This window comes from Nicotiana tabacum, chromosome 19, assembly GCF_000715075.1.
Source record: "Nicotiana tabacum cultivar K326 chromosome 19, ASM71507v2, whole genome shotgun sequence".
Classification (NCBI taxonomy): domain Eukaryota; kingdom Viridiplantae; phylum Streptophyta; class Magnoliopsida; order Solanales; family Solanaceae; genus Nicotiana; species Nicotiana tabacum.
This window is the reverse complement of record NC_134098.1, coordinates 2,823,246-2,895,334: the sequence shown is the minus strand read 5'-3', so window position 1 is coordinate 2,895,334 and position 72,089 is coordinate 2,823,246. Positions and strand designations below refer to the sequence as shown.

The 72,089-nt window shown below is 36.0% G+C and overlaps 2 protein-coding genes across 2 annotated transcripts; one reads left to right on the top strand and one right to left on the bottom strand.

The window, feature by feature from the left end:
* Positions 1 to 18,965: 18,965 nt before the first annotated feature.
* LOC107790771 (uncharacterized) lies at positions 18,966 to 35,285 on the top strand. Its single transcript, XM_075239496.1, has 14 exons — positions 18,966 to 19,363; positions 24,831 to 24,994; positions 25,970 to 26,073; positions 26,978 to 27,044; positions 28,154 to 28,246; positions 28,329 to 28,493; positions 28,582 to 28,722; positions 28,821 to 28,898; positions 31,809 to 31,921; positions 32,008 to 32,068; positions 33,273 to 33,440; positions 33,549 to 33,650; positions 34,498 to 34,587; positions 34,779 to 35,285. Exons 1-14 carry the CDS (start codon positions 19,075 to 19,077, stop codon positions 34,839 to 34,841), a joined length of 1,698 nt encoding a protein of 565 aa, XP_075095597.1. The 5' UTR covers positions 18,966 to 19,074; the 3' UTR covers positions 34,842 to 35,285.
* Positions 35,286 to 36,931: 1,646 nt separating this feature from the next.
* LOC107814109 (mRNA-decapping enzyme-like protein) lies at positions 36,932 to 46,918 on the bottom strand. The gene is made up of 8 exons (XM_016639442.2): positions 46,688 to 46,918; positions 46,345 to 46,385; positions 45,250 to 45,299; positions 42,886 to 43,030; positions 41,682 to 41,738; positions 40,713 to 40,839; positions 39,713 to 40,186; positions 36,932 to 37,219 (listed from the first exon to the last, which is right to left on the bottom strand). The coding sequence occupies exons 1-8, from the start codon at positions 46,844 to 46,846 to the stop codon at positions 37,166 to 37,168; spliced, it is 1,107 nt and encodes a 368-aa protein (XP_016494928.1). The 5' UTR covers positions 46,847 to 46,918; the 3' UTR covers positions 36,932 to 37,165.
* Positions 46,919 to 72,089: the final 25,171 nt, after the last annotated feature.

The following is a 72,089-nucleotide window of genomic DNA, read 5'->3' as shown; positions in this document are numbered from 1 at the left end:
GGACCCAGCATAGTTGAAAGAATTAAAAGAACAGTTACAGGAGTTGCTTGATAAGGGTTTCATTCGGCCCAGTGTATCGCCTTGGGGTGCTCCTGTCTTATTTGTAAAGAAGAAGGATGGTTCTATGCGGATGTGTATTGATTATCGCCAGTTGAACAAGGTTACAGTGAAGAACAGGTATCCATTGCCATGTATTGATGACTTATTTGATCAGCTTCAGGGTGCCAGGGTATTCTCAAAAATGAACTTGCTTTCAGGCTATCATCAGTTGAAGATTCGGGAGCCAGATATTCCAAAGACTGCTTTCAGGACTCGGTACGGTCATTACGAGTTCCTTGTGATGTCTTTTGGGCTGACCAACGCCCCAGTAGCATTTATGCACTTAATGAATAGTATATTTCAACCCTATCTTGATTCCTTCATCATTGTATTTATTGACGACATTCTGGTGTACTCCCGAAGTCAGGAAGATCATGAACAACACCTGAGGACTGTGCTTCAGATTTTGAGAGAAAAGAAGTTATATGCAAAATTTTCAAAGTGTGAATTCTGGCTTGATTCAGTGGGATTTTTGGGTCATATAGTTTCATGCGAGGGGATCAAAGTAGATCCAAAGAAGATTGAAGCAGTGCAGAGTTGGTCCAGACCGTCCTCAGTTACGGAAATCTGGAGTTTCCTTGGTTTGGCTGGGTATTATCGCTGATTTGTAAAGGGTTTCTCTTCTATTGCTGCATCTATGACCAAATTGATCCAGAAGGGTGCTCCGTTCAGGTGGACCGAGGAATGTGAGGAAAGCTTCCAAAAGCTCAAGACAGCTTTGACTACAGCCCTAGTATTGGTATTACCTACAGGTACAGGATCTTATACTGTGTATTGTGACGCGTCGCGTATTGGTCTCGGCGCAGTGTTGATGCAAGACGGTAGGGTGATTGCTTACGCGTCCAGACAGTTAAAGGTGCATGAAAAGAATTATCCTATACATGACCTGGAGTTAGCAGCTATTGTTCATGCCTTAAAAATTTGGCGGCATTATTTATACGGTGTCCATTGTGAAATCTACACCGATCGTCAGAGTCTACAGCATCTGTTTAAACAGGAGGATCTTAATTTGCGGTAGCGGAGATGGTTGGAGTTGCTTAAGGATTATGATATCACCATTCTCTATCATCCGGGGAAGGCCAATGTGGTGGCCGATGCCTTGAGTCATAAGGCGGAGAGTTTGGGCCGCTTAGCATATTTACCAGTAGCATAGAGGCCTTTAGCCATGGATGTTCAGGCCTTGGCCAACCAGTTTGTTAGATTGGATATTTTCGAGCCGAGTCGGATTTTGGCTTGCGTGGTTTCCCAGTCTTCACTTTATGATCGTATCAGGGAATGTCAGTATGATGACCCCCATCTGCTTGTCCTTAAAGATACAGTTCAGCACGGTGATGCCAAGGAAGTCACTATTGGAGAAGACGATGTACTACGGATGCAGGGCAGGCTATGTGTACCTAATGTGGATGGCTTGCGTGAGTTGATTCTCCAGGAGGCTCACAGTTCGCGGTACTCGATTCATCCAGGTGCTGCGAAGATGTATCAGGACTTGAGACAGCACTATTGGTAGAGGCGGATGAAGAAGGACATAGTGGGGTATGTATCTCGGTGTTTAAATTGTCAACAGGTAAAATATGAGCATCAACGACCGGGTGGATTACTTCAAAAGTTAGAGATTCCATAATGGAAATGGGAGCGGATCACTATGGATTTCGTTGTTGGGCTCCCACGGACTCAGCGGAAGTTGGACGCAGTTTGGGTGATTGTGGATAGGCTGACCAAATCAGCTCATTTCATTCCTGTGATTACTACTTACTCCTCAGAGCAGCTGGCTCAAGTATATATTCGCGAGATTGTCAGACTTCACGGTGTACCAGTATCTATCATCTTTGACCGGGGTACACAGTTTACCTTACGATTTTGGAGGGCAGTTCAATGTGAGTTGGGTACTCGGGTAGAGTTGAGTACAGCATTTCACCCTCAGACGGACGGGCAGTCCGAACGCACTATTCAGATACTGGAGGATATGCTTCGTGCGTGTGTGATAGATTTTGGGGGTGCTTGGGATCCGTTCTTACCACTTGCGGAGTTTGCTTACAACAACAGTTACCAGTCAAGCATCCAGATGGCTCCGTATGAGGCCTTGTATGGTAGGCGGTGCCGGTCTCCAATGGGTTGGTTCGAACCAGGCGAGGCTAGACTTTTGGGTACAGACTTGGTTCAGGATGCCTTGGAAAAGGTTAAGTTGATTCAGGATCGACTTCGTACAGCCCAATCTAGACAGAAGAGTTATGCGGATCGGAAGGTTCGTGATGTTGCATTCATGGTTGGTGAGCGGGTATTGCTACGGGTTTCGCCTATGAAGGGTGTGATGAGGTTCGGGAAGAAGGGCAAGTTGAGCCCTAGGTATATTGGGCCTTTTGAGATTCTTGAGAGAATTGGAGAGGTGGCTTACAGACTTGCACTACCACCTAGTCTTTCTGCGGTTCATCCGGTATTCCATGTTTCTATGCTTCGAAAATATCACTGCGATCCGTCTCATGTGTTAGACTTCAGTTCGGTTCAGTTGGACAAGGATCTATCTTATGTTGAGGAACCAGTGGCTATTTTAGATAGGCAGGTTCGAAAGCTGAGGTCAAAGAACATTGCTTCCGTAAAGGTTCAGTGAGGGGTCATCCAGTCGAGGAGGTGACTTGGGAGGTCGAGAATGATTTACGCAGCTGTTATCCACACTTATTCACCAGCTCAAGTACTTTTTCTAACTCCGTTCGAGGACGAACGTTTATTTTAGAGGTGGAGAATGTGATGACCTAAAATGTCATCTTTAAATTTAATGATTAATTATGTGATTTAAGCACTATTTACTATTACTCGACTTGCGTGTGCAGTCCGTAAAAAAAAATAAAAAGTTTTTAGGTGAAAAAAGAATTTAAATGTGAATTAGAGCTTTAAAACTCAATTGAGTTGACTTTGGTCAATATTTTGAGCAAACAGACTCGGATCAGTGTTTTGACAATTTTGTAGGTCTGTATCGTGATTTGGGACTTAGGTGTATGCCCGGAATCAAATTTCGAGGTCCCTAGCCAAAGATATGGAATTTTGATGAAAAATTAAAAGTTTAAGTTCAAATAGTGACCGGATGTCAAATTATGTGCAAACGACCCCGGAATAGAATTTTGATGATTCCAACAGCTCTGTATGGTGATTTTGGACTTAGGAGCGTGATCGGAATTTTATTTGAAAGTCCGTAGTAGAATTATGCTTGAAATGCCGAAAGTTGAATTTTTGGGAAGTTTGACCGAGGGGTTGACTTTTTGATATCGGGGTCGAAATCCGATTCTGAAATTTTTTATAAATCCATTATGTCATTTATGACTTGTGTGCAAAATTTGAGGTCAATCGGAATTGATTTGATATGTTTCGGCGCAAAATATAGAAGTTGGAAGATTTGAAAACTCATAATTCGATTCGATGCGCGATTCGTAATTTCGGCGTTGTTTGGCATGGTTTGAAGCCTCAACTAAGTTCATATTATATTTTGGGACATGTTGATATATTTGGTTAAGGTACCGAGGGCCTCGGGTGGATTTCGGAAGGTTAACGGAATGAATTTCGGACAAAAAGGAGCTGCTGGAATTTTTCTGCTGCAGAAGCTGTTTTTGGACAGCAACCGATGCAATCGCAAAGCTGATTTTGGAAGCTTATATCTCAAAATCTATAAGGAATATGAACATTTTCAAAACATGAAAGTTGTAGTCCTTTGATTCTAGTTTCCAGAATGACAGAACCATTTATCATTCAGACATTTATACAAAATGTTATGATCGATTGACTGAAGCTGCTACTGCAGATTTTTGCTACAGCAGTGTGCATCGCCAGAAATTTCTGCTGCACAAGGCTGACTTTGGGAGCTTATATCTCGCAATCTATAAGGAGTTGGGCGATGAGCAAAACATGAAAGTTGTAGTACTTTGTATCTAGTTTGCAGAACTTTAAACCGTTTGGCAGTTGGAGTTGAGTACAAGACGTTATGATTGATACACTACAGGCTGTCGAGGAAGAGTTTAATGTTTTCAACATAAGCATGTAATGATCCAAAAGTCCATTTTTAGTTTTAGAGATCGAAATTCGATTTCGAGACTTTCGACATTTTGATAATAAATTATAGGAGTGATCTGAAAAGTTTGGTCTAATTTCATCAAGTCGCGATTGAGTTTTAAGCGCGAAATATGAGTTAATTGTTTAACGAGCGAAATTGGTATCACATTGAGCAAATGAGCTCCGAATTGAGTTTCGATTGAACGAATGGGTTCGTAGTTTTATTTGTGACTCATAGGAATAAGAATCGTCGAATTCCGAGTTCGTATGATGGAGTTAGAGATTTTTTAGTAAAATAAAACTGTTGGTGTAAATAGTCACCAGATGTGACACTTTTAGCGACGGGATTGGACTTTTAGCGACCGGAATAGTGTTTTTGGGGCAGAAACTTAAGGACCAAAAATGGTCATTTCTTTCATTTCGTTTTGGAGTTTTGGAGCACGGTTCTTGGGCGATTTTGAGGATTTCTTCAAGACTTCAACTTGGGTAAGTGTCCTATATCCAAATGTGATTATATTTCATAAATCCATGGTCATATTCATCATTTATTTCGGATTTAAATGGAAGAAATCAAGATTTTTGTAAAATCTTCCAAAAACGAAAATTTAAGATTTGGAGGTCGAGTTGTTATCGGATTTTGGTAAAATTGGTATGGGTGGACTCGTAATTGAATGGGTTGTCGGATTTTATAAGTTTCGCCGGATTCCGAGATGTGAGTCCCACGGGTAAATTTTGAGCTAATTTCGGATTTTAATGAAAATATAATATTTTCTTATGAAAGTGATTACTATAATTTTTGTTGACTATATCAAATTAATTATGACTAGATACGAGTCGATCAGAGTCGGAAATTTGAGGAAAAGGCATAATACTTGGTTAAATTGAAGCAACTCGAGGTAAGTGACTTGTCTAACCTTGTGTGGGGGAAATTTTCTCTAGGATTGGTATTGATGTAATTATTGAAATGTGTTGAAAGTCGTGTGCATGAGGTGACGAGTGTGTACACGGGCTAAATTACGAAAGATTATATTTTTAAATTGTGTAGATCACTGTTGCGCATTTATTAAATTATTTTATCTTGTTATATTCTTCATCATTGATCTGAGATATATACTTCAAATTTGTTTGATCTTTTCTTACTAATTGTTTTACCTGTTTAGTTGAAACTTGGTTTCTTTTATTCTGTGCATTATTTGAAGGTTGATTTTCTTTAAATTAAATATTATTAATATGAAGTATTTGACATTTTTAAACTTGATATTGAAGCAACGTAGTAAAGATTTTGAAATATTATTTTCCTAAATTATTTACTCCTGAATATTTTTATACTCATTGTGAGGGAGCCGTGAGCTCTTTATTGTGGAAAACTATTATTGATGATTTATTTTGGCATGAGCCGTGAGCTCTTTATTGTGAAAAAATATTGTTGTTGAATTATTTTGGCAAGTTAAATTATTTGAGCACTTGAGGTGTAAATTGTGATATATTGTGATATTGATACGCATGCGGTGGTATAAGGTCTGGGTGTTAAAACGCATGCGGTGAGATAAGGGTGGCTTGATACACGTGGCTAGTAGGGGAACTACTAGAAGTCATGCGGTGTGATAAGGGTGGCTAAAACGCGGGATGCTATTTCGGGAAAAATATTTTCTTTAAATAAATTATGAAGGTCCCGCGGTGATATAAGGAAATGAGATATTGTGAATTTATTTATGATTTGGGACTACGAGGCGGTACCTCGGGAGTGCCCTTGTTGATATTGATTTATGGTCGTAGTTGCCTTTAATTATTATTGTGATTTTCATAAAGTTGAAGGAAATTCTGTTTTGATTTTCACGAGATATTATTTGTAATTATTTGGTGTCATTAAATGTGACATACTATTTGATTCATTTTCAATGTCATTTTATTTTACTACATTGATAAATATTTTACCATGCCATTATTATATTCCAGTAGGGCCTCACCTGACCTCGTCACTACTCTACCGAGGTTAGGCTTGGCACTTACTGGGTACCGCTGTGGTGTACTCATACTACGCTTCTGCACATCTTTTTGTGCAGATCCAGGTACATTTTACCAGCCTAGACGTCATTGAGTTACCTGCGCACGGAGACTTCAAGGTATATCTGCCAGCGTCCGCAAACTGCGGAGTCCCCATCTATCATTTTATGTTGCTTCCTTATATTTTATCTAGACTTTGACATATAAAGATATTGAGAATAAATTCTTAGAAGCTTGTGACTTATTTCTACCGGGTTTTGGGAGTTGAAATTGTTTGAATTGGAGTTTATTTATTTCAGATATTTATTATTATTCAGCATTGATAGGCTTACCTAGTCTTAGAGATTAGGTGCCATCACGACATCCTACGGAGGGAATTTGGGGTCGTGACAGAAGTAATCCAACGAAAGAATTCTGTTAACCAAAGTGAAACACTACAATAAAAGATGTGTTCGATTTCCCAACATCTGTTATCTGAATATAATTCTGTCATCATAAAAAATAGTATGTAAAAATAAATATTAAATTCCTTATGCTTGTTAGCAAAATTATGCTCATAAACAGAAAATTAGAAAATAAAAAACGTTAGTTACACAAAAGAAAAAATATAAAAATATTCCGAGTCTACAATTTTCTTGTGTGTTCTAAAATAATTTAATCTTCTTATTGTTGCCCAAGATATTTATATTAATTTCTCTCAGGGTAGAACAAAACACTATTCTATAATAACGGCACTTCAAATTACAAAATTTTGACGAACTCAAATGGAATAGTAAATCACACTTGACACTTATGTTTATTTTTAAAAAATCATGCAACAATGAGAGAGGGGTGGAGAAGTTTTTAGATTATTCAATGCGTAAAAATGAGACCAAGGCTCCTATTTATGGATTATGAAAGACTGAGATAGAGAAATGCAACCCAAAAGTTGCATTTCCCTATTTGCACCTTAAAATAACCTAACATTAATACCCGTCTCCAATAAGATGATTTTTTTTTATTTCTATATCAATTTCTCAATTGTTACATTATATTTTATCCCTTTATGAGATTAAATTAAAAAAATCAAATTAATTAAAGGGGATTTGACATGGCATGACAATTAGATCCAACAATTGGCATAAAAAAGTCAATGATTTAGGATTTGGCATATGGTAGCCTAAAGTTATGCTCTCTCTTCTAATGGTTCAACCACCTTCCTAAAAATAAGCAGCAACAACAACCCAGTATAATCCCATTAGTGGGGTCTGGGGAGGGTAGTGTGTACGCAGACCTTACCCCTACCCTGGGGTAGAGAGGCTGTTTCCAAATGACGCTCGGCATCTTTCCCTCCAAGAACTCCCCACCTTGCTCTTGGGGTGACTCGAACTCACAACTTCTTGGTTGGAAGTGGAGAGTGATTACCATTAGAGCAACCCACCTTGTCAAAAATAAGAAAAATATATTTAAAATCCTTTCTCTCTTCTCTCATAGCAACAATTATCCTAGAAATTAGGTTTCATTTCCTTCAATAGTATTCGAAAATACTTCCAAATATTTTTTAATTATTTTTTAAGTTTTTATCTGTATACCCAAATATATATAACAAATTAATAATTATATTATTTGTATATCATAGTGTATAACATAATAATAATGTGTATATCAAAAAAGTATATTAAAATTTTATTTTCCTTCTTTGTATAACACATTTCATATTGAAAACTCAAATTCAAGACGACTCCACAAGTGTATCCCCTATTGTATTCCATGTATATCTCTATGTACATCAGTAATATCTCATGTATATCATGTGTATCCGTGTATATCCATGAAAATTTATGGTATATATACGATATACAATGTGATATACATAGGCGTCCATAAAATTATTGTGTTGTATACACGATATATAAAGTGATACACACAGACGTCCGAAAAAATCTGTGTGTGATATACACTGATGTACACGATATACAGCGTGATATACACATGTCGCAGTTGGATTTTTAGGTCTGATTTTCTTACTTGAAACCAATCTAAATCACTTCTAATCTTGCTCAAATTTTGTATATAGCATCGTTTAGGTATTTTCAACCAATTTCAATCACACCCACTCGTTAAATCCAACCAAAAAAAAAAAGAGAAGAAAAACAAAGTTGAAATGTATTTTCTCTCTCTTAGGCTTCTGATTTTCTCTGAATTTTTTGCATAATTTGAAAAAGGATTTGCTAAACTATGAGACCGAAAGAGAAGAGATAGAAGAAGAAATAAAAGGAGGGAAGCCAAAATAAGCAAGTAGTTTTTTTTTAGAGAATATATAAGAGAGTAATTTTTTTAGGATTTGGCTATATAATGCTAATTATTTGGGGTTATCTTTGCCAAACCTAATATAAGGCTAAAAAATTGCTAATTCTAGTTATGTTTTGTTATAGGATGCCAATTTTTCTTAACTAAATTAACCACAATTCAGTTTTATATACAGTCAAATTTCGGTTTGTCTTCTGTTGACTGTGGTCGTTTGTGATGTTATAATTAATATATATATATATATATATATATATATATATATATTATAGTATAATATAAAAATTAATTCGAGAAACACTTAGACTTTTATATATGACTAGTCTTAGGGTACGCGCTTTGCGCGTGTATCCCATCTTAATAATATGTTTAAAATAATTATATAAATATTATATTAAAATTATATTTGAGTTATAAAATAAACTTTTACATAAATCAAATAAGAAAATAATTTACACGATATATTTAATATTAAAAATTTATATATAGTTCAAATAAGTAAGGATTTAATACACAAAATTTAATTAATTAAAAACTTTAAAATATTAGAAAAAAATTAAATGGTGATTTTGGGAAAATGATGATATCGAGTATACAATCACTGATTCGCGTGCTATTTATAGTTCCATTTATTGTTCTAATGATGTTCAAAATTAAATGGTGACGATTTTGAACTTTCATTTTTAGTGTCTACGTTATTGGAGTTATATTTTTCTTATTTATTTTGGAATTAATTAATAGAATATACTTGATTTACATAAATTAAATAATAAGGATGTAATAATAATATCATTGTCTCCTCTAATGTTGGATACTATATCGTTTGAACTTGATGTGCAATAGTTAAGTGTGCTTTTATTAATGAATTATTTTTTGGATTTGATATTGAATTAAGAGTCTAATAATAGTGGGTAACGGAAAACATTTTTTAGAATTTGTATTTTTTTTTTACATAAATGTTATGGAATGAGTGCTTCTTTTTTAAGATTAAAAGGCCGTTCAATTTTACATACGGGTTTGATCAATCAATTTCGAGTAAATTTGAAAAGATTAATCTTTCAATATATCTTTTGAAAAATTATTATTATTTATATGGCCTAATATTAAATCCTAAAATTATGGATATTTGTTACTTCATATGCTTTTATCACAACTTCTCCAGATTTATCAACTAACACAAATAACTTAATATAATAAAAACTACATTTAGTCATTCGTTGGAATAAATGGAGAAAGGAAAAACTTTGTTGGTGAATTTTGTATTTAGGTGAATTGCCACCCAATTTGGTAGGATTATTGGAAGCATACTTTAGTGTCGTAGGCTTTAAGATTTTTTCCATTCATATAGACGTTGAACTTTCTTTTTTGAGAATAAAAGTGGCAAATTTATAAATGATCTCAAACTCCTAAATATTACTCCGTAGTTTATTTATAAAAGGAGATTTAGTGCATTTGGTATCATTTTAAATAAGGAATGATCTAATAATCAAAATTTTAGTCAATTTTAAAGTTCTAAAAATTAGGAAAATAACTAATTTACTGGTTTATCCAATATGAAATATACTTTTAAAGGGTAAAAAAGGCGAACAATATTTCGCTAAGGGCTTTCGTGCTTTTAATATAACTAGTATCTATAAACGTGCGTTGCACGTTAATAAATAACACATGATGGTTTAGATATTTATTTATATGAAGAAACAATAAAATTTAATTAAATAAATGATAAATTTTAGTCATATTAAGTAGATAATTAAGTATTGTAATTTAAAGGTATCTAATGTGATGGTATCTTACCGAACACTTCTTTATAGGCAGTGTTTTTTGTATATGTTTCCTTCTAATGCTTTGGTTACTATTGTGGCAAATATAGTTCAATATTTATGATGTTTGTCCTTATGCTTTATTTATTATAACTACAAAACATAAACATACTGAAATTTATTTTCACACAAATTTAAAAGGATATCCTTTAGTTTCGGAAGACGAAAGTTGAATTCGGGGGTAAACACATACTTAGAAGCATATTAACCAGTATCATAAGTTCCGCATGTATGACGTTGTTGTCAAAACTTCTATATACCATATGTGTACTATTATATAAGCTATTCAGCGGATCTAAGTTTTCAGTAGCATGATGAGCATAAACCTATATGCAATGGAAGATCAATTTTAACTTAGTTTATTGTATATATATTGTGACACTAACATACGTACGAAATAATGAACTTGACAACAAACATGTACGGTAGAAGGCCAACTGGTATTAAAGTATTTAAGTATTCTTCTTGGTAGTTATTGTTAGTATCATCTTCTGTTGAGTCAAAACTGAAAATATTTTATTTTTACCATAAAACTTAGCAATCAATATTTTATTTAGTTGATCAACATATTCATTTCTGCTAGCTAAGATAGCTCTTTAATTTCTATTGTGTAATTTGCACAAATTGTGTTTTAATCTAACGATGAAAATATTTTTCTTATTAAATGCACTATTATTACCATTAAGATTGATAACCAAGTGTTCTAGAAGAACCAAATCATCTTTTATTTGATGCTCTTCTTCGTTTCCGACATGAGGAAAAAAGTCACTGAATGTTGGATCTTTTCTTATTTTTACATTTCTTGTCATTTGAATATTTTTCATTTGAGGTCATAAGTATAATTTTGGCAAGCTAGCTTTTACAGTTTCTGCTTTGGTCATTTTTTGAACTACTTATCGTACTTGACAGAAATTACCTCCCAAACTACTACTTTTCTACCAAACGGTTCATCGATATCCAATATATCTCTTAAACTATGGACGATTGTTTCGATCGTCTGATGCTTAGCCAAAATCACTTCATCCCATATTATCACCTTTGTTTTCCTTATAAATTTAGTATTATTGATCTGATTTGATATATTTATGATATTTATTTCAGTTGTTTGAAGAGGTATATCAAATCTAAAGTGAGTTGTATGACCTCATAATAAAATCGTTGGTACACCACTTGTTTTTATTGCTAACTCTAACGACCCAACCGGTTGTTATGACTGTTAGAACCTCGTTCCCCTAAATAAGACTCATGTATGTGCTTTTAATAATTTATGACTTGCGGGGATGGTTGGTTCGGTACTTGAAACTGTTCGGGTTGAAATCGGAACACTTGGTTTCTTAAATTGGCCTTAAAGTGCTAAGTTTGACTCCGGTCAATATTTTGAGAAAAAGACCCCGGAATCGGGATTTGACGGTTTCAATATCTATGTATGGTGATTTTGGACTTAGAAGCGTGTTCAAAATTTTATTTGAAAGTTCGTAGTTAAATTAGGCTTGAAATGGCTAAAACAAGAATTTAAATTTGAAAGTTTGATCGGGGAGTTGACTTTTTGATATCAGGGTCAAAATCCAGTTCCAAATTTTTTCATAGCTCTGTTATGTCATTTATGACTTGTGTGCAAAATTTGAGGTTAATCGGACTTGATTTGATAGGTTTCGGTACCTAATGTAGAAGTTGGAAATCTTAAGTTTCATTAAGCTTGAATTGGAAGATGATTCGTAGTTTTAGCATTGTTTTGTGTGATTTGAAGGTTCGACTAAGTTCGTATGATATATTGGGACTTGTTGGTATAATTGGTTGAGGTTTCGAGGGACTCGGGTGAATTTCGGAAGACTAACAGATCACTTTTGGCATTTTGGAGACTGCTGATAGCTGCTGATATTTTTCTTCTGATTTCCCTATACGCGATCGCGTAGGATAATTTGGGCAGAGGTGAATTTGTTCTACGCGACCGCGTAGGCTTAATTTGTGTAGCTGAAAATTTGTTCTATGCGATCGCGTGGGCACGTCCGTGATCGCGTAGGTTAGGCCAGCTTATGCATCGCGATCGCGTGTCGTTGTTAGCGATCGCGTAGGGAAACTGGGGAGGAGCTGGGCCGCGCACTTAATGCTTCACGATCGCGTGAAGAGGTTCACGATCGCGTAGGTATGCGGAGTCAGTGTTTCGCGACCGCGTGGGACTTTATGCGATCGCGTAGGGTTATCTTCTGGGTAGTAAAATTTGCGTTACGCGATCGCGTAGAAGGAATCACTGGGCAGAGAGTTTCCATTTTTAATGATTTGGAGCTCGGATTTGGATGATTTTTGGGAGCTTTTCAGAGAAAATAACGGGGTAAGTGTTCTTAACTCAATATTGGTTAAATTACCCGAATCCATAACTGTTTTTATCATTAATTGGTGAATTGAGTTAGAAAAAAGTTTGAAAACCCTTTTGGGTAGATTTGAGGATTTGAGGGCCGAATTTTTATCGGAATTTAAAAATTTTTGTATGGGTAGACTCGTGGTTGAGTGGGCGTTCATATTTCGTAACTTTCGCCGAATTTCCGAGACATGGGCCCCACAGACGATTTTTAAATTAATTTCAGGCTTTTATTGAAAAATATAGTATTTTCTTATAGGATTTATTTCTATATTTTTTAGTGATCGTATCGAATTATTTTGGCTAGATTCGAGCCAGACAATATAGGAAAATCGTGGAAAAGGCCTTCTAGTAGATTAAATTGGAGCAAATTGAGGTAAGTCTCTTGTCTAATCTTGTGAGGAAAAATTATCCCATAGGTAATTAAAGTAATAAATGCTGCTAATTGTGGGGGCTACGTACGCACGAGGTGACGAGAGTCAATGCGTAGCTACTATCAATGCTAAAGTCCGGGTAGTTTAGGACTCAAAACATGAATTACTTGTGTAAATTGTATTCTTTGTTTAATTAATATTATTTGATATATATACATATATATTGTGAATTGTTAGATAAAAATATTAGATGTTTAATTAATATTAATTGATATATATGATTATATTGTGAATTGTCAGATAAAGATATTAAAGGATGAAAATCTCATTTGCTTGATTTTCTATTTAAATTAATTAATTGTTAAAATAAATTGTTCTTCCCTCTAGAATTGATCTTATAATAAATATACTCTCCTTCCGGAGGTACATAAGAAAATGTCCTCCTTTCTTGTGGAGCGGGCCGAACACCTCAGCAGGATAGATGTATCTATGGATTGTGCCGCACGTTCCTCGGCAGTGTACATGACACTCTGGATCAGGTCGTATGACCTCGGCATAAATCATGCTTAATAATAATAATTACACGATACTTTGATAGTTTATTGCAGCTTGTGAAGCTAATTGATAAATTAAAAATATTTAGAATTTAATGAATTATTATCCGTACTTGTTAAGGAAATATTGTTATTCCCGTAAATGAGACTAATGGATAAACTGGAAATTTATTGGGAATTGAAGAAATTTAATTAATATATTGAGAATTTTTGAAATTGAAGGAATTTAATTATTTTTGCTGGTTCAATAAAAATTATTAATTATTTATGTGAATCATGTTGATAAAAATATTTCTGCTTTTATGTTACTTATTATTATTGACCCTTAGTGAGTGTCAAGGTCGACCATCTCGTCTCTACCTCTTCGAGATTAGGCTTGATACTTACTGGGTACACGTTATTTACGTACTCATGCTGCACTTGCTGCACATTTTATTGTGCATGTACATATATATTTAGCGGCCTTGTGGGCGCAGAGGTGTGGTTAATAATTGTGAGGACATAGGTGATTTGCATTCTGTATTACGATCCGCAGCCAACAGAGTGTCCTTCAGAGTTATTATATTTTTCCTCTCTAATTTGTATTCTGGACAGATGCTGTGTTTTATTTTAACTTCCTAGTAAATGCTCATGCACTTGTGACACCTGATTTTGGGATGATCATGGGTTGCACCGTATTGGAAATTTTAAAGATATTATTACGGATTTTATAAACTTCATCTTCTGCTATTTATTTGAGGGGGAAAAACTATGACATCAAAAAAATATTAAAATGAGAATTTATTTAGTATTTATTGTTGGCTTGCCTGATAGCGATGTCCGGCGCCATCACGACATTTATAGATTTTGGGTCGTGCCACTAACAATATCATGCCTCTTGATATGACATTTGCAAGTAATGCATGACATAGGAATATTATTTCGATTCCGCCGGAGGCATCTACAAAGGATAATCCCGCTATACCAGGGTCGATTTTTTTTATAATATAGTCTTGAAAACTTATTCTTGTTCAAGATTTAGCTTTGATTGTGCTTCGTCAAACGCTTGCATGTCCTTCTTAATATTATATATTTTTTTAATTTAAAAAATAATTTTACTCATATGATGAATTTAAAAAATAATTTAATTGGATTATCTTGCTAAATTATTAAATGAAAGATTTAATTATTTGGTTTTAACATAAAATATAATTTATTTTCTATTGATTTAGATTCTTAAAATTAGTTTATCTCATGTTTGAATATTTAACAAATATTATAATTTTATCCACCATAAATTTTATTCGAAAAAGGGCCAAAAATGCCCTTAACGTATTAGAAATGGCTCAAAAATGCCCTCCTTCCACCTATGGGTTCAAATTTGCCCTTAATATTATTTTTAGGCTTAAAATGCCCCTCTCTTAATGGAAAGATGACATGGCATTGATGAGAATTTTAATTAAACATATAACATTTATTTAGTCTGAAAAAAAGTGAATATTTTTTACTAAAAACTGGGAAAAAAAATATTTTTTTTCCAGTTTTTACTAAAAATTGCTTTAAAAAAAGCTGAAAAATATTTTCTAAAATAATATTTTTGTAAAAACTGAAAAAACATATTTTCTCTTCTTCCTTCCTTGTTTGTCCATATGATTTCTAAGTTCATTTTTTATATATTTTATTTCTTCTAACAAGTTAGTATATCAAAACATTAGAAGAACTAAAAAAATATAAAAAAATAAACTCAAAAAGCATATGGACAAACAAGGAAGGAAGAAAAGAAAATATTTTTTTTCAGCTTTTACAAAAATATTGCTTTAGAAAATTGCTTTTCAGTTTTTACAAAAATATAGTTTTAGAAAATATTTTTCAGCCTTTTTTAAAGCAGTTTTTTGTAAAAACTGAAAAAATAATATTTTCGTTTTTTTTCCTGTTTTTAGTAAAAACTATTCACTTTTTTTCACACTAAATAAATGTTATATGTTTAATTAAAATGCTCATCAATGTCATGTCATCTTTCCGTTAAGAGAGGGGCATTTTAAGCCTAAAAATAATATTAAGGGGAAATTTGAACCCATAGGTGGAAGGAGGAAATTTTTGAGCCATTTCTAATACGTTAAGGGCATTTCTGGTCCTTTTCCGATTTGATTTTCAAAGAGTAAAAAGATCGATGACATTCCACTTTTAAATCTTTATGTTTGCAAAATCATTAGTGTGTTGACTCTTACCAACATCTTTCTTTCTTTTCTCACACATTTATATTCTTAAAATATTTCTTAGTTGTTCTTTAATAACTTGGTATATTTTTCTATATTACACGAAAAGTTAATAATAAAACAAATATTTGAGTAGAAAAGCAGTTCAAATATAATATAATAATATATTATCGTGGGGATTTTTTCTCTATTTCAACGCTTTATGCAGTCTGTTTAGCATTACCTTTTTTTGGTATTGAATATTATAAAGTGATAATGTATTACCAATATGGAGGATTCTTATGAAATTGATTTTATTAAACTTTCCTACATATTTTTAATAAGAATTCAATAGACAAGATTGTATTAATTTTAAAATATTAAATATTAAAAAAATTAACATAGAAATTATTGTAGTACAAAAAAAAAAGTTATTACAGCTATGTCATTTCCCTATGAGTTCTTCTGTTTAATATTTTAGTCTATCAATATTATATTCGTACTTTTATAATAATATATGTTATCATGTTTCTAAATGGATTTGGACAATATAACACGTTTTCAAATTAAATTGGTAATAGAAATTTTTTAAAAAGCATATCCTAAAAGTAATAGGATTACAAGGCTAATATCTATGCCCGAAAATAATTATATTAATAGGATTTCTAACGTGTAGTATTATGTCCTAAAACTAATAAGATTACAAGGCTGTCTAGAATTCCGATTATGTCTTTTTATTGTGAGTTATTATGCTTAATATTAAAAGGTTATTTTGGTAATTCAATATTTTATTCATACTTTTATAATAATATAGATTTCTCACACATTTATATTCTTAAGACATTTCTTAGTTATTTTTTAATAACTTGGTATATTTTTCTATATTACACGAAAAGTTAATAATAATAAAAATTATTTGAGTAGAAAAGCAGTTCAAATATAATATAATAATATATTATCGTGGAAATGTTTTCTCAATTTCAACGCTTTATGCAGTCCGTTTAGCATTACTTTTTTTTGGTATTGAATATTATAAAGTGGTAGTGTATTACCAACATGGATGATTCTTATGAAATTGATTTTATTAAACTTTCCTACATATTTTTAATAAGAATTCTATAGACAAGATTGTATTAATTTTAAAATCTTAGATATTAAAAAAATTAACATAGAAGTTATTGTAGTCCAAAAAAATAAGTTATTACAGCTATGTCATTTCCCTATGAGTTCTTCTGTTTAATATTTTAGTCTATCAATATTGTATTCGTACTTTTATAATAATATATATTCTCCTGTTTCTAAATGAATTTGGACAATATAACACGTTTTCAAATTAAATTGGTAATAGAAATTTTTTAAAAAGCATATCCTAAAAGTAATAGGATTACAAGGCTAATATCTACGCCCGAAAATAATTATATTAATAGGATTTCTAACGTGTAGTATTATGTCATAAAACTAATAGGATTACAAGGCTAATGTCTAGAATTCCGATTATGTCTTTTTATTGTGAGTTATTATGCTTAATACTAAAAAGTTATTTTTGTAATCCAACATTTAATTCATGCTTTTATAATAATATAGATTTCTCACACATTTATATTCTTAAAACATTTCTTAGTTGTTCTTTAATAACTTGGTATATTTTTCTATATTACACGAAAAGTTAATAATAATAAAAATTATTTGAGTAGAAAAGCAGTTCAAATATAATATAATAATATATTATCATGGGAATTTTTTCTCAATTTCAACACTTTATGCAGCCTGTTTAGCATTACTTTTTTTTTGGTATTGAATATTATAAAGTGGTAGTGTATTACCAATATGGAGGATTCTTATGAAATTGATTTTATTAAACTTTCCTACATATTTTAATAAGAATTCAATAGACAAGATTGTATTAATTTTAAAATCTTAAATATTAAAAAAAATTAACATAGAAGTTATTGTAGTCCAAAAAAAAAGTTATTATAGCTATGTCATTTCCATATGAGTTCTTCTGTTTAATATTTTAGTCTATCAATATTGTATTCGTACTTTTGTAATAATATATGCTCTCATGTTTCTAAATGGATTTGGACAATATAACACGTTTTCAAATTAAATTGGTAATAGAAATTTTTTAAAAAGCATATCCTAAAAGTAATAGGATTACAAGGCTAATATCTATGCCCGAAAATAATTATATTAATAGGATTTCTAACGTGTAGTATTATGTCCTAAAACTAATTGGATTACAAGGCTAATGTCTAGAATTCCGATTATGTCTTTTTATTGTGAGTTATTATGCTTAATACTAAAAAGTTATTTTTGTAATCCAACATTTAATTCATGCTTTTATAATAATATAGATTTCTCACACATTTATATTCTTAAAACATTTCTTAGTTGTTCTTTAATAACTTGGTATATTTTTTTATATTACACGAAAAGTTAATAATAAAAAAAATTATTTGAGTAGAAAATTAGTTCAAATATAATATAATAATATATTATCGTGGGGATTTTTTCTCAATTTCAACGTTTTATGCAGTCCGTTTAGCATTACTTTTTTTGGTATTGAATATTATAAAGTGATAATGTATTACCAATATGGAGGATTCTTATAAAATTGATTTTATTAAACTTTCCTACATATTTTTAATAAAAATTCAATAGACAAGATTGTATTAATTTTAAAATCTTAAATATTAAAACAATTAACATAAAAGTTATTGTAGTACAAAAAAAAAGTTATTACAGCTATGTCATTTCCCTACGAGTTCTTGTGTTTAATATTTTAGTCTATCAATATTATATTCGTACTTTTATAATAATATATGCTCTCCTGTTTCTAAATAAATTTGGACAATATAACACGTTTTCAAATTAAATTGGTAATAGGAATTTTTTAAGAAGCATATCCTAAAAGTAATAGGATTACAAGGCTAATATCTATGCTCGAAAATAATTATACTAATAAGATTCATAAAGTACGATTCCTAACGTGTAGTATTATGTCCTAAAGCTAATGTCTAGAATTCCGATTATGTCCTTTTATTATGAGTTATTATGCTTAATATTAAAAGATTATTTTTGTAATTCAATATTTTATTCATGCTTTTATAATAATATAGAATATAGAATATAGATATAGATATAGATATAGATAGATAAGTGTAACAATACAATGATTAAACATAAATTACTTACAACCTCCAAATTAATACATATTTAACTTGCTACATAAAACGGTACCAACTGATTGGAATTTAGAGTAAATTTTTATTACACACTTAGATTCAAAACTAACCAGAAAAAAAAAAAACAGATTCAAAACCAACATTTATATTCTGCAAAACCCTAACACAACACACACACTCACTTTCAATGGCGAATTATCATAGAAAACCAGCAGTAATAGACCCGATGTACTACCCAGTGATCGCTTTAATCATCGCCGTTATCGCCTTCGTTGAGCTCTCTGACGCCGTCACCGTCGTCGACGTCTACCGGCTTGTTCAGTACGATATCTCCGGCGTCCCCTTCGGTTCTCGGCTCGCTGTTCTTAATCATCACGCTGGCTCGTCCTTATTTGCTTCTGGTGGCTCCGGTTCCGATCTCTCTCGTACGGTTCTCATTCTTCCGGTTAGGGAATTGGATCCCACTCTCATTAAAGGTACGGCCACGACTTGGTTTCGAAATCTCATTCATTTTTGGGTGGAGTTTAGCTTTTAGGAAATATCTATTTGTTAGGATTAACTTTTGAGTTTATTAGCTTGTTTAACCGAGCTTCTGGGAGGCTAAAAGTGTTTTTTTTAAATATTTTTTTTAAGTGTTTAATATAGAGGGTTGAGGTGACTGGCTAAGCTTTTAGGAAAAAACTTAAGTAGTGTTTAGTAGTAGAAGCTGTTTTAAGAAGCTGAAAAAAGTAGCTCCATCCGAGAAGCACTTTTAGAACCTTGGCCTAGCACAAATTGTTCCTTGAATATTGACAAAAGTGCTTTTCAAATTGATTAGCCAAACACAAACTAATACTCTCTAAAAGTACCTTGTCAAAAAACACTTCTAAAGAAAAATACTTTTCAAAATAAGCATATTTTGGAAGTTTGGCCAAATAGGCTATTTGTTCTATGCACTGACGTGATACGGTCAGGTCATTTAAAAGGTAATTACAAATAACTCTATTTAATATTATTGATTGATAGCCTAAAAGAAATGGTAAGTAGCATCTTATAACATGTTAAATTACACTGATATTGTAAAAAGATCATTACACAGTCAATGTATATAACTTAAATCCTTTAGTTTTAGCTGTTGTTACCGAAGAAGGGATAAGCGTGAGATTTAGTGAACCTGATTCTCATTAAAGATGCAGCTCCATATATTGATTCTGAACTTAAATATATGTTATTTGGACCAAGCCATATTAATTAGTGGGATTATAGTTTAGTTATTGTGCTTATGCTAGTTTGGTAGGAGTGAGTGTGAGATTCCGGAGAATCTCACTCTCATTAAAGGTGCAACTCCATCTACTGCTTCAATATGTTATTTTCTTTCTAAATGTGTTATCAACTAGGAGATACCAAGCTTAGTTCGTTACTTACATTATGTGTGTGGTAGGGATAAGCATGAGAAGGAAACCTATAACTTTAGGGAGTCTCCGATTTGCCTTAAATGACACGTTACTCATGTATTGTTATTAAAAGTCATTGCTCTGTCACTTATAAGCGATGCTCGCAAGAGATTATCACTTTATGGGCGAAGCCATGCACTTCAAACAATGACGTGGAAAGTTATATACAAGAAAAGGAGTGGTTCTTTGAATCTCAACATTGACGAGTTGGATTAATATTAACATTTTTGTATATAGAATGATGAATTAGTTATTCGAATTACCTTTGATCATTATTTCACTAAATTCATATATGTCTGGCATTCTTTAATTTTCCATGAATAGCATGCTTGACTTCTCACTTTTTCTTTAAATATTATGAACCTTGTCGCTATTGTTTTCGCTTTTAAAACACAGTACTTACGAGTACTAGAATGATAGAATGTTTTAGAATTTCATTGTTGTCTGGAATATTTGCTTTTTCAACAAGGTGAAACTAAATAGTTGGGATTAAAGCTGGATTTGTTGTTCTACTTACATTAGGTTCAGGCAGGGACAACTATGAATTTTCGGAAGCCTCACTCTCAATAGAGATGCAGTTTAATTTACTGCATTCAAATTTCATTTTTATCTTGATTTTTTGCTTCTTTCTTAACTAGTTTGTTGTTACACTTACATTAGGTCCTTGTAGAGATAAGTATGAGATTTGAAAACTTTAGAGAGTTTCTAGTTTATCTTAAGAGACATTTTTGGAATGACTTATTGCATTGAAATTTCAATATTGCTCGTATATGTTTTTTTCAACGTTACCTATTAGTTCGGACTAAAGATTAGCTTGTTGTAATTCTTATATTAGGTCGAAATAGGAATAAATGTGCGATTTAGAGAACTTATAGTCTTAACGGAGTATCTATTTGCCTTAAAAGACAAGTTATTTAGCAGTATTGGAATGACATACTTCAAAATTTCATTGTTGTTTAGGATATTGTTCGTTCAACTAGGTGACACCAAACAGTTGGGGCTAAAGCTTAGTTTGTTCTTATACTTACGCTAATGCCTCATTTGTTTGCACTTAATGAAGGTATGAATCTTAATTATTTAGATCTCAGATATTAAGTGCGTTTGTTTTCAAAGTCTGAATCTTAATTATTCAGATCTTAATCATTAAGTGTGTTTGTATTTTTTACTTCACAACCACTTAATGAGTCTTAATAGGTCTTTATGATTACGATCTATAACAGAGATTTAATTTCATTAAGATGCTATCATCCATATTTATTATTAACTGCCGCCACCGCCTACCATTATCAACTACCACCATGCCACTACCACTACCAACACCACCATCATCCTCAATCATAGCCGCCACCATTATCGACTATCACAAGCCACCATCCCCACCATTCCCACCACCATCATTCTCAACCACAATCAACCCTCATCCATCTCAACTACCACAACTAACCACCCCATCACCATCAACAACTACAGCCGGCACTGCCCGTCATTATAAGCTACCACCACCCACCACCACCTTCCTCAATCACAACTACCACCACCACCTGTCATTATTAACTATCACCACCCGCCACCACCTTCCTCAATCATAATCTCCACCACTACCAATCACCATTAGCTACTACCCTGAACCACCACCATCAACCAAAACTACCACTAACCACTGCCTCTAGTCGGCATTCACAAGCACTACCGTTAGCCATCACCACCAACAACTATCATATTTTAAAAAATTATATATTTTATTGATAGAATATTAAATTAATTAGTATTTCATTTAAATTTTATGTTTATTAATTTTCAAATAAAGATAAATTTTATACATTTAGATGTTAAAAATCAAACAGTGTTAATCATTTAGTATTCAGATCTTAATACACATCTTAACATTCAGATGTGTATTCAAATTCAGATGTCTTAATCTTAATACACATCTTGATATTCAGATGTGTAATCAGATTCAGACGTCTTAATCTTAAAACAAAAAATGAGGCCTAAATCTAGTAGGGATGGAAAAAAAGTCTATTAGGTACAAATGTGAGATTTAGAGAATATCTAGGTTTAGAAGTTTCTACATTGAACTGGAATGAAATGGACTCGAATAGAGTGGAATACATAAAGAGCTCATATGGCTGATCCCCACTTGGCTGGAATTTCACTGTGTATACCCATTTACATTTGGATCCCACAGTCTTACAGCAAGCCATAAAAGAAAGGGAAAAATTTGTATAGTTGTCCTGTACGAAATTAACTCTTCTAAAACCTGAAATGGGGAAGGAGAAAGAAAGGAAGGACTCGCTATTTGATTGATTTACTTTTTATTACCCCGACTGCTCTCTTGTTCATATATTGGCTTTTAGATTTGATTCCCCGTGTGTTCCTCCGGGGTAAGGATAAGGTCTGCGTACAATCTACCCTCCCCAGACGTCACGTGTGAGATTTTACTGGGTTGTTGTTGTTCCCGTGTGCTCTAGTATAAAGAAAGGTAGACTTCTCTTCTCTATATTAGTAAGAGAGATTGAACCTGCAAACACTAACCTAACAGAAAAAAAAATTTCTAGAGAAATGGCCCCGATGTCGGACTCCTTTGTGAATCGGTGCTTTCCTTGTCTTCAAGAGTTCGATTAATTGATCTCTACTGTTGTGCTGACCCAATGAAGTTGTCTGACCCACAGAAAAGGTTGGAGGCGGTTGAGCACATCCCATAAGAGTCAAGCCCAGAAAGCATGACAAGTTATTAACCAATCCCAACTAGTCGGGGTTAAAGCTCCGTTGTTGCGACACTTTAATCTGGTAGAGATAAGAGCGAAATAAACTCTTTGCCTTAAGTGAGGAGTTACTTGCAAGTGTTGGGATAAAATGGACCAAAATAGAGGCCTCGATGATTTCTCAGAAAAGAAAACCAACCAGAATAGAGCAAAATATATAGAGAATTCCTATTATTGACCAACTCGTCTGAGATTGAGATGTAGTGGATTGATATAATTTTTTTCCAAGCTCTAAAACTAAACAGGATCGGTTCAAAGATTAGACATTGGATCACTAAAATGATTGAGACACTTGCTGACCATGGTTGAGCTAAGAAGCTCATCATTGTTTTTTTGGGGGCTAATTAAACTATTTTATTTATCACCAAAGTAGCAATTACAAAACCAGAGCTTTAGCTACCTCAGCTAGCTGTCCCAAAAAAAACAACCAACAAATTAAGAACTCTATATACTTACTACGGGAACCGGAAGCACACCTATTAGAGAGTGTTTCTTGTATCCTTTCAGTAATTGCAGATAGAACACCAAGACAAGGAACACAACAGCTCATAAACTAACCATCTCAAAGAAGAAAGACTGTAACAAACTTCTAACTCCAGCAGATGCCCCGACATTGCACACGTAGGCACCACTTCTAGCAGTGCTTTCCCAATCTCTTGCCCTCTTCTCAAAGATTCTCTGATTTCTCTGTAACCAAATAGCATGGACAGTTTCAGCATACACCCTTTTGAAGACCTGAGCTGTTTGTGATTTCTCTTCTGTCTTCTCAAAGATTCTCTAATAATTTGCAATGCATAAACCTGATAAAATGTGACGCAGGGTGATGATTAGATAGCAAAGCTAGTTTTAGTTTTGTTAACTTATAGTGAAAGTGCAACATCAGCATAACAAAGAGATTATGTCCCCAACAAATGCTGATCTATCCTTTTCAGGATGTTCTCGCGGCAATGCTTATGAGTAAGCTGTTTTGAAGATAGAGTAAGGCCATGTGAATGAGAGGAGAAAAGAGAAGCTAGTAATTTGGGGTGGGGGCGGGGGCGGAGAGGCTGGATATAGAAGAAGGTATAAACATAGTGGATAAGTTTGTTTGAGGCCTCACAAACTGACCAAGAAGATTATTGTTCTTTTCTTCACCAAAGTAACCATGTTAGAATGAATTCAACACATTTGTTAACGACCTTCACTCATTGAAGCTTGGTCATGGTGAAAAGGGCAGCCCGGTGCACAAGGCATCCCGCATTCACGCTGGGTTCGGGGAAGCGCCACAGCCCAAGGAGTTTGATGTAGACACCCTACCCTAATGCAGGCATTAGTGGTTGCTTTCACGGCTCGAACCCGTGACCTACAAGCTTGATCGTGATTCAATTCCCAAAAATATACAAAGAGTGACTTACTACAGCAACAACAACACTGCAATTCCAGACAAGTTTGGGTCAGCTATATGAATTCTTATTATCCATGTTGCTCTATTTAATCTCGTCTCAGTCCAACATTATTAGAAATTAGTTTTTCTAGTAATAGAAGATTAAGATACTTTAATCTGACCATATTTCTTATGGTGGTATTTTCTTATAACAAATAAAAAGATTTACACATTTTATTACTTTCTAGCGCGTTCCTTGCTTGAAACATCACTAACCTTGATTGTGCTGATCATGTTATAGTACAACTCTTTGTTCCTCATGCAATACGTATTTAGATTGTCTCTTCTGATGGGCTTGCCCTTCCATTGGCTCTTATTGCAGAATATATTGAACAGAAAAATCTATTAGGGGGTTTACTGCTTTTACTCCCCCCAAAACTTAGTCCAGAAAACCTAGACAACGCATTTGGTGCTGATGAGGGTATTAACAGCCTGATGAGCAAATTGGCTGAGTTGGAACGGTTGCTTACGCATTCTAATATCCCTGTGAGTGCAATGAATCATCCATGCTTTTTTGGCATATCTATGTGGCACAATGCATGTTATGCATAGTACATCCTTCATCATGTACCATGAGTTATATTTGTCTAGGGCTACTTGGGCGTGCTTATTTTACCTTAATTAGTTTGAACTTTTTATTAGATCTTTTTTTTATAGTCATACTTGACGTTTGGTTACTCCTTATCAAAAGCTTGATGTTTGGTTACTGTACGGATAACTCAATCTCATGAACTAGTAACCAGTTATTAGTGTAACAAAGAAAATAATTCTTAAATGACAATTTGTTTCCTGCAATCACTTTTTTCGAATAATCAGTGGCAATCTATATAATCTAGACCAAACAAGTCATGACTGTGATTCCTTAGTTGGTAGAAGAAAATGCTGGAACATTGATTCTGTTAGTTTCTATGAAAGAGAAGAGTTCAATCAAGGAGGGGTGGAGATGTCTGTAGACTGTGTTTCAGAGGGGAATAGAGGGAAGTGTCTTTTCTGTTTCTTTTAACAATTGCGTTTGAAGCTTATGTTTCTGGCTAGAGATGAGAATAAACAAGGAATATTATGTAATGTGGCAGCCGTTAAGTCCAACCTTTCTGTTGTTGGCATACCGATTCATCCTTCCTCAGAGTGATGAAGAGCAACTTGAACTATTTTACTTACTATTTGGCATGTGATCTATGAGTGTGTCTAGTTCACATTAAATTTGGTAATAAGTCCTCTCCCAACAACAACAACATACCCAGTAATAAGTCCTCTCCCAAAGATAGAGAAATTAGTACTAGTCTCTTTTGCCCTGAAATAGTTTTTACCACCTATCTTTTGTTCAAGGAGGCTACTCCCATTGCCTTACTTCTGTTGTTTGAATAGTTCTAATTTATGTGGATATCCTTCATCTTGAATTTATTTCATCTTTTATCGTCTAACAAAATAGTGAATTTTCAACCTTTTGAAATTCTGGTGCAGTATCCTGTATATTTTGCTTTTGAGGATGACAATATCAATGCTGTACTAGCTGAAGTTAAGAGAAACGATGCTAGTGGTCAACCTGCAACAGCTACCACAGGCGGGTAAGTTGGAATCTCATTTTTTGTTTTCGAGAGAAGAATTGCCTCTTTTGTTTGATGTATGTATGCTAAAACATTAAAAAGATTAGAATGTGTCGTAGAGATATTTTACGTAGTCTGGACAAATTTCTGTCTACTGTAAAAGTGCTTGTGAATTGGGCACATTCTAATGGAGCTAACAAGCTCACTTTTGTTCTTACTATCTTTTGTACTATTTGCATCTACTTGATGCCATTAAGGAAACCACTTACTTCATCTGAAAAACAGTGCTTGTGAATTTTTAAGCCATCTTTAATCATTATCATATAGTTAAATGATTCCATTCAATTTTATTCTTGATCTAATCCCATTTGGTATTTTCTTGGTCAATGCAAATGTTAATTTGAGAAAAAAGTTTGGCTTACTACCTGACTTGACTCTGTTGGTAATGGGCTTGTTCACCAAAATTTTAAAAAAAATGAAAGTGAAAAAGGAAAAAGAGGGTCCTATGATTTCGTGCAACACAATTGTTGAGGCGTTGAGCATGGATACATGCTCTGGTTTGACTTCAGGACTTGCATATTATTTGTATAGTAGAATTTTTGTATTACTGAAGAATGCATACGATCTTGTTATGGTAGAGAAAACACCAACTTGACGTGTACTTTTTGCTGTATCTAAATTCTTGCAAAAACTTGAGTGGGTCCATAAATTATTATTTGTTTGACTGTATCAAATATTTGTGATGCCCCAACACGGGAAAAATGGGGCTGCACAAGTTTTGGTATTTGAGGTATCCTTTCTGAGATTGGATATCAATATGAATGTGCAAACTTGTTTGATGTCGTGTTGACGAAGGTTCAACTTTTTTTTTTTTTTTTTTGTGATAAATATCTTGTTAATGATTCAGTTAATCACATGTCTACAGCTACAAGCTTGTTGTTGCTGCCTCAGATCCTAAGAGAATTGCGTCCCCCAACATTGCAAATATTCAGGTTCTAGTTCGCGGCTGTTCACCTCCTGGTTTTTTAAGTAGGAGCAGTTGGATTTACTACGACTCTTAAATTGATGTTTGTTTAGGAATATTGACTTGACTTAATTGCCTACGGTGTTAGTTCTAAAATGCTTGACATACATGATACAACCTTTCTCATCCGTCTTAAAAAAATCGACCTGTTTTGTTAAATAACAAGTTTATATCGCTCAAATCAATGCATATTAATATAAGCTAATACCGCATCAGGTCATTTCAAATTTGATTTGACATCTCTCAGCTAACTACTGCTTAAATTGAGCGACATGGTCAGTGAAGATTCGTATAGCCGAACCCAGTTGCTTGAGATTGAGGCGTAGCTGCTGTGAGCTTTCGTGGGGGCTACATATGGTCTTAGCTTTAATTTCTTTTTCATAATTGTTATGGTTCTTTATTTTGTACACTCAGTTTTGTTTTTCCAATTTTTATGAATCTCTATGTACTTAGGATTCTGTTTTCTCTACTTTGATTTCCTTATAATAGTCGAGCAAATCAATTGAGTGCATGCAACTCTTTTTGCTTCCTTATAGTAGTCAATCATATCAGCTTTGTACATTCAATTATTTGGCCTTTCTTATTTTAGTAGTTCAATCATTTTAAGCATAGATGAATGCATTCATACCGACCCAACTTGTTTGGGACTAAGGCGTGGTTGTTGTTGGATGCATTTTCTATGAATCTCTATGTACTCAAATCTATTTGTTTCTATGCATTGTTTTCCTCATAATATAGTCAAGCAAGTCAATTCAGTACATTGAACTCTTTTGTTTACTTATAATAGTCACTCAAATCAAGCTTAATACATTGAATTACTTTTTTTCTTATTTTGGTAATGAAACAATTTTCAGTCTCTATGGATGCATTTCCTTATTGTACTAACCCAAAAGGTTTTCTGTTTTATATTACCATAATCCTATTGTATCTCCTCCTTCTTGAATTATATAAGACTAAGAATTATACAGACTAATTTCTAAAAATAATGGGCAGGGCATGGGTTAACAGCTACTTTAATTAATCAATGAAGTAGAATGTTGTTTGAAAGTTCTTTTATCAGTACTTGTTAAATGTCAGGGATGGTTACCAGGACTTAAAGTTGATGGAGACTCAAATCAACTCCCAACTATTGCCATAGTGGCTTCATATGACACATTTGGGGCTGCGCCAGTAAGTTATGACTTACTCTATTAAGTTTTGAGCTGTTACAATAAATGACCTTAATCACTTCTTTTTATCATTGAATTTACAGACATTGTCAGTGGGAAGTGATAGCAATGGAAGTGGTGTAGTGGCACTTCTTGAAATTGCTAGGTTGTTTTCTGCTCTATATTCAAATCCTAAAACTAGAGGTAGATATAATTTACTCTTTGGATTGACATCTGGTGGACCGTATAACTACAATGGAACTCAGAAGGTGCACCACTCCTTCCCAAAATTTTTGTCCTGTCCTTTTAAGTTGCAGCTGTCTCGTTCTGTCCTTTGAATGTGTAAGCTTTCTTCAGTGGCTTCGGAGTTTTGACCAGCGTCTACGTGAGAGTATAGACTATGCTATCTGCTTGAATAGTGTTGGGTCCCTTGGCAATGAGTTACGTCTTCATGTGTCCAAACCTCCAGAAAATGCTTACATACAGCAGATATTCCGGGTATGCAAATGGCGTCTAAGGGAGAAATCTAGGAGAATTTTAGATTTTATCACTTCCACTGCTCTGCCCTTTCTTGTCTGAAGAACTGATATTTGCAGGGTTTCTCTACCATAGCAGAAGAATTGGGCCTTCAAGTTGGTCTTAAGCACAAGAAAATAAACATCTCGAATCCTCGAGTAAGTACATATACCGCTTAAAGAAAAATTCATATCCCTGCTTAGATGGTCAGACATAATGCATTGTTTTCTTGCCCTGTTCTCGCACTCTTGGAACTCCACCTATCTGAGATTTGCATCCCGTTCTAAGTTTGGATAAAAGAGGAGAATTGTGGTAGGCTGATGGTCAGCGGAAAATTGTCTAACAATGATAAATCCTCCGAATACGGTCTGAGAGTGGAATGTACTGTATGGAGTGGAATTAATACAAAGATTCATATCACCAACTAGTTTGTGGTTGATGGATTGTTGATTGGTTATTCTCAAACCTTTGGACCAATGTTAGAGCTTCAGAATCTTACATTAGAAATGATGTTTAAATTAGTTTTTTTGGCTATGTCTGCAGTTCAAGCTTTGTAGGCTGCTTTCTGTTGTGGTGATACAGCTTTCGTTTACTTTTGTGAAGCGAGGTTTTGCAACTCTCTTTCCAGCCCTAAACATTTGTACAAACATGTACAAGGAGACTGCTTATTTCACCCAGAGCTAGAAAGCATACCCATTTATTTTGGACCATACTTGTTCTTACTGCTTCTCTCTCTAATGGCATCAACAATTTTTTCACTTGAAATGAAACCCTTGTCACTGTTTATGGTAATGTAAAAGCTGGTATTGAAAAAAGAAAATAAAACTGGTTATTGTGGCTCAAGGCCTGCCCTTAGCTGTGATTGAAGTAGTTATTATTGTTGCAAACATGAGAATACCAGAATGAGATTTGTGTTCAATCTGCAGTTTGGTCACAAGTACAGATCTCACACTTCATGGCTTTGTGCATATGTGATGGTCTAAGTTGCTCCGACACGACAGTGCCGCACCCGTGTCGACACGACACTAATATGGGTGTGGGTATGGGATCCGTACCGGATCTGGTCAAACAATTTTGAGTACTTTGACCGCGACGGACGGAAAAATTCGTGGCGAGATATAGTTTGATTCCCGAAATCAGAACCAAAACTAGGGTAAATTTGAAAAAAATAGCATGCCTTATCTAGTAAATCAATCCTTTACTTATCTACAACTTGAGAATAAAAAAGTAATCCACACTTTACAAGCTATACGTAAGTATTCCATAAAATTTCTCGTAATTTAGAGTTTTTATATTTTTGTATTATCTTTAGCCGGATCTCCGCACCTGTATCTGTACTAGGATCCGTATCCCCGAGTCTTAGAATTTACATCTCGGAGGATCCGACCTCTAGATCCGTACCCGTGTCGGACACCCGCACCCGTGGCCGAGCAACTTAGGTGATGGTTGCGTGATGCTATTTGTGCGACTGTAGTAACTTAGTGGTCATCCCCCATCCCCCTGGCTTTGTGCAGATTCAGTGATTGGCTGGTGCTATTTGTGCGATTTTAGTAACTTACCGCCCCCCCCCCCCCTCCCTTTTTTTTTTTTTTTTGCCCTAAAGCATCTTTGTCTTTAAGACTACTAATAATTTGTTTGAGCTATGTGGAATGCTCGATTTACCATGTTGAAATCGAACTTCTAGGCAAAAGTAAAAGAACCATAGAAAAAGGCTTCTTATGCAGCATCTTTTCCCGAGAGTGGAGATAACCTAAGTTGCTCGGACTCGGGTGCGGGTGTCCGATACGGGTGCGGATCTAGAGGTCAGATCCTTCATGATCTAAATTTAAAGATTCGGGGGTACGGATCCAGGTACGGATACGGGTGCAGGGATTCGGCTAAAAATAATTCAATTATTTAAAAATAGAGTTATAAAAATATGTCTAAATTATGAGACATTATGTGAAAAACTTACAAGGTATTCCGAGATAGGAGAAAATATTGAACAAGAGTAGAATTTTAGAAGGAGATAAAAGGAAAAGGACTGACATAGAAATTTATATATACAAGGTATTCCATTTTCTTCCATATCACCCTAGCTTTTGATTTGTTTTCAAAAATCATTGTATCTGTCCCAAATTTCTCTGTTGATTTTGGTCAAAGTACCCAAAATCGGTTGACCAGATCCGACACGGATCCCACACCCATACCCACACCCACGTCGTGTCGACACGGGTGCGGCACTGAAAGTGAAGAGTCCGAGCAACTTAGGAGATAACCTTCACATCTGATCTTATGCAAAGAGCGACATCTACATACTCCTTTTTAACCACCCTCCATGTATTATCATTTACATGAATAATTAACCTTGATGGAAGAATCTGGAAAGAAAATATTTAATCGCGTTTCATTGCTCCAAAATGATCACCCCTAGACTCAACCTGCTTATCCCTGTCATGCTCAAATAACACTCTCCTTTACCTACTTTCCCCCACCTTGTCTTATAATTCCAAACAGTTCTCTGCGGAAACTCATTGCTCTTTTTCCCCTTCAGTCAACTTGGAAAAGATTTGATATAAATTGAATAGAATGAATTTTCAGCCGTCCTTTCCTTATCTAATCTGCAAAGTAGCTTTAGGAAATCTTTGGAGTTGGATGAAGAATGTAGCATGAAGTTGAGGAAACGGAAGATTATTTTCCTGTTTCCATATTGCCTACTAACTACAAATGCATTTATGATTTTGTATGCATCATTAATCTGTAATTTTGTCATCGATAAAAGTTAAGCCCTTTACTGATGTAATTTGTGCATAAGTTTTTGACAATCGCAGTTATTTTGTGTAACATAAGCCAGCTAGAGAGCTAGTTCTAAGCTATTTTATTGACTATTACTTGACAGTCACTTTCTTTAGACTAGACACTACATATCCCACTTAAACCTGAATAGTCTCTAGAGTTTCCCTGTTTAAGCTACTAAGCTTGTTTTTACTGGTTAATAAAGCAGTCAGATATACCTTCTTTACTTGTTTAATTGTCTCGATATGTGATGTTTAGTCTTTTTACTGTGCTAAGGCTGCTAAATGGTGTAGGTAGCCTGGGAGCATGAACAGTTTTCAAGGTTGAGAGTCACTGCAGCAACACTATCTGAACTTTCTGCTGCACCTGAATTACTGGAAAGCACAGGACATCTGGCTGATAACAGGTTGTGGCTTAGCTTCTAATACCTCTTTGTTCTATTTTTGCAACTTCTCTGATGGCCATTTGCTGAACTCCTGGTTTCCTGTGTAGACATTTTGTCAGTGAAGCCTCAATCATTCGAAGTGTCAAGCTTGTTGCTGAAAGTCTAGCGGTAAGGACTTTAGCCTACCTCTTTTCCCCTGTAGTACGAAATTTTTGACTCAGTTGCAACTGCTAGTTTCTTATACTGATAAAACCTTTAACTTCCAATAATGAAGTTCTCTTCTATATGAGAAATAAACAGTGGCAGTCTAACAGTAAACTTGAAAAAGAAAGACAGGAACTTTTTGGCCTCTTATAGGTCTGGTCTTGTCATGCATGCTCCTTTTGAGACAGTCGATTCTCATCTACATATTCTGTTCAACATCAAAAAGCATAGCTTTATAATTTGAAGTATGATCATACTTCTGAGACTATTGGGCAGATAGTGGTTGCAGTCTTGGTTTTTCTTGTGGTTTTGGGATCTCTTGATGTTATGCTAGCGGAACTAGTCTATAGCTAACAAAATCAGTTTAAATCATAATTCAATAGCTACCCTTAATCTAGAATAACTCCAGAGTTTCTCCTCTTTGAAGTTCTCTTCAGGTTTCCCAAGTTTACAATTGAGCTCAGGCCTAATAGTCTGGAAATTCTCTGCTGGTTCACGAGTATTATTGCATCTTTTCCTTTAATTAATTAAATGAGCAACATGATTGAATTTTGAGTAGCGGCTTGTATATGGGGGTTCCCCCATCATTAATTAAACTATTTACCTTGTCAAAAAGAGAGAGATTGAATTTTGAGTAGTTCTGTCAGTATATATATTTGAGATTTTCTGGAGGACTTTGTGAAAGATGTATTTATTGTCTTCATTACATTGCTTGTTCCTTAGTGTCAAGGAAAATTCCTGATTGTGATATGCATCTTCTGCATCATTTTTTTCTTTGGGGTGGGAAGACTGTATTTCAGAGGATGATCATTTTGCATTAATATATGTAGGATGTTGTTTTGCATGTCTTCTATTATAGAGAACAGATGATTTTGATATCCTGAATTACTTCTGAAGAGAAGAGTGGGGTGATTGATCAGCTGGTTCAGAATTTTAGATTACCAAAAAGCATTTTTCATATATGTTTCTTTCTCCTTTATTCTGCAGCTTCATGTGAGACAGTTTTTCGTAAACCTTCTTTAGGGTAATCAGAAATGTGTTCTGGTATTTTGCTTATTTCAAACATTTGTCTTAACATGAAGTGAGCTATCTCATGTATTAGGAATGCCGCATTTTTGCAGACAACAGTAGTTTCACAAGTTTGTTTAACAAATTTCTTTATATGCAGAGACACATTTATAACCAGGAGCAGAAAAGCATAAGCATATTTGCAGACGATAGTAGTTTAGCCGTCAATCCTTCCTACATAAGGTCTTGGCTAGATCTTTTATCTACAACACCTCGAGTGGCACCTTTTCTTTCAAAAAATGACCCGCTTATTAAGGCACTGGAAAAGGTATTTTAGAGGCATGTTATGCTTAAATTTTGTATTTAGTTAATTGTTTCTTTTTTACCTTTCAAATAGTCTCATAATTTCTTGGTTGTATATTTTCAATGCCTGCAGGAATTAGCTGATCATACTGCAGAGGTGAATGTACAGCATGAGACTCTAGATGGAATGTTCACTTTTTACGATTCAACTAGTGGCAAGTTGCATATATATCAGGTGCGTAAATATCTCCACATTTTCTGTTAGCTTTGCCCATGGCATCCTAACATTATGGAAATAATTGTACTGTCTGTAACAATTCGAAAATAATTGTACAGTCTGACAATTCGAAATGCAAGTTGCATATATATATATATATATATATATATATATATATATATATATATATATATATATATATATATCCACCCTTTCTTTTAACCTTGCCCCTGGCTAATACTTGTATAATTCTGTAAAACTTCAAAATGCAAATATCTACTTAAGTAAAATGAACAAAAATATTTTTGTTTAATTTTCTCGGAGTGCCCCCACTGTTACCAACAAGTTACTAATTCTGACCTACCATTAGAAGCAAATGAGTACTCTTCAGCTTGTGGGATGCAGAAAGATAAGGGAGACTCAGGAATAATTGTGAGGTTTGCTTTTCGAGAGACCAGTTTTTACAGTAGTATACATGTTTGCATTTAGTTCACTCTATTTTTTTCACTCCAAAGAGTTATTATATGGGCATAGAGTGTCATAGTTGCACAGCCCTCTTCTTGCACCAGTATTCCATGTCTCATGTTGTGATGAATATGAGCATCTCCAACCACTTATTTTCATCAAGGGAAAAAAAGGGATTATCTCTGACCACTGTGGTTTCAACATTTAGGACCTATTGTTTTAACTCAAAGTTTTCCTATTTCACTGATTGCTTATTTTATGCCTTACTGGTCCATACTTTTTGTTTAACACCCATATCTATATAGTCAATTGTGTCTGCTTGTTAATCGTCTGCAGTTAAATATACATTTCTTCAGTTATTTGCCTGGACAAATAACTGATTAAATTGTTCTCATTGCAGGTTGCCAGCGTGACATTTGACTTGCTTTTGCTGTTGGTACTAGGATCATACTTGATTACACTTTTCAGTTTTCTTTTTATCACCACCAGGGTACGTCTTCTGGTTTTACTTGATCCTGATTCCCTTATCTTGGTTACAAATTTTGTGCTGTTCCGACCACAACCATTTTATAACAGAGACGAAAACTTCCTTGATTATTGTACCACCTAAAATTTGTAAATATAAAGAAAAGAAAACTGAATATAAACTCATCTAACCAATATGATGTTATTGCTAAACAGGGTCTTGACGATCTTATTAGTCTATTCCGTCGTCCCCCATCACGGAAAGTAAAAGCTGCTTAATTCCTAAAGCAGGACTTCTCTGCATCAGATGCTTGCAAATCAAGAAGCAGGTGTTTCTTTTTTGTAACCTTAAGGAAGATTGTCTTGACCTAGTTGCTTCCTATTGATTGGTGGTCCAACGATCATATTATAAACTTTTAGAATTCGATGGAAAAGTTCCACTTTTGCTTTGACAAATCAATAGGGTAACGCAGTCATTTTTTTCGGCTGAGATGAGGATGTAATTCTCACAGGCGGCTTTTCTCATAGAATTAGCAGTTCTAAAATTTAATCTTGCTGATGTATCAATTTTGACAGAATGTATTTATGTTCTGAAAAGGTTCAGGAGAATTTGCTCTGTTGGAGGATCATTTGTTCGCTGACAAACTAGATTTTTGTATTAATTGTCTTTCTTTGAAATAGCTCCTTCCATGTTGAAAGTATGCATATTGTATTGAAAGGCCACATCTCGAATTCAAACTGCAAAACGAGGATATTGGTGAACTAGTTTGTCTTTGATATTTGCTCCTACCTTCTTTATCAACCATTTTCCATCCCATGTTACTCGGTTTGAGATTTACCTTCACAAGATCTGGGTACACACTGCTGCTCAGACCCCACGTGTGGGATTACATTCATTTTTTTGGTTGTTAATTTGCGATTTACTTGTAATTGATTCAGTCAAACTCTCCACTTATGCCCTTTTACTAATAGACGCCCCCGCGTTGATAGAAATCGGCAAAAGATTTTGGGGATTGTGCGCTCTACCTTACGACAAGGCGTACCTATGTTTGCACCAGCTCAATGAATACATGAGACATGTATTTACATACACAATTATTGTTAAATTATACTCAATTGAGGTACATTTGCACCTTATTTTATCGCCTAGATATGATAAATTAGTATGTTTGATGTAAACATCAGAGTGGGAGTTAATATTTACAGGAGAAGACCTTACCCTTGTGGTATCGTAGTGTTTCCTTAGCAATTTGTTTATGGATACAAAGTGGCGGAAGAGCTTTTTCCCCCTCATTTTTGCTTGCTTTTAATTAGTTACCAACAAGGATTTCACTGGTTTTATGTCGATCTTTTTTGACAACGCAGAATATCAGCAGGATAATTTTTCATCACTAAACAAGTTCATATCATTTAGTTTAGTAGCTTATCTTGTTGGTTATTCTCGTAAATAACTGGTAGAGGGTGTAGTTAAAATTTTCCTTCAGCTTAATAGAGAATTTTAGTAAGAGACGTTCTCCCTTTTTTCCTTTTTCGCATTTCTCCTTTCTTTCCTTCTCATTTACATAGACACAATCACCAACATCCCAACTCAAGTCTACTACCTTTTTTTTTATTTGAGTTATTCTACTCTTGGTTTCTTGTCTTATTCCTAAGAATTGAAAGTATGTACTCTGTCCAAGGATTTTGGTAAAAACTATATCCTTTGATATGTTGGAACGTTAAACATATAATTAATACTCTTTATGTAATTTTAAATATATAAATTCTAATTCTTTTGGATAAAGACCAGAAATTCATCCATGGTTAAAAATTAGATCTGTTCGAGCTCGTGCTTCCGTCCCATTTTTTTTCAGAGAATAATACATGGTGCAGGAAAATTGTAAGATATAGTCCGTTGTTCTCCATTGTACTGGATTTTCTCCTTTCTGACTCTATAAATGCAAGTCCAATATATTCTTTTTGGAGAATTTTAAAAATAACCAGCGTTTGCAAAGTCATTAAGAAATAATCACTATTTTGCTGCATGACGAAAAATTCCATCATAATATACTGGAGATCGGTGCACCTGTGTATTAACTTCCAGCATATTATGTTGGAACAGTTTCAACATAATATACTGGAGATTGAAGCACATGTGTATGAACTTCCAGTATATTGTGTTGGAATATTTTCCGAAAATTCAATATATTATACTGAAACTCCAATATCTAAAACTCCAGTATATTATGCTAGAATATTTTTCGAATTTTGAACAGTGTTTTCGTTCAAATTTATCTTTTCATGAAAAGTGGCTATTTTGAATTTCACCCCAATTGTTGTGAAGACCAAAGCTGAAAATACAAATACAAACTCATCATGATTGCTTATTATTTAATGAACACAAAGCTCAAGAATAGAACTGACTAGTAAAAAAGACATTGCATATAAGGTAAATTACAAATCTGAACAAGTAAACTGACTAATAGTCTAATACTACTATACAAAATGGGTCTCAAAATTTATTATAAACAGATGGAACCCAATAGACAGACACTTGAAGCCATCTTTCTGCCAGTAACACTGTTTTAATGAGATTTCATTAAGTGAATCAGTTCCTCTGTTTATCATATATGAGCATTCGAAATAGCGCGGTATACCATGTCAACGAATTGATCATCCTGTTATGGAAATGAAGGCAAAATCAGATGCATAAAGAGACCAGTGAATGATATAATATCAAATCATGGATCCTAATAGGGAAAAAATGAGCACAAGATAGCCAAAAGGGAAAAATATTATTACAGGAGTAACCATAAAATCCTCTAGCTAATCAACTTTTTATTACATCAATAAACTAGAAATCAATAAATTATGAGCTCGGGATACTACCTTATTCCCTCAACTATTTAATTTTGTGGACTCCATAACTAATTTTCAGTACTAAAAAGAAAATGCTTCGGAAAGGAAAGCAAAATATGAAGTCTCTATTACCATGGCAAGTTCCTAAACACCTAGTCCCTGAATCTCAAATCTACTAGTGTTTTTAACATATTGTCTGGACTTGTAATTTCCAGTCATACTATTTGCCATACTTATATTTTTTGGCCAAGCTTTTTTAACTGGCTTTTTCAAAAACAAGGTGATAACAAATCAACTACTTGGCATGTCTTATAAGTCGCGTACCTTTGGTTTTTTTGTTTCTTGTTTGGGTGCAAAGTTGAAAAATCTATCAATGAATTACAATTACCGAATATGTAGAGTGGTTAGAAAGCTATAGTCTACTATTATATTGCTTTATACCTCATTTTCTCCGACTCTGTAGACAGGACATTTTATTTCTTTCTATTTAAAGATCTTTTCTCATCTTTCAAGTTGAAAAGCTCTTTCCTCCTTCTCTCTAATAAATAAACACATTCTTTTAATGAATACTGGAATAGGAAGGGTCTGAACCTTCAGTCTAAACAGCAGTCAGCAGCTAAAGTGGCAATCCAGGGGTGGAAATTTTAGCATTGTAAACCCACCCAAACTAGGGCCCGTCATAAACACTGGATCAGTATGTTTGGTAATTGGTATCATGTTGACTCGTTAAAAAGATAGCTCAAAAGGTAACACTTCCAAGACTAAGCATAAGAAATGAGGAAGCATAGTTCCATCAACAAAGCCAGTGCTGGTTCCTATGCAAGAGTGGTTTTGTGGATAAGGTAACTAACTCTCCAGGACGTCCCAAAATTAGGCCACATTGATGTGAAAAATAGGATTTTCCATTCCAAAATGACTCTTCAGTAAATCAGTTATCAGATAACAGACATGACTCTCGAAGAATATTTTTTCAATAAGATAATATTGAAGACATCACAGTCCACGTAGATCAAGCAGCAACTATCTGCCCGAAAGTGCTCAAAACCTCATAGGTATGAGGCACTAATGGGGTAGATAAAGAAGCTGACGTCAGAGAAGAATTTTAGCTGATGATGGGGGAGGAATTTGCTGACAACTCTGACCCTTTCTGCCCCAAAATTCAAGGTTAAAAAGTGAATTGGCGGCCCCCGACTCACAATATAGCCTTGGAGTCATCGATGATAAATAAGATATTGGCAATGGAAAATACCAATAGATTTTTTTGATGGATAAGGATAGGGGGTCTATTGGGCAGAAGTAAAACATTCACTCGACAATTGCTCCTCGCAAATGGAATATAACCAATTGATCAAGTTCAAGAATAGGGATCTTCGGATCCGTAAGAAAAAGCATGAACGCTCTTCTCTTTTTCAATAAATACTTACTTCACATCCTGCCTTGGCCGAAAATGCCGCCAAGAAGCCTTTTGTTACTGTTTGGATGAGAAACGAAGGCAAATGACAGATTTTTGTCAACTTTAACTGATAGAACTCAAGGTGGCATTGATGATGCTGCGGCTGCAACCCCAATGTGGCAGGTATTTTGAGGACACAGACAACTGGACAGTGGTACTCTTACTATGTGGCTCATGCAGTCACAACACGAGGAAGAGAAATTTGAGTGTGGAACTCTCATCAGGGGAAGGAGAGGTCTGCAAAGGTCAAGACAGAAAAGGGAGCGAGAGAGAGTTGGGCATGGACGGAGAGCGTCGGCTGCTGAAATGGATGGGGAAGAGATTTAGGGGTTCGGGATCTTTTAGAAATCTCATCCAGAGATTTGAGGGAAGAACTATTCAATTATTGTTGGAGTTTGAGACATGCCCCTTCAGATAGGGTAAAACTTTTACTTTTTTGTTATTTAGCAATCCCCACCTTATAGCTTCACGATCGGCCCTTAAGGAAGTAAGGTGCTTAATTTCAAAAGTATAAACGTTCTTATGTTACCCGACGGAAAGGTATCCAGACTGTGACTCAGATAATTAAAATTAGGTCCTAGAGGAATGAGAGAAGCTACCAAAAACCAGTTCCAACAGAGAGTCTCAATTACTTTTTCCTTCTCAATTACTCTTACTAATGTTCATAATGTGATTTTCTCCAGCATAGTGGCATAAGCTGCTGGAAGCTTTTTTTTTTTTTAAATACGCGCCCTCAGCAGACCCTCTTTGCTTTGAATATTAATTCTCATTATGAGGGCAGATGCAATTGATTGCAAACTAAACTTTATTGCCATAAAATAAGTTCACATAGCAAACTAACGAATTCAGGGACACTTACTTGAACAAGCATCAAAAGTGCCTCACGCACTTTGTCTCTGTTAATCAAGGGTCCGTTGTTTGGCCTAGGAGCAGAAGCTGGAGTGAGAGATGGCGGGGGAGTGGGGGGAGGAAATGGTTGAAGCAAAGGAGCTCTGTGAAGGCGTTGTAAATCCCCAGGGGGATGAAGTGGAGGAGCAGTAGGCACAGATGAAGAAACAGGAGGTATCAGTGGAGAAGAGGAAGGAGGAGGACCAAAGAATGACGATGGCTTCACTAGATTTGAAGACTTTCTATCACTGGCGTCTCCTTCAGAGGCATCAAGGGTAGGAATCAACTGGAAAGATGTAGCAAGGGGAAGAGATGGAGCTAGTGCAGGTGCTGAAGAGGGAGGTACAGCAGCAGGAGGACGAGGAGGAGGTAGGACTGTTGCAGATAAGTCATACGGCTGTCCCTGAACTGCAGCATTTGTAGCACTCCCAATTCTCATAGCAGTCTACAAAATGAAATGCTCAGAATTCAGTCACTTTAACACGTAGTTAAAGAACATTATACAAAAAAAAAAATCATCTCTAACATAGTTCTAGTCGAGAAGTATCTCCACTTAAATTACTAACTACATGACCCCAATTTAGAAGGGTGGAATAAGCATTGCATGAGTCAGTTACTTCTTTAAGTGAAATAACAGGGAATCTCAGTTGGTCTCCCTTAACAGATGGATTTCGTAATGTTTTGAAATGTCACGTAAAAATTCCTAAAAACAACCATATGGTTTATTTACATATTGTATACATATCGCACAAAGGTATGGCTGTATGGCTAATACTTTTACAGGATTTCCTATTATAAGAATAACCGATCGTAAAGCAAACGCTAATGAAAGAAAGTAGTTACAGATCTTCCAAAAGACCTGACACATGTAAAAGACATTATTTCCTGAAAGATAAACACTGCATAACAGGCACATTATGTGGGAGAAAAAAAAGGAAAAAAGAGCAAATCAAAGGGAAGAAAGATGGTACACTGAAGAAATTCACAAAGGAACGATCATCTGGGACATCTGCAGTATTTGATGTAGTAGATGAAGATGGCTCCAGGGGACCATCAATTACCGACATGTTTGGAACTGCTTCCAGCTCTTCAAATTCACTGTATTAAGATTACACAAAACCAAAAGTTCCTCTCAGAAGCCACTCGATTGCGATTACTTTATTTCAGTCATAGATTATTTTGCAATAAAAGCTTTCACTTTTCACAAAGTAATGTCTGATTAGCTTTTCGCTAGCCACTCGATTGCGATTGCTTTATTTCAGTCATAGATTATTTTGCAATAAAAGCTTTCACTTTTCACAAAGTAATGTCTGATTAGCTTTTTGCAGCCAATTTCACCATGCATATAGCTTAGTATTTAAGGAGCAAGTTGGTTTAGACGAAAACACCCATGGTCCGGCTAGGACCAATCCTATTCAAACAGTATACAAGAGCCAACAATTCAAAGGCCCATTCAACACTACTAGCAATTCGCATTTCACTAAAAGCATAGTTTCACATTAGATACCAATGTTATCCTGCTCACCTCAGGTGACACTACGATAACTTTCTCATTTCACAGTTGCTGTCAAGATCATTCTGAGCACATAGATTTCGACCAAATCTACAGTATCTACAATAATTTTAACAGCAGTTGGAACTCAACTATCCGACCCCTGAAAATTCAAGCAGTATCTTGTTGACCAGGTTCTTTAGGAAGGTGTCGATGTTAATTTATTATGCTCTCTCAGTCACATTGCAGTTCAAGATTAGCAAACAAAGGGAAGACCAAAAACTTGTTAAATGTCAAGCTAAACTACTATATCTGAAACATAAGTCACATAAGTCAAGATATAGACCAATGCTGAACTGTATAAAAATTAATGCGTTAACACTCAAAGAGAACCTATCATTTTAATCAATAAATATATTCTGATTTTTATAAATATGAACTGGAATACCTCTTGTTTGATGGTAGTTTGAACTTGGTAGGCACCTTGGAATAAGCACTCAATATCCTGACCACCAGTAAAAGTCAAAACTGATTATCAGGCATAATAAGATACATAAGGAAAAGAAAAGGCAAGAGAGGATTGAGATGGAAATCAGTGCACAGAACAGCAAAAAGGGGTACTTATCTGAGCTTTTCCCTTCTCATTAAGGTGATAAATAAATAGATAAGTGGGAAGGTATGAAGAAGTTGTTTTGCATTTATACAAACTTGAATCTTTACCTAAAAGCTTTTTTCTTCTTTCCCTGTTGATAGATGCCTCTGCCCAAAAGTTTTCAAGTTCATAAAGAACATATACTCAACTTCTCAATAGCTCTAAGAGAAACTTATTTGAAAAGGTGAGAAGCAGATCTAGGGAACCATTTCAAATAATATATGGTGGGTAGCATGGAAAGAAAGGAGTTGGAGGTGTTTTGATAAATCCACGAGGGCCAATGGCACACGGTTCGAAACTCGGTGGATAATGGGCCCATCTACCCTTCTCCACTTAATAACTACCAGGCTGTTGTCTGCAGCACAGTTCAAACCATGACGTGCCACAACCCATACATAATGCGTTGCACTCTTACCACTAGACCAAAACCCTGAGGGGCAAAAGAGTTGGAGGTATTTTGGTTGTTAAAGAGAACATCCCCAAGCCAGAGTACTATAACATATTAGGCATTTTGGAAATAAAAAGGAGAACACCCCCAAGCCAAAGTAAAACAATTTCTCTTTACTGATCAGGAAAAGACAACGAAAACAAAGCTGCAACTTAAGTCGGACATCATCTAATCATTCACCTACCAAAACAGTGACTAAGCCAAACATACCATTCTGCTCATCTTTAGGCCACTCACTGCAGCATTTTCAGATGTTATAGACTGAGGTTCAAGACGGGTCCAAACTATAGGCAGCAGAACTAGTGAATTCTATTCCAAAATCATGCATAAATTAGATTACAAACACATACTCCAAAAGATTGACTGCATAAGCAATTGAATTCTCAAAATGCCACATTATGCAAATTTAATTTCTTTTTGACATAGAATTAACACAATGAATATTGAGGGGGAGCTAAACATACCCACACAGAAAAAGGGGGCAGGGAGAGTGGAAATGCGGAATATTGGATAAGAATGATTATGGAGAGAAAACAGGATTGAAAAAGTTACCTGTTAAAGAGATTTGCAACTTCTTCACATTCACGTGAATTATAAAACCAAATCCCATTTACTTCTTGGGAAGAATTTCGATATAATAAATATGGGATCTGGACCTCAAACTCAAAATCTCCCAAGAGATCCTCCACCAAATTATCTGCTTGTAGGAATAGAATCATATCTTTAACACAAAGGAACTAAACATACATGCTCATATAGAAAGCAAAATCTCAACTTGCTGTATCAACTTCACGTCAATAGCTTTATTTAAGTCTCAAACACTAAATTCCTTTTTATCAGCAAGTCTCAACACCAAATTTATGGAGGTTAAAACAAAATTTTGATGCCAGTTAAGTATATTGACATCTTTCATAAAATTAAGATGGCATTAAAAGTATATTGGCATCTTTCATAAAATAAAAGATCTTCCAATTTCATGGTACTCAAAAAATCCTAGTCCATATTGCTAGTTTTGTTAAGAAATTCCAATGGGGGTCTCTATAAACAATTGACTGTCATCCAGAAAAGGGGAAAGCGCCATTTAAGTAACTAAAGTTGATTGACCTAAAAGACGGGTTAAATGCAAGGCATTCAGCCGTCAATATCTGAGTGTCCTACTCTATACCCTCAAAAAATTCACTGGAGATAGAATTGTTTTTTTTTTTTGACAAGTCCATCTTCTGGACAAAGAATTGGAAACCACTGTTTGAATACCAAGAGAGAATCACTAGTTACAAACGGAGTAACCACAATATCTATGATAAAAACTTAGAGATGAACTCCAAAATCCAAAGCCATATGTAGGAAGGAAAAGGGGGGATTTGGTAATCACTATACCTCTCTTGTCCCTCTAGAAGTCCTGGCACATGACAATATAAAAAGACTGGTCATGATTATTCAGTCTTTTAGTTCATCAGACAGAATATGTGTATTTCACATTAAAAGTTAATGGAATCTAGTAGCTTTTTAACATGCAGATTGAGAAATGGTCCTTAAAACACTTTATTACCATCTGAAAACACAAGTTCATTCTTGACCAGAGATATGGTTAATATGCTTAAGGGAGATTACTTAATTACCAATGCTTGAGGGGAGAGCATTTATCGATGTACAGGAAAAGTTTCCTCGAGATTAGAATTTATTTCATCACCTGCTCAAGGAATGAGCTTCAAACTTTCTTTGTACTTTTTGTAAGCTAACTAGTCTTCACGTTAGGCCATTTCCTCTGTTTTCTTGTTTCATCCTTCTAATTTTTTTGCAAAACAAAACGTTCAGATGAATCATTTTAGTGTTCAATTCTATCCCAAGAGAAATCACTTCTCTTTTTCTCCCTTTTTTCCTTCTGTAAGAATTATTTTTAAATTGGTCCTGAAATCCTACTACCTTAACAAAAGGCAGTTGATAAAATATTCTTCATATTTATATTTAACTACCAAGTGAAGAAGGGAAGCACTCAAATAGTTCAAGACTTGATATTGAGCCAATTTTCTAATAAGTTCTAAACACGAAAGCAAGGACAAAATATGTGTCTCCATTATAAAAATTCCTAAGAAATATCAAATGAGCCACTTCATATTCTGGGACACCCCCAAATGTTTGGCGCACTTCTACAAATTACAAGAGTTATATCCCTCAATTCGCTTCTTTAGAATATTCTAATTCGCTTAAACCGATTCAGTCAATCATTCAATTAACTGCACCTCAATTCCATATTAGTTGAGTCAAATATATGAATCCTTTGTTTCTATTCTGCTCTATTCAGGTCTACTTCATTCCAATACTAGGAGTTTCTCAAAACTAGAAATTCTTTAAATGCACTCATACTGACTCGAATATACAAGCTCCTAACCAGAAAAGACTCATAGCAAACAAAATTCTTATAGTTATGTCTTAATCCTAATTAATTGGTATTACCTATGTAGATCCTCTGCTTCCATTGTGCTATGTTCTTAACTAAGTTCTCATTGACTCTAAGAGACGTAATGTCATAAATTGTCCAGCTAATGAGGACTACTTCATTACTATCTCCTGACACTAACTGTATGTCAGTTTACTAATTCAGAATTCTCCAAAATTACTTAACCCCCCTTGAGATTCATCAATATGTTACAAACATCATGAATTATATTACTATGGTTCAATTTTCAAATCAAAAGGTCAGTCATGCATGACTACTAGTTTATGCACTTTTTCCACAGGAAAAGAGAACAAACACAAAAACTAACCATAGAATGTATGTTTCTCTAGTCCAGCTTAGAAATGTCAAACATCTAGATAATTACGATGGAGAACCTAAAGCATCAAAGAACCTTGCAAAAGTTCCATGAAAGATACAGTCCTAGCAGAAAGTTTTAGAACATAAACCAAATAACTAACCCGTATTTCTGCGGTTCATAACAATGAACTGAAACCGAGGTTGAGCACTCCTGTAACACCCACCAAAGAAACAATAAATATCTCAAAGAGGCACGCCATTCAAATCAACTCTTTTTTTTTTTGGATAACCGTAGTGTCCGGCGCCAACTTGTGCGCACCTCGACTAATTCCACGGGATACCAGTCACCTCCCATCAGCAACGGGTACCAGGTAACTCTATCCACCAAGGCTTGGATAGATGGGAAGAAATCACTTGCCTCCACTGAGATTTGAACCTGAGACCTCATGGTTCTCACCCACTTCATTGATCACTAGGCCACACCCTTGGGTGCTCATTCAAATAATAATGCATTAAGTGTAGAAACTTTTCAATCAATATGAGACCCCATCAGTGCTTGTGCCTACTTAATTTTGCACCCAAGGTTGTGTCCTAATGGCCAATGAAGTGAGAGGCAACCATGAGGTCTTAGGTTGAAATCCCAAGGGACAAAAACCACTAGGTGATTTCTTCCCATCTGCTTAAGACTTGGTGACTCAGAGTTACCCGGTGCATGTGCTTGTGCTAGTGAGACTTGAGAGATAGCAGGTACCTGATGGAATTAAAGATGCGCATGAGCTGGCCCAACAACATTGTCATACAAAAAAGGAAATCAATTAATCAACTTAGTCTCAGTCTCAAGCCAGTTAGGGTCGGCTATCTGAATCTTCTACATTTTCTGACTCAACTTCTGCTCATCTTAATCTCAATACTGGTAAATCATTTGACTATTAAGGCAGATTATTTCTACAAATTTGCAGCTTCTTTAAAGCTCATACCTTTCCCTCTGTTGTACAAGTTTCTGGCCATATTATATCTAAAATCTTTTGAACTAAAGAAATGATCCACCTCAAAAAGGTCACTAATTAATCAAAACTCAAAAGCAACAATTAAGTCTTACTCCCAAACATGTTGGGATTGGCTATACGAATCCTCACTGACCACGTTATTCCATTTAAACTCATTTCATGCCAATATTATGTAGATAATGAACCCTAAAACAAGTCAGGGAAAAAATGCCTAAAAGAGTTACAACTCCAAAAACGCAAAATACTTACCTCTTCACAACAAACAAAGATCCTTCCACATCCTTTCGACTCTGCAATAAAACAAAAATTAAAAAAAACGCGCACACACAACATTAGTACTTCAATAATAACTACTCAAACACAAGTCAAACCATTAAGCAATCAATAAACTACTCTCAATCCCAAACTAATTATCTACTACTATTCAGACCCATTTCATTCTAATACAACAACAAAAATTAACTTTGTAAAGTGAATTAAATTTTTTTTAAAAAAACTCTTTAAAACTAACAAAGATGCAATTTTTTTTTATAGAAAATGAATAATACAAATAAAAGATGCAATTTTTTTAGGAGAAAAAGAATGAATATACCCATTGGCTATTGTCGATATTGAAAGCGTAGAAAGTAACATGAGCTGAAGTGATTAATATTTCTTCAACGAAAGGATCGATACGCTGAAGAACGGTTAAGTTAAGGAGCTTTGTGCTGTTTTGGTCCAAATTCGGCATTAATTTCCCGTTCGTAGACATTATTATTTTTCGTGTGTGTGGGGAGAAACCCTAGAATTGATCCCAAATTGAGTGCTATGTTTACTGTATATTAATTTTATTATATTCACTTTGTGTAATTTCTATTTTTTTTCATTTGTATCAGCGCTTTATCTACTCTTTTTATTTTTACATTTATTTTTGGATTTTTAGGAACTAAAACGATTGATTTGTTTTTTAAACGTGATTCACGGTCTAGATTTATAGGTTCTACTAGCATCTATGAACGTTCTTTGCACGTTAATAATGACACGTGATGATTTAAATATTTATTTATATGAAGGAACAATAAAATTTAATTAATAAGATAAATTATACATTAATAATACAACAATCATCTAAATGTCAAAAAATATTATTACATTAGCATAATACATGAATTTAAAATAAAAGAACATCATCAAAATTTACACAAATGATCAATTTTGTCATGTTAGTTAGATAATTATGTATTATAATTTAAAAGTATTTAATGTGATGGTATCTTAAAAAATACTTCTTTGTGGACAATATTTTTTTTTGTGTGTTTCTTCCTAATGCTTTGGTTGCTCTGTCTTAACCAGAACTTTTATTGTCGATCTTGATATCCCTCTTGAAAGTAAAACATACAGTTGTTCGTGCAAGAAAATAAATTGCGGTAAATATAGTCCAATATTAAGATGTTTGTCCTTGTGCTTTATTTATTATATTGCAAAAGATAATTATACTAAAAATTATTTTCACACAAATTTAAAAGGATATTCCTTAGTTTCGGAAGACGAAAGTTGAATTCAGGAATAAGAATATACTTAGAAGCACATTGACTGGTATCATAATTTTTGCATTTGTGACACTATTGTCAAAACTTCTATATACCATCTCTATGCTATTACATAAGCTATCGGTGTGTTTAAGTTTTTTAGTAGCATGACGGGCATATTTTTCTTCAAAATCAATTTATATACAATGAAAGATCAACTTAATCTAATTATATATATGATGACATTAATATACGTAAGAAATAATAAATCTGACAACAAACATGTATGGTAGAAGGTTGTTTGGTATTAAAGTATTCTAGTATTCTTCTTGGTAGTAATTATTTATATCATTTTTTACTGAGCAAAAAAGACAGAAAAAATATTTTATTTTTACTATAAAATTTTGCAATCAACCTTTTATTTAGTTGATCAACATATTCATTTCTGCTAGCTAAAATATCTTTTTAATTCTATCATGCGATTTGTACCAATTGCGTTTTAATCTAATGATATAAATATTTCTCTTATTAAATGCACTAATATTACCATTGGGATTGATAATCAAGTGTTCATGAAGAACCAAATCATCTTTTATTGGGTGTTCTTGTTCGTTTATGACATAAAGCAAAAAGACACTCTTACTTTATATTTTTTGCCACTTGAATCTTTTTCATTTGAGGCCAGAAGTACAACTTTGGCAAGCTAGCTTTTACGGTCTTTGCTTTTGTCGATTTTGGAACTACTAGTAGTACTTGACATTACCTTCCAAACCATTAGCTTTTCACCAAACGGTTCATTAGTATCTAATATTTCTATAGAAACTCTGTTTGATACTTAGCCATAGGTGTTTTATCCCATATTATCAATTTTGCTTTCATTATAAATTTAGCATAATTGCTCTGCTTTGATATATTTATGATGGTTATTTAACTTGTTTGAAGATGTATGTCAAATCTAAAATGGATGGTCTCACAATAAAATCGTTGTTGGTACACCATTTGCTATTATTGTTAATAGTGTCATGCATCTTGATATGATATTTGCAAGTAATGCGTGACATAGAAATATTATTTCGATTCCTCCAGATGCATCTACAAAGAATAATCTCGTTATAGCACAATCGACTCTTTATACTATTGTCACGACCCAATTTCACCTATAGATCGTGATGGCGCCCAACATCACAACTAGGCAAGTCAACTAGTGAATTAAACATATATTTATTCCTTTAATAATTTTTCGAGTAATTAAACTCTTCTTATTTGTAAGATTTAAGAAAAATATAAAAGGTTATAATTAAATAAAACCAAGAAAATACTTAATCCACAATTCTATTAGTGTGTGTGTGTCAAGACCTGGTATCACAAGTGCATGAGCCTCTACTAGAAAATATGATAAATGCAACATTTGCCTAGAATACAAACTAGACAGGAGTATGTAAATAACACTGATGGAGAATTTATATGTTGCGGATTCGTAACATGAAAATGCAGCTCACCGTAAGTCCCCGCAATAGCTGCACCTATGCGCCCAAAAAGGTCGCTAAACATATATGTACCTGCACAAAAATATGCAGTAAGCGTAGCATGAGTACGTAAACAACGTGTACCGAGTAAGTATCAAGTCTAATCTCGAAGAAGTAGTGACGAGGGATCGACTTTGACACTCATTACGTGTCAATAATATTAAAAATATAAATCTTTAAATAAACATGATTTAGGTGATCACCAATGATTTCCTTAACAAGCAAAAATAATTATTTCCTTCAATTTCAATAAATTTCCAATTTATCAATTAGCTTCACAAACTGCAATAAATGACAAGGTATCGTGTAATTATTATTATTAAGCACGATTTCTGCCGAGATCGTACGACCCGATCCAGAGTGTCGTGTACATTGCCGAGGGACATGCGACACGATCTATAGATGCATCTATACTGCCGAGGCGTTCGGCCCGCTCCACAAGAAAGGATAATATTTTCTTATGAACCTCCGGAATGAGAAGTTATTATAAGGCTAACACATAAGGATGTACAATTTCTATTAACAGTCAAGTAATTTATACAGAAATTCAAGTATGTGAAATTTCGATCCTTTACTATTTCCTCTAACAATTTCCAATATAATTCTAGCACTTTAATTAAATAAAAAGGATGCAATCATTACAAGTAATTCATGATTTGAGTTCTAAACTACCCAGACATAGCATAATTAGTAGCTACGCACGGACTCTCGTCACTTCGTAAGTACGTAGCCCCCACAAATAGAAGTACATAATGATTAAATCACCTATGGGGTAAATTCCCTCTTACAAGGTTAGACAAGAGACTTACCTTGTCTCAAAGTCCACTTCCCGATCACAACGTCACGTTAAAGTGTCAATTCGGTGCCGAAAAATCCGAAACTATCCAAATGTTATATAGAATAATTAATACATGCTCAATATATCGAAATTAGACTATTAAATTAATTACCCAACCCAAACTGGTAAAATTCCTAAATTTCGCTCCGGGCCCACGTGCCTGGATTTCGAAAATCTTTAGAGGAAAACGTTATTCATAATCTCAAGAACTCAAATGTATGATTTTCACCAAATTCCATAGCCATTTTCGTAGTCAAATCCCATTTTTATCCAAAACCTAGTTTTTTTTTTATCTAAGCCCTTGATTTCACTATTGTTTTTACATGTTTATCTACCCATAATCTAGGTATTTAACTCAGCTTGTGTAAAAATTACTTACCTCAAAGTACTAGGTGAAAAGCCTCTTCCAAAAGCTCCAAAAATCGCCCAAGAGATGAAAGAAAGTGAGCTAAATGGCCTAAGTCCCGCATTTAATAAGCTGTGCACATATCTGAGATGTCGCATTTACGATATCTGGTTCGCAAATGCGAACTATTTCTCACAAATGCGAGGTTCGCAAATGCAAGGTTCGCAAATGCGAATTATTTTTCGCAAATGTGAACTATTTCTCGCATTTGCGACACCTGCACCACCAGCAAAGAAAATACTAGAAAACTGAAGCTTCATCCTTCCGAACATTGTCCGAAACTCACCCGAGCCCTCGGGGCTCCACACCCAATATCCACACAAGTCTAAAAACATCATACTGACTCGCTCGCGTGATGAAATCACCGAAATAACATCAAAATCCACGAATCGGACTCCAAAACACATGGATTAACTCATGAACTCCAAAAACTTCTACAATACTTCTGCGCATCCGATTCCTATCAAATCAACTCGGAATGACGCCAAATTTTGCGTGCAAGTCTTAAATCACCATACAGATCTATTCCCATACTCAGAATTCCAAACGGACCTCAATTACTCCAAAACCTACTCCAAACCAAATTTAAAGAACCTTAAACCTGTAAATAGTTGATTTTCACCATTAAGCGTTGAAACGCTCCCGCATTATCCAAAACCCGATTCGAACATACGCCCAAGTTCGCTATCATCATACGAATCTATTGGAATCGTCAAATCCCGATTTCGAGGTCGTTTACTCAAAAATTAAATTTTGGTCAACTATTCCAACTTTAAGCTTCTGAATTTAGAATTTTCTTCCCAAATCAACTCTGAACCTCCCGAAATTAGATTCCGACCACACGTACAAGTCATAATACCTGAAGTGAAGCTACTCCAGGGCTCAGACCGCTGAACAACGCGTTAGAGCTTAAAACGATCGGTCGAGTCATTACATTCTCCCTTACTTAAACATACGTTCGTACTCGAACGTGCTAAGAGCTGCTATGGAGTTGTCCAAAATTATAGTTTAACACCTAGTACACCTACCCGTTCCATCACAATCCCAGTTTGGCACCGCAACTCGAGCCGGATTGAAGGTCCTCCCTTTTATTCAATCAATAAGCCTTAGAACCAAATTCCAACCTCCGAATTTCTTTATAATACCCGATTCTAACATACCAACACTGTATCAATCACTACACATTGTACTAAAACATGATTGTGCACCTGTGCTGAATCACACCACGCACCACATAAGTTGGTTGCCCAACCATAATACCTGAAATTTCACGAAGTTGATGCAGTTGATGCCCGCAATACACTTCATAACACATATAAGCCCGGTTTCAATCCTCGCAATATTGGCGTGACAGAGAAGATATATAGAAACTCATAACCACCTGTCGAATCAACAATTCATTGAGTCTCTCCTCCTGACAAGGACAATTACCTCATTCTGAACTGAAAAGCGATATTTGTTCTTTAATATACCTTATATAAATCTGATTGTACTGATTTGAGGTCCAATAGTCTCGTCTCACTTAGTATAAGCTACACGTGCAATAAGCCACCTCAAATACTGTCACATATCTCATATGATGCCAACAATGTGCCAATAGGCTACAGACTTGAATGCGATACATAAGGAAAGGCGAACTCTGGAATGGAACTTCCCAGTCCGCGTAACAAATAAAACGGTCGAGCAGACGCTATGAACTCTCCTCAGTGAATGAGAAACAAAATACGCAGAAAGAAATATATGGAACCGTACCCAACATCTCACTGATGCGACGTGCAACCCGATTCATCATGACACTATTGCGGCGTACAATCCGATCCAAACATTATATATACGTGGCAGTGTGCCACCTGATCCTTGCATAACAATCAAGAAGAAATCACATATCAAGTCGCAATGCTTATACTTGCAAAATACCTGGATGTCGATCACAAGCACGCCAGGTGCAAAAATACAACTCTAGGAGACGGACAACGCAACACACCACAAACCCAAGCACAACTAAGGCGCGATAATGACCTGCATCTCGAGAGTCATCCTGCTCATATAGCACCACAAGCTACACGAGACCTCAACGCATTGACAAATAATCAAGCTGTATCAATCCGGAACAACTCTCACAGTTCACAACCAAAGGAACAAAGCGCATTCCAGACACAAACTCTCACATCAACGATAGTACTAGAATCTCCATACCCGATTTTTGATTCACCAATAATCAAATAACTAACAATTCACACTTATACGATTTTCCCGTGGAATACACTTATACGATTTTCTGCAACAAGCAGCCAAATATGAACATCAAAGGCCATCAACCATGTTATTTCTACATAACTAGCCAAGCACCCACATTTCAATACCCCAACACTACTACCACAACACAGACCATCCAACTGCCCGGCAATAGTGCCACCATACACCGAACATCTAAAATATCCCCCCGCTCATCCGAGCTTGTGACATTCTTATCAAAACCAAATCGCAACCTTGATCTTCAACTTCCAATTTCCATACCACTCACCACACTTATCATGTCGCTACGCGATAATACACGTATTCAGCATAACCCTTGAACTACTAGTAGAATAAATACTTCACTGGCTAGAAACCTTTCACTTAGAATCATTTCAGAAGGACCAATGCAACACACAACCGAATTCCCAAAATCGTAGAAGAAGAAGAAAAAAAAAAACCTCAAACCGTGATCTAAGCCGTCATAACTCTTCCAGAATCCATTTACACAACAAAGCCATTTGAATGAACTACCTCCCAAATCAATCAGGTCATGATGGCTATCAAGCCCGCACGTACAACCACAAACCACATGTATATATTCACACACCAAAGGAACTGATCATTGCCACAACCATGCTGATTTAACCATTACTAACCGACCCAACTTCTTTCAATGTACTCTTGACCTGTCTTAGAAATATAATAGCTCTATTCACAACATAACAAACTTAATCCGCACTCATTTTGAGTGACCCAAATCGCGAGACCACATTGTCTCAATGCCCATGAATCATCTCATACCTCCTTACGCGCACACTAGCATCTTCAACTGGTATACTCATCCTACATAACCTCCAGCAAATCCAAAGCTATTTCTTCATTTCCTCCAATACCGCACCGCATACCCGACGATAACATAGAACACTCCAAGTCCCGTTCACCATCCACTGCAGAAACTCGATCCTTAACAACACAACGGACCCGAAATCCTTAGTTACTAGACTTAATTTCTTGAACTCACTGGAACATTATTAAGTGTCACTCACTCTGATCCTGCCTCGAATATAACCAAGCTCCATTACTCTGCTAGCACATGAATACCCTCTCAAAGAAGCAAACAACTGGATTTTTTTCCTTGCACCTTACATCCACAAGAAGCATGATCTATGAGTATCCCTAAAAACTGCACCTGAATCGATACGACGAAGTTTAGCACACATTCATCAAGTTCCTTGCTCGAATTTCTCCTGATGTTTTCTTTTCTTAGTCATAAATAGTTCACTAATGCACCGATAGCTAGAAACCGCACAAGCAGATAACCACGCAATCCACTCGTAGACGGTAGGGCTCCCCCACTTATCTTTAAGCTGACATCACATAATATAGAACCCACCATGATTCCTCCTTCTCAGTTACCACGATCTCGCACCGTTAACTCGCCAAATTCTCGAAATCCTTTTGTTAAGCTTTCCCCGAACATTCTGACCCATCATCCACAATCATCTATTCGACCTCTTACCGAGTAGCAAGTAAAATTCTTCGTAGAAGCTTCATCATCATCACACAACTGTTATCCTGCTCACAGAAGATAACCCACTTGTGAACTTCCATGCCGACATCTTCCAACGACGTTGCACTGGGTGCAACTACCACGTATTCAGTAAACCTCCTAAGCCTATGCTCGTCTACTAGCGGTACAAGTCCGTTCATTTCCTATTAACGTCAACTGAGAGTTCAACAATATCATCCAACTCAAGTCATATTGCATCTGAAACGATAATCAAATCTTCATGCCCCTCCTCATTTCAAGCAAACTTCTTCCTACAATATTAAATCTCTCTCCATACAGTGACCATTATTCCAAATAGAATACGTAGACCAAATCACCTTTCATCACGATCCCCAAGCCGTTCAACACTTTCTCAAGGCACGTGGTTATCCTACCACATAATCCATATGCTAATTTGCCACTCTTACTTCGGTTAAACCATATCCTTTAAGCAACTTCTCAATATCTGCTTCTCATGCTTGACCTTCTAGTACTTCAACCACCACGAAAACGCTTCTCGCCATGTCCACCCTCATACTTTGTTGCCCAAACGTTACATCAAATCAAATTCCATCTCCGTAGCACTTGAACCAATAAATTGCTACCAGCTTTAAGCCTCCTAGAAGGTCATCTTACTCGAGCCATTACATTAGAAATACCAATTCGATTCTGGACCGATGCACACAGCTATCTCTGGCAACCACCTCTTGGGCACCATTTCACAACACCCTGCTCCGAAGGCTAAATCCAAGAAGACTGTAACACCGGCGAACCGCAATACATTCAAACGAGGACGACAACAGCGCATCATAATAAAAATTCTACCACGCTCGAAAATATCAAGTCTCATTACTTTATCAACCAAACATGGACATCTATAGTCCGATTGCCTTTCCTCTACTAGAATTAAATGTTGAATCCCTTAATCATGCACTGAGAAATCCTCTCTTAAAGCCATTCACTGCCTCAACACATAAACAAGCACCTTACCATTAAACCAACATTGTGCGATAACAACGCATAGACATCGTAGCAACCTGTGCACAGTCTCGAAACCATAGAAAATACCGATATTAAGCTGGAACAAAAGAACATCCTTCCGCAAGGCGACGATAATAACTTGTTTGAGTGCGCATGGAGAAACATCTTGCACCATGTTTGTAGTACCACTGAAACTCCTCGGTGCCAATTGACACGAGCGCTCAACATCGTATAAGAATGAGTAGGAAGGAAATAAAGGCACAAGCCTTAATTGAATCAAACCGCACGATAAAGGAATCAAGAAGTGAAATGATCCTAACATCCCTGTAGCCTCTCGAAGATAAGTACAAACATCTCTGTACTGATATGCAAGACTCTACTAGACTTGCTCATGAATCGTGAGACCTAAGTGAACCTAACTCTCTGATACCAAGCTGTCATGACCCAATTTCACCTATAGGTTGTGATGGCGCCGAACATCACAGCCAGTCAAGCCAACTAGTGAATTAAACACATATTTATTCCTTTAATAATTTTTCGAGTAATTAAACTCTTCTTACTTGTAAGATTTAAGAAAAATATAAAAGGTTATAATTAAATAAAACCAAGAAAAATACTTAATCCACAGTTTTACTAGTGTGTGTTCCAAGACCTGGTGTCACAAGTGCATGAGCCTCTACTAGGAAATATGATAAATGCAACATCTGTCTGGAATACAAATTAGATAGGAGTATGTAAATAACACTGATGGAGAATTTGTATGCTGCGGATTCGTAACATGCAGCTCACCGTAAGTCCCCGCAATAGCTGCGCCTATGTGCCCCAAAAGGTCGCTAAACATATATGTACCTGCACAAAAATGTACAGCAATCGTAGCATGAGTACGTAAACAACGTGTATCGAGTAAGTATCAAGTCTAATCTCGAAGAAGTAGTGACGAGAGGTCGACTTTAACACTCACTACAGGTCAATTATATTAAAAATATAAATCTTTAAATAAACATGATTTAGGTGATCAACAATGATTTCCTTAACAAGCAGAAATAATTATTTCCTTCAATTTCAATAAATTTTTAATTTATCAATTAGCTTCACAAGCTGCAATAAATGTCAAGGTATCGTGTAATTATTATTATTAAGCATGATTTCTGCCGAGGTCGTACGACCCGATCCAGGGGGTCATGTACACTGCCGAGGGACGTGCGACACGATCCATATATGCATCTATACTACCGAGGTGTTCGTCCCGCTCCACAAGAAAGGAGGACATTTTCTTATGAACCTCCGGAATGAGAAGTTATTATAAGGCTAGCACATAAGGATGTACAATTTCTATTAACAAATCAAGTAATTTGCACAAAAATTCAAGTATGTGAAATTTCGATCCTTTACTATTTCCTCTAACAATTTTCAATATAATTCCAGTATTTTAATTAAATAAAGGATGCAATCATTACAAGTAATTCATGATTTGAGTCCTAAACTACCCAGACATAGCATAATTAGTAGCTACGCACGGACTCTCGTCACCTCGTGCATACATAGCCCCCGCAATTAACAACAAATATTAGTTTAAAGCACCTATGGGGTAAATTCCCTCTTATAAGGTTAGGCAAGAGACTTACCTTGTCTCAAAGTCCACTTCCTGATCACAACGTCGCATTAAAGTATCAATCTGGTGCCCAACAATCTGAAACTATCAAAATGTTATATAGAATAAATAATACATGCTCAATAATTCGAAATTAGACTATTAAATTAATTACCCAACCCAAAATAGTAAAATTTCTAAAATTCTCCTTGGGACCACGTGCCCGGATTTCGAAAATTTTCGGAGAAAAATGTTACCCATAATCTCAAGAACTCAAATGTATGATTTTCACCAAATTCCATAACCATTTTTGTGGTCAAATCCCATTTTTATCCAAAACCTAGGTTTTTCATCTAAACCCTTGATTTCACCAATTTTTACATGTTAATCTACCCCTAATCTATGTATTTAACTCATGTTGTGCAAAAATTACTTACCTCAAAGTTCTAGGTGAAAATCCTCTTCCAAAAGCTCCAAATATCGCCCAAGAGATGAAAGAAAGTGAGCTAAATGGCCTAAGTCCCGCATTTAATAAGGTGTACACAGGTGTGAGATGTCGCATTTTCGACATCTGGTTCGCAAATGCGAACTATTTCTCGCAAATGCGAACTATTTATCGCAAATGCGAACTATTTATCGCATTTGCGAACTATTTATCGCATTTGTGACACATGTAGCACCAGCAAAGAAAACACTAGAAAACTGAAGCTTCATCCTTCCGAACATTGTCCGTAACTCACCCAAGCCCTCGGGGCTCCACACCCAATATCCACACAAGTCTAAAAACAAAATACGGACTCACTCGTGCGATCGATACACCTAAATAACATCAAAATCCACGAATCGGATGCCAAAACGCATGGATTAACTCGTGAACTCCAAAAACTTCTAAAATACTTCCGCGCGTCCGATTCCTATCAAATCAACTCGTAATGACGCCAATTTTGCGTGCAAGTCTTAAATCACCATACAGATCTATTCCTAGGCTCATAATTCCAAACATACCTCAATTACTCCAAAACCTACTCCAAACCGAATTTAAAGAACCTTAAACCTTTAAATAGTTGATTTTCACCATTAAGCGCTAAAATGCTCCCGGGTTGTCCAAAATTCGATTCGAACATACGCCCAAATCTGAAATCATCATACGAACCTATTGGAATCGTCAAATCCCGATTCCGAGGTCGTTTACTCAAAAGTCAAATTTTGGTCAACTCTGCCAACTTTAAGCTTCCGAATTTAGAATTGTTTTTCCCAAATCAACTCTGAACCTCCCGAAATTCGATTCCGACCATACATATAAGTCATAATATCTTAAGTGAAGCTACTCCAGGCCTAAAACCGTTGAACGACGCACTAGAGCTCAAAACGACCGTTCGGGTCGTTACAAATATAGTCTTGAAAGCTTGTTCTTAGGATTTAACTTTGATTGTGCTTACTCAGACACTTGTATAGCATTTTGATTCTTAATAATGTATTAACCTTTTTACTTAGTGTTCTAACTCTCTTTTTATGGAATAAATTTATGTACCCTAAGATATTTTTTTAACTTGAATAAGAATTTTACTCATATGATGAATTTAAAAAATAATTTGATTGGATTCTCTTGCTAAATAATTAATTAAAAGATTTAATTATTTGATTTTAACATAAAAAAAAATTCTGTGTTGATTCATATCTTAATATTAGTTTATCTCTTGTTTTGAATATTTAATCTTAATTATAATTTTATCCCCAATAAATTTTATTTTCAAAAAATAAAAAATTGATATGACATTTCACTTTTAGATCTTTATGTTTGTAGAATCAATAGTGGTATTAACTCTTACCTACCGTTTCTTTTCTCTTTCTTACATATTTGTATTCTTAAATATTTTCTTAGTTGTTGTTTAATAATTGGTATATTTTTTTATATTACACGAAAAATTGATAAAAAAATATATTGTTTGAGTAGGAAAATAATTCAATTATAATATAAAAATATATTATCGTGGGGTATTTTTTTCCTCAATTTCAACTCTTTATATAGTCCATCTAATATTTATTTTTTGGTATTGGACATTATGGAGTGGTAATGTATTGTCAATTTCTACATATTGTTGTTGTTAATAGACAAATTTTATTAATTTTAAAATCTTAAATATTTAAAATTAGCATAGAAGGTATTGTAGTCCAAAAATTAAGTTATCACAGTTATGCCCTTTCCCTATGAGTTCTTCCGTTAATATTTTAGGGCTATTTTGGAATATTAATACTGTATTTATGCTTTTATAATTATATAGGCTCTCCTTTTTTTAAAATGAATTTGGACAATATAATACATTCTCAAATTAAATTAGTAATAGGATATTATATATAATACATTTTCAAATTAAATTAGTAATAGGACATTATATATAATATGTTTTTAAATTAAATTAGTAGTAAAAATTTTTAAGAAGTGTATCTTAAAAGTAATGGGATTACATAACTAAAGATATTTACTTGTTCAATTTTATATGAATTAGACAGCCGGAAAGTAATTATACTAATAGGATTCCTAAAGGTAATAATGTAGGATTCCTAACGTATAGTATTATGTCCTAAACTAATAGGATTATAAGGTTAATATCTAGAATTCTGGTTATATTCTTTTATTATGAGTTATTATGCTTAATATTATAAGGTTATTTTTGTAAAATGATATTGTATTCATGCTTTTATAATAATATAGATATAGATATAAATAATATGTACGTACGTTGCACGTAGATTTTTAGTCAATTATTTTCACATCACAAAATGCTACGACAAGTATCTCATCTACATTTGTTGTAGAATATTACCATCTTTTTCCGCTAGCTCACCCCACATGGTTACAGTTTTACGATCATGCCTAAATTTTACAATTGAAATATGTATTAGTTGCAAAAAATAAGTAAATATTTTATCTGTTGTAGTTACTTAATATAAATATTAAATTGCTTTACTATTTTTTACTTACGTTTCATCTGTAACTATTATTTCGAGCCTCTTTTTTTCTCCCACCATTGATGGTCCCTTTGCTTTTTTTAGTATGCAAAATCACGTCTGTGAAAAGTATAAAGAGAAATCAAGTTACAAAATAACTAGTAAAGGAATTAATGTGAAATACTTACATACATTAAAATAAAAGTATTTACTGTATTATCAAAGATAGCGAGAAGAAAATTACCAATTAATGTTCGGATGGTGGATTTTGTTGCCTCTTCTAAAGATAGAAAATTATTCGAAAATTTTGTGGTCGACAAGTGGTTGGTGCATTCCGCAACTGTAGTATAATTGCTAAAAGATATTTCCAACTCCTTGTGTACAGATAAATAGGTAGAATTAGCAGCCTTCACGCGACCATTTATAATGTAATAACTTTTGTTCCGTTGAAATAAAATTTTCCATTCTTTAACATTTTTATTGAAAAGTACTGCCTGGATCTTTGTCCCCTATAAATTAATATAAAAATAATTTTAGATTAAGTAAAAATAATACGAATAAGTAATAAATTATATCCAAATAAATATACAAAAGAAGACTACCTCTTCGTCAACAAATTTTAAATGGCAACGCAAACACTCACCTTTCTCGTTTTTATATTTTTATTATTGGTCCTCTTCGAATAACCAATACCTTAATTACCCATTCAATATCATAAGGTTTAAGATTATTTATTGGGACACATTATTTTTCCAGATCTGATTCCATTATACTGCCGAAATACCTACAATATATAAGTAAGAGCTATAAAATATTATGTAATAGTTGAAAATTAATATTGTTACACTAACATTAGTTGAAATAATACAAACCATTAATATCTAAATATATACAATTTAAATATAATACTACGTCAATGTAAAAGATTTTGATATTGTTTACCCGAAAAAACGGATGATAATAGAATTTATACGCGGTTCTAAGAATACGTGGTATAATTCAGTACAAATCGAGAAAATATATGAACAAATGTTGAAATTAATTGTGAAAGAAATGAATACAAAACCGAATGGATTAATTGGCCTAAGCCTTCAAATTTGTTCACTCTCAAACTGAATGGAGAGTAGTTGACAGAAGAACAAAATGACTCACTATCAACACCAGAAAAAAATAGTATATTGATTTATGTTCTATGAATCTGAATGAATCTGCCCCTTACAAATAATCATACCCCATTTTATATAGTAGGGAAGTCCTATTCTTAATACAATTTCTAAATACAATAAGGAATCTCATAATAGATTAATTAATTAGCCCATCCTTGATATGCGCCGGAATTCCCGCTGAGATTCTCACCCAATTGCGGATATTCCGGTTTTCTATTTTTTGGCTCGATAAGCTTTCCTCGATCGAGGCCGATTCGGCCTCGATCGATCTCTACTTAGTCCGATCTCGATCTTGGCCGACCTCGATCTTGACCGGTCTCTATTTTGCTCTTAATCTTAGCCGATCTCGATCTTGACCGGTCTCTATCTTGATCGGTCTCTGTGTCTCGAGCTCGGCAACCTAACTTCGCATCATGGCTTGATATTACATGAAGTTGAACCTCATCATGTTTCAGTCTCGATTATTCATACGAAGGGCAAACTCGGTGTTGACCGTATACAGATAGTCCCCTCGTTTCTCAGAAAGATGATAACGAGAAGCGATATGAATTTCCGAACTCCGACTCGGTGGGTGACGACGTCAGCAAAGAAACCGATTATGACATATGTGACAAACATCCCGTCGGTTCAGTTACCAAGGTATTAAATTCCTGTCAGTCATTGGTCGGCCACCACCAATTTTGAACCGTCATTACCAGGCTATAAGTATTCAAACCTTCATATTCATTCAGAACTTTTCACTCAAAATTTCTTCTCTACTTTTGCATCTTCTTCAAAAAATCCTTTTGCTTCATAATTCTCACACCACATACAACCTTAATTCTTTTTTCCTTTGATCATCAATGGCAAAAACCTCCAAAACAGTGCCGCAAAAAGAGGCAGCTTCTTTATCACGACCTGCCAGTGGCGAGGATGCGACCAAGCCTCACCCTGAGGAATTTGTTCCGGTATGGTGCTCAACCATCACCGACTTCAAGGTTGAAAAACCCTTTTCGGTACCAGGCTGATGTGAGCCGATATCGAGGTACCAGTGCACAATCACTAAGAAAATCCTAGACAAAGTAAAAAAGGAATGTAACTGGGGCGAAAAGCACGTGGTAGTCTCATCGCCTGAAGAATCAATTACTACCCATGTGGAGGGGTTCTTAAGTGTTTATACTTATCCCTTCACGTTGTATCCCTTAGACCCCATCATCGTCGCCTTTTACAAGAGATACGACGACTCTCTGCCAGATCCACCCTTTCTTTTTGGAGAATAGTGATTCTCCTCCGATTCTTCTCGAGCAAAATCGAGGGGTGTCTTTTCACCCTCGATCACCTCATGCACCTTTACAATCCCTGATTCTATCGAGGAGGGCTAATCAAGCTTGCTCCCCGAGCCACCAAAGCATCATTCTCGAGCATAGACGAGACTCGTGACCGAGGTTGGATGGGCCGATTCGTTTGAGTTAGAACTCCGGACCTGATCCTTGCTGATGACATACCATTTCCTGAGAAATGGAATATGAATCGTGAGTACTATTCCCCTTTGAATATTTAATTTTGTGGCTCTGCTTTTCATTTTCTTGATCCACGTTTTCTATACTTGTTACAACTGTGGCCCGGATGCCGAAACTGATTTCGGAACTTAAACAATGGGTTAAAGGTCTGGTGTTGCAGAGACTGTACTTCGAGCGCGCTTGAATAGAACTATCAAAGGGTCGATGGGAGACCTGCAACCATGGTAAGTCTCTTTCTTAGATTGTTTATCGTTTTGATCTTTTTCTCTTGTTTACCCCCTTTTTTCTTTATAGGCCTTGGGAAGGACGTTGCCATGAGGCCCCCTTTTGGTGACGAAGAGGTCCATGCTCTGAAGCAGGTCAAAGAGAAGAAGAGAAAAGAGGCTCTGAGTTCCCCAGTCTCGGAAAAGAAAAAAACGACGAAGAAATCTCGCAAGCCCAAGGGGGGATCCGGTATTATGCCTTCGGACTCTATCTGCCGATTAAGGGATGAGCCCAAAGAAAGAGAAGAGGAATTAGCCTGTGTGCAGGCTAATGCCGTGATATAATAATCCTCCGAATCGGCGGAGGTTGATAAGGGAGCTCTGGCCATAATTCCTAAATAAGGAAAAATTGAGGTCATTCCGTCCCGAGCTGAGATGGTCGAAGGAGAGACTGAGGGCAAGACTTATCGGGCAACAGAAGATATCTTGAGGGACAAACTCAGGATAATCGATATTACTGGAGCCCCTCAGATTTCGGATGCTATTATCTGTGAGGCCAATATATTGGAAGGTCAATCTTACGAGGATATTCAGGAGTCGGCTGACATCCATGGCTTTCTGGATAGGCTCAAGTCCGCTGCCTCGGAGAATATTATCGAGTTCGGTGGATTACCGGTACCGAAGAAAGCATCATGGTCGGGTGATGTCGGGTCTTCATCGGGCCCAAAACTGGTGGACCGATTCCCGGCCCCGAGTGTTAATCCCGATCGTAGGCAGAAAATAGTGCTCTCTGTCCCGGAGGATGCCCGAATTTTCTCTCCCCCATGGGGATTGCTAGTTACCTTAGGTCCTTGGTGACCGAAGAATATCAAGCCGTGTTTAACGCGATAGGAGCCGCTTACCTTTTCAACGAGACCCAACATACTTTGAATCGGGTAACTTCGAGGGTATCTCTACCTTTTCCTTTATACTTAGAATTGTAGATAATTCTAACATATTATTCCTTGTTTGCAGGCTTCGGTGTTGCATCACGAGGCTTCCCTCCGAATCCAGGAGGAGCATGAGGCTGAGGTTCAGAATCTCACTGAGAAGAGTGACACCTACAAACTTCTCAGTGAGAAGCTTCAGACAGATTTGGCAACGGCTCGGGATGAGCATGCCGAGATGGCTGAGCAGGTATTTTGAGTGCTTCACGATAGTGAAGATGAATTGGAGATAACTACAAATGATCCGATTCTACAGGCCCGACAGAGGTCCCGAACAAATCAGACGACTCCAAACACAAGTGGATGCGATACATGCCGAGGCGATAGAATGAAAAAAGAACATGGATATTCTAGCCTCGAAAAAGAAGATCACGCAAGCTCAACTGGAGTTGGCCGAGACCCAGCTCCGAGCTGGGAAAGAGAATGCCTCAGAGCATATCGAGAAGATCAAGGAGCTTCAGCATCGGTTGGATTTGGCTGTTTCTGATAAGGCAAACTTGGTCGGTGAACTCGAAGTGGCCAGATCCGAGGTGGCCGAGGCTAACAAAAGAGCTGATGCTAAAGTGGCCCAGTTCAGGGTCGATGTCGAGGTCAACCAGGCCAAGGCCAAGGGCATGGTCGAGCATGCAAAATGGCAAACTCAAAAGGAAACTCTCGAGGGGGTCGGTGCCCAGGGATTCGATATTGTGACCGAAATTGAAAATGCCAAAGTGGAGGAAAACAGGGCCCGAAGGCTAGCCTTCCCTGAGGAAGACTCCGAGAGCTTGAGCGAATCTGAAGACGGAGAAAATCCCGAGGATGCAACCTCCGATGAAGACCAAGCCACTTAGGACATTAAGTATTTTATTTTTCTTTTGTATTTTTTCCGAGGCCGTTTTTTTTGCCGTTATAAGTTTAGGCCGATTTGGCCTTTGTAACAACTTATTATGTGTAAATATACGGCTCTTCTTGACCTTTCGGCTCTCGTTTTTTTTCTTTACTTTATTTGTATTTACAAAGGTTGAAAATGCCTTAGCATGAAACAATAAGGTTGTGTTGGAGGGTTCGAACAAATCTTCCCTTTGTTTCCTTTCTTAAGTTTGAGATTCTCCCGAGGGTAGCCTTTAGGACCAATTGTGAAAAATTTAACATTTTCGAAAGCATATTTTTGTTACGGACTTCGGACATCTCCGAGCCGTGTTAAATCGACCATAGCCTTTTAGTTCGGGAGTTACCTGTTGAGCGTGTTCTCCCGTTTTATCTGGGCTTGCCCGAGATAATAGTTCCTGAGTGGGGTGGCCGTGATTTTTAGAAATCGGGGCATTACCTATTAGGTCCTTTGCTTCCGGGGCCCGATGACTTTGGGTTGTTTCGAGTCGAATGGCAGTCCCCGAGTGAGGGAGAGATCATTCGTATTCCGGTTAAGTATTGCCCTTGGGCTTGTTTATATTCAGAAGTACGAAGCTCTTTGAACAAAAGGAAAAAGAAAGAAATTCTGCTAATTTTAAGGCATAAGATGTTTGTAAGGAACATTTTTCTCTTTATTCTCGATCGAAACATGGTTCGAGTAATCTTTATGGGCATCGTTCGATTTAACCGTTTGACCCTTACAATAAATCATATTTCTCTAGGTCTTTCTTTTATGAAGTAGGTTCCTTTCTAGAGTTGATCTTCGAAGATAACACATAACTGAGGGTAGCCCCCCAGAATTCGAGGTTGATTGCAAAGGAACCTCGGATAATGCCGAATGGATCTCCGATGCCGATTCGTAATCGGGCTTGATTCTAAGTTAGCACGATTCATTGTTGCCTCGTTAAAAACATTGCCGAAAAAACCCATTTGGGACAAAACTCGGTCTGAGGAAATAAGAGTGTAATACGTGCTTTCAGACCTAAGGACTTCGTGCCGTTTGCTAAAAAGTCCGTTATTGTTTCTTGTCGACCACCTACATGTGTTAATCTGAAAATAGGAAAGGGATGAAGAAAAGGCGTACCTTAGTAGTAGTACCGTTTTAGGCGAGATATGTTCCAATTGCTTGGTAGTTGTTCCCCATTCATTGTTCCGAGCATGTAAGATCCTTTTTCGGTGACCTCGAGAATTTGGTACGGTCCTTCCCAATTCAGGATTAATTTTCCTTCATTAGGATTTCGGGTGTTGAGGGCGATATTTCTTAGCACTAAATCCCCGACATTAAAATATTGAAGATTGGTTCTTCGACTATAGTATCTCTCGATCCGTTGCTTTTGGGCAGCTAATCAGATGAGGGTGGTTTCACGCCTTTCGTCCAATAGTTTGTGGCTCATATTCATGGCCTCGTTATTTGATTAATTTATTGCGTATCAAAACCGGATACTCGGCTCTCCGACTTCGACCAGTATTAGAGCTTCGGCGCCATAAACTAATGAGAATGGGGTAGCCCCGGTACTGGATTTCGAGGTTGTGTGATATGCCCAAAGAACTTCGGGTAGGATTTCCTTCCACTTTCCTTTGGCGGCAGTTAACCTCTTCTTAAGATTTTGGATGTTGGTTTTGTTGGTTGATTCGGCTTTCCCGTTCCCGCTAGGATGATAAGGTATTGATAGGATTCTTTTGATCTTCGAGAAATTTGGTTACTTTGCTGCAGATGAACTGTTTCACGTTATCACACACAATTTCGGATGGCATCCCGAATCAGCATATGATATGATCCCAAATGAAGTCAATGACTTCCTTTTCCCTAACTTTCTCGAAAGCCTGTGCTTCAACCCACTTAGAAAAATAGTCAGTCATAAATAAAATAAATTGATCTTTACCTGTTGCCAATGGGAGGGGCCCAACGATGTCCATTCCCCATTTCATAAATGGCCATGATGACAAGACAGAGTGGAGCAGTTCCCAGGTTGGTGAATCATTGGTGCATACTTTTGACATTTAACACATTTTCAAACAAACGCTTTCGTATCTTTTTCCATGTCGGTCCAATAATAGCCGACTCTGATTACCTATTGAACCAATGATTCAACACCAGAGTGATTTCCATAAGTGCCTTCGTGAACTTCTCTTAGAACGTACCCGGTGTCTTCCGGTCCCAGACATATCACTAATGGACCATTAAATGTTCTCCTAAACAAGGTCCCATCATCGGTCAAAGTGAATCGTGCTGCCTTCGTGTGTAGGGTCCTAGATTCTTTTGGATATGAGTGAAACTTTCCGGTCTTCAAATATTTTATGTACTTATTTCTCCAATCCTAGGTCAAGCTTGTGGAATTTATCTCGGCGTGACCTTCTTCAACTACCGATCTCATGAGTTTCACGACGGCCCCTGAATCGAGCTCGTTGTCCTCGATTGATGACCCTAAGTTTGCGAGAGCATCGGCCTCACTATTCTGATCTCGAGGCACATGTTGCAAACTCCATTCCTTAAATCGGTGCAAAGTTACTTGTAACTTATCTAGGTATCTTTGCATTCAATATTCTCTAACTTTGAAGGTTCCGTTAACTTGATTCACTACGAGGATGGAGTCGCATTTGGCCTTGATCACCTCCCCTACCAAGACTTTGACTAGTTCGAGACCTGCAATCATGGCCTCATATTCGGCCCCATTGTTAGTCAATTTCACAGTTTTAATAGATTTTCTAACCACGTTACCTGTGGGTGGTTTTAGCACGATACCGAGCCCGGACCCTTTCGCGTTTGAAGCACCGTTCGTGAAGAGGGTCCAGATTCTTGAGGACGTACCCGAATTTATCAATAGTTCTCTTTCGACCTCGGGTACTAGGGCCGGTGTGAAGTCAACTACGAAGTCTACCTAAATTTGAGACTTAATTGTTGTTTGGGGTCGATATTCGATATCATACCCGTTGATTTCTATGGCCCATTTGGCCAACCGTGCCAAAAGCTCGGGTTTATGCAAAACATTTCAAAGTGAATATGTTGTTACAACACATATGGGGTGACATTGAAAGTATTGTTTTAGTTTTCTGGAGGCGCTTATCAAAGCGAGCGCCAAATTTTCTAGGTGGTGATATCTAGTTTCCATCTCACCTAAGGTCCGGATGACATAATAAATGGGGAATTGCGTACCTCGTTCTTCTCGGACTAGGACTTCACTTACCTCTACCTCTGATACTGCCAAATATAAGTAAAGATGTTCGTCTGTCCTTGGTGTGTGAAGCAGCGACGGGCTAGATAAGTACCGTTGAAGCTCCTCCAAATCCTGCTGGCATTCCGAGGTTCAAGTGAAATTATTTTTCTTCTTAAGCAATGAGAAAAATCGGTTGCCTTTATCGAAAGACCTCGAGATAAATCGCCCCAGGGTGGCCATGTGCCAGGTTAACCTCTGCATGGCTTTTACGCTGTCTACCACCGTGATGACATCGATAGCTTTGATTTTATCGGGATTAATCTTGATTCCACGGTTAGATACCATGAACCCGAGAAATTTGCCTGACTGGACCCCGAATGCACATTTTTCCGGGTTTAGCTTCATGTTGTATTTCTTCAATATACTGAGAGTTTCCTGCAAGTGCTTTAAATAGTCCTCTGCTCGCATGGACTTAACTAGCATGTCATCAATGTAAACTTCCATACATTTTCCTATTTGTTCTTCAAACATCCGATTTACTAGGCGTTGATAAGTGACACAAGCATTTTTGAATCCAAATGGAATTACATTGTAGCAGTAGGTACCATACTTAGTGATGAACGAGGTCTTTTCTTGATCATCCGGGCTCATTTGTATTTGATTATACCCGGAATAGGCATCGAGAAAACTGAGGATCCCGTGGCCGACCGTGGCATCGATCATTCGATCGATATTAGGCAAAGGAAAAGAATCCTTGGGGCATGCTTTATTTAGGTCCTTGTAATCTATACACATTCTAAGCTTGTTTCCATTTTTAGGGACTACTACTACGTTTGCTAATCATTCGGGGTATTTTACTTCACGGATTGAACCCATTTTAAGAAGCTTGGTTACCTCGTCTTTGACGAAAGGATGTTTGATCTTGGATTGGGGTCTTCTTTTGCTTCACCGGTTGGAACTTCGGATCCAAACTTAGTCTATGGGTGGTGATTTTCGGTGGGATCCTTGTCATGTCAAGATGGGACCAAGTGAAATAATCCATGTTAGCTATAAGAAATTGAATAAAAGTTTTCCTGAGCTCGGGATTTAACCCCGTGCCTAGGTATACCTTTCGTACGGGCAACTGTTCAATTAATGTGATTTTCTCCAGTTCTTCGACCGTTGATTTGGTAGCGTCAGAATCATCGGGGACTATAAAGGATCGAGGGATCCCATAATCATCATCTTCGTCAAACTCCTGCTTTTCTAGTTGGGTCGAGGCCGACATTTGTGGTTGCTATTTGGTTTCCTCCTTCGAATTTGACCCCTTTGTCGATGAGAGTGATGATATCGGAATCACTTCGTCGACGACAAATATTTCCTTTGCGGCGGGTTGCTCCCCGTAGATTGTTTTGATTCGCTATGGTGTTTGGAATTTCAGAACCTGGTGAAGGGTCGAGGGTACTACTCTCATGTTTTGGATCCATGGTCTCCCAAACAGAGTGTTATACCTCACGTCACCCTCGATCACGTGGAACTTCATTTCTTGGATGGTCCCGGCCACGTTTACCGGCAAAGTTATTTTGCCCTTAGTAGTTTCACATGCCATGTTAAATCCGTTTAGCACTAGGGCCGCGGGCACAACCTGGTCCTGTAGACCAAGTTGCTCTACAACCTTCGATCGAATGATGTTGGTCAAACTACTTGGATCAATTAACACACGCTTAACTTGAGTCTTGTTTATGAGTACAAATATTACTAGTGCATCGTTATGGGGTTGCATGATTCCTTCTGCGTCTTCGTCGTTGAAGGACAAGGTTCCTTTCGGTATGTAGTCCTAAGCCCGAGATCGCTTCTCCCTTACGATCGAGACCTTAATGCGTTTAAAGTATGGCCCTTGGGGAACATCGATACCTTCGATAATCATGTAAATAATATGTTGAGGTTCTTATTGCTCATTTTTCCTGTTGAACTCTCTGCTTTTGAAGTGATTTTTTGGCCCGATCACTTAAAAACCTCTCGAAGGTGCCCTTCGTTGAATAACCGGGCTACTTCTTCTCTCAACTGCGTGCAATCTTCCGTTCTGTGGCCATATGTGCCATGATACTTAGACAATTAATTGGGATTTCTTTGGACTGGATCGGTCTGCAGAGGTCGAGGCCATTAGGTATCTTTTATGCGTCTGATAGCCGATACGAAGGCAGATGCATCAACATTGAAGTTATACTCCGACAATCGCGGTACTTCCTTAGGTCCGGTATGCCTATCGAAACTATTATTGTTGATCAGCCCTCGAGATCCTTGGCCTCGATCGCTTCTCCTTTCAACTCGTACGGAGTTGTGCCCATGTCCGTTGCCCCTACAATCTCTATTATACTGCTGATATCGATCCATGTTCGTTCTTGGTTCTCGATTGATATCTCTTTTGGTAGTGGATCCAGAAGGATCCCCCAGCTGGTCATCTTCGACTATAATCTTTGATTGATATCAATTATGTATATCGGTCCAGGTAACAGCCGGGTACTCAATCAAGTTCTACTTCAACTGCTGTGAAATCACTGAGCTTCGTTCATTTAGTACTTGAGTGAAAGCTTGAACGGCCCAATCATCTATGACCGGTGGTAGATCCATTCGTTCCATTTGAAAACGAGATACAAATTCTATTAACATCTTGTTCTCTTTTTGCCTTACCTTGAAAAGGTCCGATTTCCTAGTCTCGACCTTTATGGCTCAGGCGTGTGCTTTTACAAAAGAATCTGCAAGTACGGCAAAAGAATCGATAGAGTTAGGTGGTAAATTATGATACCATATCATTGCTCCCTTTGACAGGGTTTTCCCGAATTTCTTTAGCAATACAGATTCAATCTCGTCATTCTCTAGATCATTCCCTTTAATGTCACACGTGTAAGAGGTGACATGCTCGTTAGGGTTGGTCATTATATTTAGGAATCTTTGGCATACGAAACTTTTTGGGGATCGGTTTGGGAGCTGCGCTCGAGGAAAAGACTTTTGTATGAACTTTTTGGAATCCAAACCCTTCAATATTGGTGGTGTCCCCGGGATCTGATCAATCCTGGAGTTATAAGTTTCCACTTTCTTGTCGTTTTCTTCGATCCTCTTTTCCCCTGATTCTATCCGCTTTGTTAGTTTCTCGAGCATCTTTATAATCTCGGAGTTATTCCCCGATTCTTGTTCATTTGACCTTACCACAGTTGGACCCGTTCTGTGGGTGACTTCTTGGGGTGGACCGAGCTCGATCCTACTCGGTGCCCGGGTTTGTCTCTGCAACTGAGCTATCACCACCTGTTGAGCTTGCAGCATTTCGAAAATCATACGCAGGCTGATCCCGTCTTCTCCAATATTTTGGGTACTTCGAACTACAGATCGGATTTCACCATGGATGCTATTTTCGGGATCAGAATGTTGGTTTGCATCGATGGCTACATGCGAATTAACATCAATCGGATCCATGGCTCGAGTTTCAATGGGGTCAGCAGGTGGCCTTCCATCCCCGGGCGTCTCGCTGTTATTCTCCCCTTGATGGCCAGATTCGTTGTCGATATGTAGAGGTATTAATTAACCTAAGCCTTCAAGTTTGTTCACTCTCAAACTGAATGGAGAGTAGCTGATAGAAGAATAAGATGGCTCAATATCAACACCAGAAAAAGATAGTATATTGCTTTATGTTCTATGAATCTGCTCCTTATAAATGATCATACCCCTCTTTATATAGTAGGGAAGTCCTATTCTTAATACAATTTTTAAATACAGTAAGGAATCCCATGATAACTAATTGGCCCCTCCTTGATATGCGCCGGGATTTCCGTCGAGATTCTCGCCCAATTGCGGATATTCCGATTTTATGTTTTTTGGCTTGATAAGCTTCCCTCGATCGAGGCCGAAATCGGCCTCGATCGATCTCTACTTAATCCGATCTCGATATTGACCGATCTCTACTTAATCCGATCTCGATATTGACCGATCTCTATTTTGCTCAACCTTGATCTTAGCCTATCTCGATCTTGACCGGTCTCTATCTTGATCGGTCTTTGGGTCTCGAACTCGGCAACCTAACTTCGCATCATGGTTTGATATTACACGAAGTTGAACCTCGGTCTTATCATGTTCCGGTCTCGATTATTCATATGAAGGGCAAACTCGGTGTTGACCGTATACAAATATCTAAAACTAAAAACTATGCCGAAAAACAAAGAAGTACGACACAAAAAACAATTAGAATAAAAGTTAGGATGTCATTATTTTTCTCTCTAATTCATATACATGACCCTAAAGCATTACTCAATTACGAAAAATGGGAATAATAGAGAGAACTAATAATACCTTTAGAGAAAATTATTTCGTCCTACACCAAAACATTAAGCATTACTCAATTACGAAAAATGAGAACTTACTAAATTACGAAAAAACAGAAACAATAGAGAGAACTAATAATACCTTTGGAGAAAATTGCTTCGTTCTACACCAAAACCTTTAGAGAATAATGAATAATATGGAACAATGACATCTTATAT

What these genes read in the sequence shown, in the direction of transcription:
- LOC107814109 (XM_016639442.2), bottom strand. Translation starts at nt 46,846, where the DNA reads ATGTCTACGAACGGGAAATTAATGCCGAATTTGGACCAAAACAGCACA. An exon ending in TATGAACCGCAGAAATACGG is followed by an intron (nt 43,031 to 45,249) that starts GTTAGTTATTTG and finishes TCCTACAAGCAG; the next exon opens with ATAATTTGGTGGAGGATCTC. An exon ending in CACTTTTGATGCTTGTTCAA is followed by an intron (nt 37,220 to 39,712) that starts GTAAGTGTCCCT and finishes TTTCCATAACAG; the next exon opens with GATGATCAATTCGTTGACAT.
- LOC107790771 (XM_075239496.1), top strand. Translation starts at nt 19,075, where the DNA reads ATGGCGAATTATCATAGAAAACCAGCAGTAATAGACCCGATGTACTAC. An exon ending in GCAACAGCTACCACAGGCGG is followed by an intron (nt 26,074 to 26,977) that starts GTAAGTTGGAAT and finishes ACATGTCTACAG; the next exon opens with CTACAAGCTTGTTGTTGCTG. An exon ending in ACACATTTGGGGCTGCGCCA is followed by an intron (nt 28,247 to 28,328) that starts GTAAGTTATGAC and finishes TTGAATTTACAG; the next exon opens with ACATTGTCAGTGGGAAGTGA.